Source organism: Sarcophilus harrisii, chromosome 5 (assembly GCF_902635505.1).
Source record: "Sarcophilus harrisii chromosome 5, mSarHar1.11, whole genome shotgun sequence".
NCBI lineage: Eukaryota > Metazoa > Chordata > Mammalia > Dasyuromorphia > Dasyuridae > Sarcophilus > Sarcophilus harrisii.
The window spans coordinates 245726551-245787498 of record NC_045430.1 but is presented as its reverse complement, the minus strand read 5'-3'; the positions used below and the strand labels follow the sequence as shown (position 1 = coordinate 245787498).

At 38.6% G+C, this 60948-nt stretch overlaps 3 protein-coding genes and 2 non-coding genes across 6 annotated transcripts in view; all 5 read right to left on the bottom strand.

Moving 5' to 3' along the window:
* Window positions 1-3330: 3330 nt before the first annotated feature.
* Window positions 3331-9373, bottom strand: RPSA (ribosomal protein SA). Its single transcript, XM_003771949.3, has 7 exons — window positions 9271-9373; window positions 8321-8487; window positions 6929-7047; window positions 4777-5022; window positions 3990-4118; window positions 3662-3827; window positions 3331-3487 (listed from the first exon to the last, which is right to left on the bottom strand). The coding sequence occupies exons 2-7, from the start codon at window positions 8451-8453 to the stop codon at window positions 3393-3395; spliced, it is 888 nt and encodes a 295-aa protein (XP_003771997.1). The 5' UTR covers window positions 8454-8487; window positions 9271-9373; the 3' UTR covers window positions 3331-3392.
* LOC111721179 lies at window positions 4479-4631 on the bottom strand. The gene has a single exon (XR_002770507.1). It is a non-coding gene; the product is annotated as a small nucleolar RNA SNORA62/SNORA6 family (small nucleolar RNA).
* LOC111721178 lies at window positions 7119-7272 on the bottom strand. The gene has a single exon (XR_002770506.1). It is a non-coding gene; the product is annotated as a small nucleolar RNA SNORA62/SNORA6 family (small nucleolar RNA).
* A 17614-nt stretch (window positions 9374-26987) lies between the features above and the next one.
* Window positions 26988-41387, bottom strand: LOC100927532 (caspase-14). The gene is made up of 5 exons (XM_031940028.1): window positions 40857-41387; window positions 32241-32296; window positions 29790-29939; window positions 28276-28501; window positions 26988-27130 (listed from the first exon to the last, which is right to left on the bottom strand). The coding sequence occupies exons 1-5, from the start codon at window positions 41104-41106 to the stop codon at window positions 27003-27005; spliced, it is 810 nt and encodes a 269-aa protein (XP_031795888.1). The 5' UTR covers window positions 41107-41387; the 3' UTR covers window positions 26988-27002.
* A 5449-nt stretch (window positions 41388-46836) lies between these two features.
* The window catches only part of SLC25A38 (solute carrier family 25 member 38), a 19094-nt gene continuing 4982 nt past the window's right edge, over window positions 46837-60948 (bottom strand). For both annotated transcript variants that reach the window (XM_031940026.1, XM_031940027.1), the window contains 6 exons: window positions 60764-60885; window positions 57434-57518; window positions 56243-56422; window positions 55432-55600; window positions 52011-52177; window positions 46837-51423 (listed from right to left, as the gene is read on the bottom strand). In XM_031940026.1, coding sequence (XP_031795886.1) covers window positions 51301-51423; window positions 52011-52177; window positions 55432-55600; window positions 56243-56422; window positions 57434-57518; window positions 60764-60885 — 846 coding nt within the window. In that variant the 3' untranslated portion in view covers window positions 46837-51300. The remainder of the gene's footprint in view (window positions 51424-52010; window positions 52178-55431; window positions 55601-56242; window positions 56423-57433; window positions 57519-60763; window positions 60886-60948) is intronic.

Sequence of the window (60948 nt, the reverse complement as noted above, 5' to 3'; positions counted from 1 at the left end):
TTGTAGCGCCTGTTTTTGTGGCAACAAATCATTGGCATGACTGAACAAAAGGTGGTTTATGAATATTATCGAATACTATGTTGCCATAAGAAATGATGAGCAGGCAGATTTCAGAAACACCAGAGGCTCCAGTCTGGAGCGCTCCCATACTGTCAAGATTCCCAAACATATAAGATAAATAGGCAATAATTAATACAGAGAAGGCACTGAAATTAAGAAAGATTAGGGAAGGCTTCCTGTAAAAGGTGAGATTTTGGATGGGACTTTAGTTTAGGCCACTATTTTGAGAGCTGATGTCCTTGGGTTCTCTTCGGCCTTCATTCCCCCCTATTCCTGACTCAAGGTCATTCTAAGTGGTTCTCACCATCAGCCTGGCATCCAAAATCAAGATATACCTCATGACAGGGTACCATGAAGGAAATGAACAAAACATCTTAGACAAAACCACTGTCCATCCACAAAGAAAATTAAAAATATTCCATGAATGACTAGTTTTTCAGAATTTATGTTTAATTCATTTCTGATGTCAGGGAACTTCTTGGGTGCTCAAGGAAGGAAATGCAGCCCATTTTTGTAGCTCTCATCATAGGAATATGCAGACTCACAAGACAGAACAAGTGAGGCATCCAGCTTGCCTCTGGGTTGAAGGAGTCAGGTGGGACCTTTCGGGCCTTTCATTCCTCCAAGAATCACAGGAAGATGGCCAGAGCGATAGGGCATTAGAGGAACAGGGTTCTAGTCCTAAGTCTTCCAACTAGCACGTGTGATTTTAGGCAAATCACCTAACTGAACTTCAGCCTCATCTGTAAGGAAGTTTACAGGATTTAGAGATTAGAAGTTACATAGGAAGGAATCGAGTATTATGCACCTACATGGATCAGACACTGTACCAGACACATAACAGCTAATATGCATATAGCACCTATGGCCCAGGCACTGTGCTAAGCACTGTCTATATAGCACCCACTATGGTCAGGGAATTGTGCCAAACACTGTAACAGCTAATACTTAACATAGCATCTACGTGCCAGGCACTATAAAGGTTCCATCATTATTCCCATTTTACAGATGAGAACAGATGCCCAAACTAGTCCAAACACCCTCTTTGAAAGCAGAAAAAGCCCAGGCTTGGCTTCTCCAAGATCACATATAGGCCTGGATTTAAAGGCAGATTTTCCTGGCCCTTTAGAGGATCATAGGTTTAGGGACACCTCAGGTCATCCTGTGTGCAGTCTTTATCTTATAGAAATTTCAGTCCAAAAGGGAGATGCTCTGCCCAAGGTCACCCAGCTAAGTAGGAGTGTGTGAGACTGACAAGCAGTCAAGTGGTCCAGTGGTTTACGCACCGGACCTAGAGCTGGGAAGAGTAGAAATCTAGACTCAAGACACTAACTAGCTATGTAATTCTGATCACTTAACCTCTCCCTCAATTTTCCCATCTGGAAAATGAGAATAGCACTTTTTATAACCTTTGCTAACCCAATGCTCATCATTATTTTTTACAATGCTCTCATTCTAGAGCTAATGGGAGCCCAGAAAAGTTGGCACTTGCCCAAGAATCTAGTCGTCAATCTTTTTTTAAACCAGGTCAGCAGTGATCCTAGTTAATATGTAAACCAATCATTAATCCCATCAAACCTGTATCTGCCTGTCTGACCCCTTACTTCCATGGGATGCCTTCATCAGAGAAGGGGCTGTGCTCCATGAGCAAAGAATTGTTAGCTCAGAAGAAACTCTAGATGCACAAAGTTAAGAGAATCCACCACCCCAAATGTTCATAGGGATCATCTATGTCTTGTCTGTGGCAGAGCACTCCAAGCTCATATTGGTCTGATCAGCCAGACACTAACAAAGTGAAACAGCGATGTCACTTAGGTCCTCTTGGAAAAGGACAATAATCTATTTCTGGGGGCTACACAGAACCCATCACGAGAGACCTCTGAATAATTCAACACTGAGATCCTGTTGTTCGCCCTCTCCCCCAAGCCTTTTCTCTGACCAATCCTCCTTGGGTACAGCTTTGTCACTGGAGTAATGTGGTCTGGTCCACCTTCACTAGATACCCCCCTAATAACCAAGGTTCAAAATAAGTCTCTGGGTGAAAAACAAATGCCAGTCACCCTTACCCAGGACAGCTCTGTGCAGTCACTCAAAGCCATTCCCCAAATCAGCCTTCAGGTTCTAACAGAGGGATACAAGTATGGGCCCATCATTAGCCACATGGGTAAACTAAGGGCATTTCCTGTGGTACTTGAGTCAACAGCCACTTTCAAGTACACATTGTGTAATGGCATACAACCAGCAACTAGTACAATCAACTAGTTTTAAGGTTCCACTATTCAATTAACCCTTGGACACCTAAGGCATTCAAGAATTTGCCAGGCTATCAGGAGTTTTCTTAGGCATTCCACAAATGGCTCAATCCCACACCCAGAGCCTGCTCCACAATAAATGCATCCATGTTTTTGTACTTGAATCAGCAAATGAACTGATGTGAAGGGATTGAAAGTGTCCTCCACAGACCTCTTCCCACCATTATACTTTTATTTACATAATTAAAGGGGTATGAACCAAAGTATTAAAAACACTTTGGATTTAGGCTATAGGTAAAAAAAAAAAAATTCTTAACCTGGTGTCTGTCAACTCATGCTTGTAACAGTGATAGCTACTTTTTATTATAATGGATTTCCACCATCACAATCCTTTTAAGCATCAAAATATTCTGAAAAAGGCACAATGACTTCAGACACAAAGAGCTAAGACTACATGAAACCAACTTAGGGCTTTGCTGTGGCTAGCCATCGGGTAATAATTCCCCCTGACCTGGGAAATCCAAGGGGCCCCAGCCATGGCTACACAGGACAAGCCGATATTCCTCAAACCACCAAAGCTTTTACTGGCTGAGCAACACCACAGTGAGTGCTTTCTAAGTGACGTTAGGTTGGCTCTAATGGACTCCCCGTCAGATCTCAAGCTGTTATGAAGTCACTAAATCCCAATTATCAAAATGTTTCAATCTTTGGTGCAGAGTATGATATTGGCCAAAAAAGGATTAAATCCACACCTCAATTACTTATGTTTGTGCCAGACTCCCAAATTTCCCTGGCATTGTCTCGACATATTATCCAATAAAAACACATTTTGATCTTTTGATCTTACTGTAAATCCTGTGCCAAATGAAGAAATACTAAGGAAATTCCTTTAAGTATCACAAACCATTTTAAGACACATGGACAAAGTTTCAGGAAGATTCTCCTAAAGTGTGAAAAGCTGGGGCAAAAAAAAAAAAAAATCAGAATCAATGTAAAGGACGCAACCACTCCAAGAATATAAGAAACCAACGTTTATTCTCCATCAGTGTTTTCCCAGCACTTAGAGCCTCCAGGTAAGACTTAAGACCACTCGGTGGTGGTTCCTACCCACTCGGTAGCCTGAGCAGTAGGGGCTGCTGACCAGTCCTCAGTAGCGGGCTGAGCACTCCAGTCTTCTAAAAAGAGAAAAAAAGCACAGGTATGAGCTCAGCTCCCATGGAGCGTCCCCCCCAGCCCCTTGCCTTGGGATCAACGCTGAGCTGAAAGACCTCTGTTACCACTCTCCTCCTGGCCTGGCCCCCAAACCCCAGGGTCCCTTTGTTCTTACACAGGGATCGTGTGGCACTCACCAGTAGGGAACTGCTGGATGGGCACCGAGGGCACCTGCACTCCTTCGGACCAGTCAGCCACCTCCGGCTGCGTAGCTGTGAATTCTGGGGCAGGGGCAGTCCATTCCCCCTGGAACTCCTCCTTGGTCACCGCCTTCTCGGCAGCGGCCTGTTCCTCCTTTTCAATCTGGTTTAAAAAAAAAAAAAGAGGCACTCAGTCATTACATATGCTGAGCATCTCTGACGCCAGAGGCCCCCACCCCACCCCACCTTGTGGCAGCTGCCTCCCCCCACAGTGCTCTGGCTGGAGCTGTAAAGACCAATGCCCACCCATCCCTACTGAAGTTACCTCCTCTGGATCCCGGTAGAAGTAGAGATCAGGCATAACCTCCCATGGGTGCTCGCGGGAAATGGTGCCGCGCATGCGTAGAACTTCCCGGGCCAGCATCCACCACATCAGCCCCACAGAGTGAGCTCCCTGCAGAAATCACACAGTACTGGGGCCAACTCCTTTGTTTCATGACTGTCATTGCCATACTTTCTCTAGCTCCCACAACAAAGTAAGAGCACATCAACATCTACCTGTGGTTCATTTCAAAGCTCACCGTGGTACAGAGGACCCTCAGAGAACCTTAAACCAGTGTTACTCAACTGCAAATTCATAAAGTTGGAATAAGGCAAGGCAAAGGCTAAGAAATTATCGAGGTTTAAAGGAGGAAGCAGTAAAGTCTATTACACGCAGAAGCTCACCACCTAATAATGTATCATGCTAACATTCCCCCCTTCTACTGCCCATTCTCATTCTTTACTCCTTTGGCATTTTAAAAATATCTTAATTATTTGTTGCACAGAATACTATCAAACTCCACTCATTGGACCACAAAGGCCCTTGTGGTGTTAGCGAAAAACCTGCCATTAATATAGCACACAGCCTACACTTGTGAGTTCAACGGCCTACTGGCCTCAGCTCCAAGCTCTAACAGTGTGCAAAACGTCACTTATTTCAAGAGCTAATTCAAAGCCCAAGATCAAATGAGATTTGTGAAGAGCCCTGTGCAATGTGTGGCACACTACAGCCGCCCCTGGCCCCAAGACTAAAATGGAAAATAAAATGGTGGCGAGGTCCTGGCCGATACCTTGTTGTTACAGGGAATGGCAATGTCCACGTAGCGAAGTGGGGAATCCGTGTTGCACAAGGCAATGGTCGGGAGGTTCACATACGATGCTTCAGTCAGAGGCTGATGATCTGCCCGAGGATCAGTGACCACCAAGAGGCGAGGCTCCCTGAAAGCTGCTTGGATCTGGTTAGTGAAGGTGCCCGGGGTGAATCGTCCAGCAATAGGGGTAGCGCCAGTGGCAGCAGCAAATTTCAGGACAGCTCTCTGAGGACAGAAGGGAAGAACCAGTTACAGGGGAACGAAGCTACATTCCATGACAACACAGGGATCCGCCAACTCTTCCGCGTACACACAACTAACTGGCACAAACTTCTTTGGCAACAAACTTCAAAAATACACATCCACACTATTATGTAGTGGATTATTATTTTTTATTATACTTTAAATGACAAAATAGACAGTTTCAGAGGAAACTGAAGATTTCTATGAACTGATGCAGAGTGAAGTGATCAAAACAATCTGTCCAATGATAACAGCAGAGAAAAAACTTCCAAAAAGACTTTAGATAATCAACAACTCTGCTAGACGTGACTTTTCAACAATGAGGTGACTCGGGCCAATTCCAATGGGCTTGTGATGAAGGATTCTCTCTGAATCCAGAGAGAAAACTATGGAGATTAAATATGGATCACAACACAGTATTTTCACCTTTTTTATTGTTTGCTTGCTTTTTGATCTGATTTTTCTTATGCAGAATTATAAATTATGTATCAAAACATTGCACATGTTTAACATATATTAAATTACTTGCTGTTTAGGGAAGGGGAGGGGAAAGAAAAAAATTTGTAACAAGATTTTGTAAGGATGAGTGTTAAAAACTACAAGCTATATAAAAAAATTCTAATCAATGTAGTGAGATAAACCTTATGTGTTCAGGACTGACTATTAATTATTTCATCCACAGCCTGTCAGACACAATGGAATTAAATCCAAAGACAGGGCAATTTATTTTGCTAGACTCTCCTAAGGCAAAGAGGCCAGTTTGAAAAAACTGCTCATAAACTTAATAGCTTTAATAAATTTATTCTTCTTAATTTTCTTTAAAAGCACACATCCAAAAACATTGAGAAAATCTTTAAATACAAAAATAAGTATTGATCAATTTAACGTTTTCACGCTTTGAATAAAAATGGATGTTTTAATTATTTCAATCAAGAACTAGGCTTGTAAATGACAGGTTTGTGACTTAATTTGAAAGACTGGTTTTGGTTTATTTATATACTCCCCCCTTCCCCCAAGAAATTAGATATCTGAGGTCCAAGGGGAAAAAAAAAAAAAAAAAACACACTATTATTTTACCTTAGACTAATTGAAAATCTAACATACTGAATTTATGAGATGTTGCCTTATGGTACTGCATGGAAACTTTTTCTACAATAAATAAAAAAAAAAAAATACTTAGTAAGGTTTTGTTTTGTTGATATAATTTGCCTCCAGATTGAAATAAATGCTAATCTAGAGCAAATTCTAGTCACTGAAATGGTTTTATTATAAATTGGTCTCATATGGGGTTCCAGCTTTGATTTCTGCATATAGCTTATACAAATTATACAACACTAACGAGGTCAACAGTAAGAACACATCTACATGAACTTACAATTTTCCCCCCATTCTACAGTGAGTTGACTCAAGTTTTCAGCCTTTAGACAACTTTAGACGAAATATGCCTGTCTGAACTTTTTTAAAGGGATAAAGCAACACTAAATCATTTACATTTGTATTTTGCCAGCTCATCTTTTCATATTTACTATATCTTAATAATCACTCATTCCAGTTCCATGACAGTAAACCACCCAAAGATCCCTAGAAATTATAAACATTGGAAGTGATCAAAGAGATAAAGCAAGAGACATTATGTCTGTTCTTCTAGATTCCCAGCTAGTTTTGGCACACCTAAAAAGACTGGTTATAAAAGAGCTTTGCACTCCAGATCATCAATTCAAATCTTCCTGTCTGAGCTTAAAAAACTTAATCCATTGATTAATGATGGATGACCTGTATCTTTTACACCTTGTTAGGACTGTTGAGACAATCAAATGGGAATGTACCTGAAGAGCTATCAATGTGAAATATTAGTTCCAACATAAAACTCCTTCCAAGCCCCACGTACCTGGCCAGTGTTCCTGGATGAGATGACACTAACATCAGCCGGATTTTCAATGGCTACAATGGCACGAGCAGCCAGCAGAAGCTTTTCCCAAGTTCTCTTCAAATTAATGATGTAGATGCCTATGGTGGGCAGAATCAAATTCTCAAAACCAACTTAAAATGTTACACCTAAGGACACCCTCTAAGATGAGACATGTGGCAGTGACTACTATCAAACTCCAGTCACAGAGGCAAGCTCTACTGGTGTTAGCGAAAATCCTGCCAATATACTGTAGCACACTTCCGACACTCAGAAGTTCATTGGCCTAAAACCGGCCTAAACTTTGAGTTTTAATAATGTGCAGTTTGGAATTAACAAAACATCTTTTTGCTTCCATGTCTTTTGCTTCCATTCCTACTTCTACCAACCTCTCACATATTCTAATAACCAAGAGTAATAACCAAGTTAATCTAAAGTGGTTTCTATTATGTATACATTTTGTGATGACTACAAATCTTTTATCCTCAGTTTCCTAGTTATTTACAACTTATCTCAAAATTTCAAGGAATTCAAATATAAGGAAAGTTCACTTTCTCTAAAAAGCTATTGCATTATCTATTACACATAGGACCTGGAATCACAAAGATTTTTGTTCACATAGAGCCTCAAATACCAGCTACATGACACCCTGGCCAAAGTCTCTTAACCTAACTGCTAGTTTCCTCAAATGTAAAATGGGATTGTAGCACACACCTCACTTACACTGTGTATCAGCAACAGGAATAGAGTAAACATTAAATAAATACTTGTTGCATGGTGAAACAATAATATTCACCCAACCTCTCTATCAATCTGCCAATTCTAAAAGTATACTAAGTCAAAAATGAAACATGAGGATGCTTATATTTACAATGCTTTTTCTCTTGCAAAATATATTTTGAAGTACATGGCAAACCAATGGAATATCTTTGCCAAGAAAAGCCCATTGGACACTGATCCACAGGGTTACAAAGAACACAACTGAATTACAAAATTGATTTTCACGTGATTAGACAATATATAAAATTAACTGAGTTCATGTACAAACCACAGTATAGTAAGAGGTTTAGCCCTTAAAAAGCAACTTCCCAGACAATATAAAATGGGAAGTGAGAAAACCTGGTTCAAAACCCTATCTCAGAAATATTTCCTTACCATCATGATCACTTGATTAACTTTGTTTCCTTATCTGCAAAATGGGGAAAACACTCACCTCTCACTCTATTACTACTATTCTTTTCAGCAATTTCCTAAACAGAAGGCTCCCTCCAAAAACCATGCACGGGCATCGATGCCCCAGCCACTTTCTTGAGTAGGTGCCTACAGGATCTGCTGGGAATAAGCAGGTCTCACAAACCTATGCAAAATACCCACCATCGCTTTTTCTTTTGTAGATATACTGTTCCATCTGGAAGTCCAAATTGGTGCCGCCCAAATGGGTCCCTGCAGCAAGGAATTTGAGGACATCCTCCTCCTTCATCTGCAAGACATCTAGGGCTCCGGACATTGTGGAAGTTTCCCTTGAAAGTTACGACGGAAACCTGAAACGGCAGGAAACAATGAGAGTGGCCAGGTCCTGGCTGCCCCAGGAGAAGCCCCTTCCAGCTGTCCCACCACCACAATTTCTAAGTATCTGAGAACTTCAGCCAGCTCAGCACTGTCTAAAGCTGCCGGTGTCAGCGTAGGAAGTTGGCAGGCCGCCTCCTTTACCTAGTTTTGCGAACGGTTTACAGACACTGCAATTAACCCAGGAGGAGCCAAAACGCAGAAAGTGACAGACCAACCTGCCTGATAAATACGGATGTTAAGGTTTTCAACGTTAATTGAAATTGAAGTTGTTAATTTCAATGTTAATTACCAGCAGGGTAAGGCGCTAAGTGGGATTTAGCTCTAGTGCCCCGCAGGGCGCCGTTTCGGGCGTGGGAAGCTCGGCGGTTCTGACAGATGCAGCTCATCGCGGCCCCCGCCCGACGCGACCCGGCTGCAAGCCTCGCTGCGCCCGCGGCCCCCCGGACAGCTGCCCGGACGTCCGGGGACGCCCCCGAGGGACTTTCCTTGCGGAAGCGCATGGGACTTCCTCCCGACCGGGCCGGGCAGCCGGAGTCTCCCCTTGGAAGCGGGAGGCGGGCAGGGGGTGACCGAGGCCCTGTCCGGCGGGGCCGCCACGTGCGCCGGAGCTCCCCAGGCCTGGGGCCCGCGCGGAGCCCGGGCCGGCCCCAAACGGACCCCGGCAGCGCCCCACAGCCCCCGCGGCCTCCCGCCTCTCCCCTCGCCCGCCCCGGCTGCGGCCGCGGAACCCCGAAAAGCGGCGCGCAGGCACTGACCGAGGACAACGCCGTATGGAACCCTCTTCTGAGCAGCGCGGAAAGGACCCGCGGGCGGAAATGACGTCCTTATATAAGCCAGCCGCCCCCGTGGGCGGTACTAACGCAGGAAGTGTTTTCCTTTAGCAAAGCGCCTCCGTTACCGCCAGGGGGCAGAGCACTGCAGAGCACTGCAGAGCGGCGTTCCAGAGGCAAGCCAGGTTAGACACCAACGGGTCAGGAACATGGCGGCTACCTCCCTCTCACAGCCTTCCTAGAAAGACGTCACGTTTCTGCGTGCGCGTGCGCGTCGGAAAGAGCCGCCCCCCCCTCCCTCGAGACACACTCCTCACAACACGCAAGCGCAAACCAGAGCGCCTGCGCGCAGTCTTCTGGCTTTGGCGGGAGAAACGTCTACTTTAAAGTCTTAAATTCAGTTATAAAGTCTCTAGAATCAGAAAAAAGAAACAAGTAAGTGAAGGAGGAAAGGAAGGAAAAAAAAGGAAGACAAAAAAGGAAGAGAAGGAAGGAAGAAAAGTGGGAAGCGAGGGAGGAAGGAAGACAAAAAGAACGAAGGAAGAGAGGAAGGAAAGAAGTGCATGAATCCGCCTTTTGTGCCGACCGCCGGCTAAGCCCGGCTTCAGAGTCGAAGGCAAAGCAGGGCCTGCCCGCGGGGAGCTTCCGCTCTGCAGACTGTGCACTCCGCTAGGCGCGCCCTCCCATCTCCAGGGGGCCCACGACCCAGGCCTGGGAGCGGCTTCCGGGAAACAGCATCCAGCAGCATCCTTCCCGGAGCCCTAGTGCCACCAGTCTCTTTTTAAGCGGAATAACTCCAGTTCTGTATCAAAACGAAGACACAAATTGGATTTTTGTCGCCATGGAGATCGATTCATTCAACAAGCAGTGATTGGATGCTGTGACACAGAGCCGTGTTTTTGAAAGGAATGAATGTTGGGCTTAAAATCAGGAGCGCCAGCTTTACCTGCCACCCGATAATGGGGGCATACTAGCGCTTTAATTAAAGCGCGAGAAGTCACTTCCTCTAATCATTTCCTCATCTGTAAAAGAAGACTTGTAGCTCCCACCTCATCAGATGAGTTAATATTTATGCTTAACATATAGTAAGCATTATGCTGATTGCTAATAATATCGATTTGCTTAAGCAAAAACGCTACTTTTTTTCTTTGCCCTAAAGTTCCCCATTTCCCTTAGGCAGCTATATTTGCTTTTCTACATCTACCTTCCCCAAAATTATATCTTCCCTTCCAAAAATCCCCTTTCTACAATACCTGTTCCTAGCAATGAAGCATGAAGTTGGATTGAAGCAATTCTTTTTGGCATTGTGGTTAGAGAATTAGCCTTGGAGTGAATAAAAACTGAAAATCTCACCTCCAACAGATAGGTGGTACCATGAATAAAATGCAGAATTTTCACCTAGGAAGACATCTTTCTGAGCTCAGATCTGGCCCCAGACACTAGTCGTGTAACTCTGGGAAAGTCACTTAACCTTGTTTACCTCAGTTTCCTCATCAGTAAAATAAGCAAACTACTAGGGTATTTTTGTCAAGAAAACCTTAGATGGGATCACTGAGAATGAGATACGATTGAAAAAACAAATGAACAACAAAGATCCATCTTCTACAAACACTTATTAGCTGTGCAAACTTGAGAAAATCGCTTAACCTTCCATCACATCAGGAAGTTGTCTGAGACACTTAAGTAGCTAAGAATATTCTGATCTGAGTTGGAAGGAATTTCAAGGCAAAAAATTCTCTACACTGTTTCCTAAAATAAAACTGCCAAAGAGATAATTGCATTGTGTAAAGAGAGAATTCATCTAAAGGAATCTTTGATGGCTGGAATGTCAGGAGGAGGCATTTTTGAGAAGAATCTCTGTGAAAACCTTTTCCTACTCCAAGCTTACCCATTTGAGACGGATTGTGGGAGGAGGTTTGTGGATGATGATTCAGTAATATGGCTAATTTCAGAGAAACTTGAAGGAAATTATCAGTCCTTTATACTTCAATGGCAAATGTATATGTACACATAGCAACAGCTAACATTTACATAGTGTTTACTATGTGCCAGGCACTGTGCTTAGCATTTCAGGTTGTTATAAAGTAGGGGCCATTATTATCCCTGTTTTACAGATGAGGAAACTGAGGCAAACAAATTTAAGTGAATTGCTTATAATCACACAGCTAGGAAGTATTTGAGGGCAAATTTGTTTACATATACACACAAAGGTCTATATCAGCAGTCTTAGTGAAGTTTTAAGGTTTGATAGCTAAAAACATTCTGTGTGTATATAAATAGTGGGGTGTGTAATATATATTTACATAAACATACACATATGTCTATGTATATACACAAACATATAGAAACATAGTCATTTATTTGTCTTTCCCACTAGATTGTGAGTTCCTTGATATCAGGGACTTTTCTTGTCCTCTGTATCATCCTATGGCTGGAAAAATTTGAAATGACTGAGAGAATAAAGGTTTAATTTTTTTTTTTTAATGAAAGGGAATTAAAAGTTCAATTAGCAAATAAACCTTTTTTTTAAAAATCTTGAACCAATTAAATAGAGAACAATTAGAGAAATTCATCCTTTAAAAGAAAGAACTTCTGTCAGGAGAACTTTGTTTTTGATTCATATCTGTCTTTACTCACAATCTACTTTCACTAATTTATACTAGAGGAGAAAATGAAGCAAGTGACATCACATAGCCTTTCCTCACTTAAAGCCAATTAATTTCTCCTTGATATCCTGGTCTTCAAGAACAAAGGACAAACAACAATCTTAGAAACTTCCACAGCAGGTTCCAACCAGTATACAACAGAGCCAGTGTTTTATACATTGTGAAGCACAATGTAAATGCATAAACAAGTTATTCTATATTTAAAATCTTCCACCTCCTCCTTTTCCTTTTTCACTTCCTATTCTTCTTCCTCCAAGTGTCAAAAGTACACAGCTTTGGTGAGAGTGGACTCCATGACCAGTACTACTTTTATAGGACTCTTACCCATGTAATAGTCTGGGTGCACCACTCTATTATTAGAAAGGAGGGAGAGACTGAAACGAGCCAGAGCCTGAGCCAGAGAAGCAAACCCACAGGGACGCTCGGAAAGCGGGGTGGCGGAGTGAGGAGGGTGTGGGAGAAGGGAAGCAATTCCTCGCAGCCCATTCTCTTGGGAGCTGGATCCGCACTGACACACCCTTCCTCTCAACTTCCACTCAAGAGTCTGGCCGGCAAACCTGGGCCGATTGCCCAGTAGCTTTCATTTCGGTTGCCTCCTCCCGCTAGCCCGGGGTGTCCCACACCCTGGCCTTCCCCCTTTGCCCGCAGTCCTGGGAGCGGACCACCATGGATTTTTTCAGGTCCGGCGTGGTGAGCACGCTGGACAAGTTGACCCAATGGGAGCTGAACACCTTCGCGTTACACCTGAGAAACTCCGTGGAGGAGCCCAGAGTCCCGCAGCCTTCACGACCTCGACACTGGCCGACCTGCTGCTGCAGCGTTTTCCCTTTCCGAGATGCCCAGGGTATTACGCCGGGGTGTTCCATCAGATGGGCCGAGGGGACCGATTAGAAGAGTGGGGTAAGGTAGGGCTGAATGGGCGGGGCGCCTTTCCTCTGCAGGGAGGAAGATACTGCCCTCCAGGCTTTTCTTGCCCCTACTGTCACCTTCCCCATCCCCACCCACGTGAGAATAATCAGGCATGAACCTCATTGAGTTCTTTAACTCAGTTTCTCATTTGTGAACAGTCCTTTGTTCCATTTTTACAGACTAACAAACTGAGGCTTAGAAATTAGAGGACTTGGCTATTTATAGTCACTGGGCTAGTAAGCCAGCCAAGTTGCTTAATTTGCCCTCCTAGTGAGAATCCCACGTAGTTTTTGGAATCCAGAGCTATACAGGAACCCTCTCCCCTTGCCCTCTCGCTCCCAAATAGGTGCTGGCACTCAGAAAAGATGGAGAGAGTTTTAAAAGCTCAGGGATCCAGATTGACATTTGGAGCATTGGTTAAAAAGAATAGGACTTGAAACAACCAGGAAGTACAGGAAGCCAGACGATGAAATTGATGCTTAGAGAGGTTACTTGAGTAGTCCAACATCACTTCTCTAGGAAGTTGGGACTAGGACAGGATTCGAGGTCTTGTGATTTCTAAACCAGGGCTCTTTTTAAGAGTACCATGATGCCCAAGTGTGGAAGCCAGAAATATCAATGGATAAAGATTCCTTTTGGTCATTCTCCAAAAGGTTATTCAGGGGACATTTCCCACTTCCCTTTATTTACTGAAATTCACTTTGTCCAGTTATATGCCAGGCAGGGTGCTAGATACCTTTTCCATAGAACTACAATATTCCATCATAATCACATACCACAATTTATTCAGCCATTTCCCCCAATCGATGGACATCCCTTGTCTTGAGAAGAGAAGCGCTATAAATATTTTTTTACATATAAGTTCTTTTCCTTTTTAAAAAAAAAAAAAATCTTTTTTGGGATTTGTGCCTGGTAATGGTATTGTTAATATAGTTCATATCTTTTCATCATTTATCAATTGGGGAATGGCTTTTTTAAAAATTTAATTAATTTAATACATTTGACTCATTTCCTTATACATTTGAGAAATGAAGCTTTCATCAGAGAAACTTGCTTCAAAATTCTTTTTCCAATTATTATTACTAATTACTCATCTTTCCTGTTTATTCTATTCTGTCTCCTTTCAATCAGATCCTCCTCAAAAGTGTTTTGCTCCTGACTATCTCCTCTACCAATATGCCCTCTCTTCTATCACTCTTCCCCCTTCCTATATTCCTTTCTCCTACTTTCCTGAAGGGTAAGATAAATTTCTATCCCTATATTAAGTGTGTATGTTATTTCCTCTTTGAACCAATTCTAATGAGAGTAAACTTCATTCATTCCCTCTCCTCTTCCCATCCATTATAGAAACTTTTTCTTGCCTCTTTTATGGCAGACAATTTATGCCATTCCACTTCTCCCTTTCTCATTTTCCAATATATTCCTCTCTTACTCTTTAATTTTATTTTTTTAATCCCTTCATATTCAACTTACACCTATTTCCTCTGCTTTATATACTCCTAACGCCATATAATAACCAAGTTCTGATAAGTTACAAGTATCATCTTCCCATGTGGGATTATAAACAGATAGACCTTATTAAGTTCCTTATGTTATAAAAAATATACAAAAATGTGTGAAGCTGTCCTTTTTGAAGTGGCAAGGAACTGGAAACTGAGAGGATGCCCATCAGTTGGAGAGTGGCTGAATTAAGTTATGGTATATGATTGTTTTGGAATATTATTGTTCTTTAAGAAATGATCAGCAGGATGATTTCAGAAAAGCCTGGAGAAACTTACAAGAACTGATGGTAAGTGAAGTAAGTAGAACCAAGAGAACATTGTACATGGCAACAAGATTATGTAATGATCAACTATGAAAGACTTGGCTCTTTTCAATAATGAAATGATTCAAGCTAATTCCAATAAACCATGATGGAGAGTCATCTGCATTCAGAAAGAGAACTATGGGGACTGACTATGGATCACAACATAGTATTTTCACCTTAGTTATTGTGGTTGTTGTTTTCTTGCTTTTTTTTTTTCTTTCTCATTCCCACCTCCCTTTTGATCTGATTTTTCTTATGTGGCATGATAAATGTGGAAATATGTTTAGAAGAATTGCACATGGGTAACCTTTATTGGATTACTTGTTGTCTAGGGGAGGGGAGAGGAAAGGAGGGAGAAAAATTTGGAACACAAGGTTTTGTCAGGGTGAATGTTAAAAACCAACTTTACATGTATTTTGAAAAATAAAAAAGATAAAATTTATATGAAAAAAGTTCCTTCTTATATTCTTTTCTGATTACTTCCTTATGCTTCTCCTGAATCCTATATCTAAAAATAAATTTTTCTATTCAGTGCTAGTCTTTTCATTATGAATGCTAGAAAGTCTTCTATTTCATTGAATGTACAACTTTTCCCCCAGAGTATTTTTTAATAATAGCTTCTTAATTTTCAAAATACATGCAAAGAGTTTTCAACATTAACCCTTGCAAAATCTTGTGTTCCAAATTTTTCTCCCTCCCTTCTTCCCTAGACAGCAAGTGATCTAATATATGTTAAACAAGTGTGATTCTTCTATAGATATTTCTACATTTATCATGTGGCACAAGAAAAATCAGATCAAAAAAGAAAAAAAATGAGAAGTGAAATAAAAACAAGCAAACAACAAAAAAGGTGAAAATACTATGTTGTGAATCACATTCAGCCCCCACAGTTTTCTTTCTGGATACAAGTAACTCTCTCCATCACAAGTCTGTTGGAATTGGCCTGACTCACCTCTTTGTTGAGAAGAGCCACACCCATCAGAGTTGATCATCAAGTAATTACATGATCACAGAGCATTTTTAAAAGTTAAGTTTTTGCTGATATCTTCAGCTTCTTACATCATCATAGTTGTCACAAGTGCCCACATACCTGAAAGCCATTCCATTTTTTTAATTGGAAAAAATTATATTTTGGAAGAACTCACAATACAAAGTGACAGAATTCTAAAAATCAAATTAGAGAATGTGATAGAAACAAAATTAACAAATATCAAATGAGACATAAAACAGGTAAATAACACTCAACAGTGTCAGCAAGATATGCTCTGTGCAAAGGAAATCCAAATTTACAAGACGTTCTCTCAGGTCCTTTGCCCTTTGAGATTGTATCTTTCAGGACTTGAAGAAGACCATGGGTTTGAATTCTCAGTTGAAAATACTAAAGGGATAGCTAGGTGGCTCATTGTATGACCAGAATCAGGAGGACCCGAGTTCAAATCTCTCATTCAAATGTGATCTCAGAAACTTACTAGCTGGGGGACTCTGCACAAATCACTTAAACTTTACACACACACACAAACACACACACACACACACACACACACATTTCCTGTGAGACCCCGGACAAGTCAATTAATCGCTTTAGATTTTATTAAAATATTAGAGTAGGACTATTATGTGGTCCCTAAAAAATATGCTCTATGGAGGAGCCCATAGACTCCAGGATTTGCAAATAGCTTTTAGATCTTCCACACTGCCAATCCTTAAACTTGATGAGGGAGGAAGAACAGTTATTTGCATTCCTATTTGTAATTGGCTAGGTAGTGCCTTGAACAGGATGCTGAACCTGCAGAAGACTTAAGGAAGATCTAAATTCAAATCTATCCTCTGTCACTTTCTAGCTACATGATCCTTGGATATTTATTCTCTCTTTGCCTCAGTTTTCTCCTCTATAAAATGGAGATGATAATACCACTAACCTTCCTGAGCGGTTGTGATGATCAAATAAGATGATCTTTTTAAACACTGTGCAAATGTTACAATGCTATATAAGTCTTAGATCTAAACATTTCTGTTCCCCTTTTATAGATGAGAAAATAGGTTGAGAAGTTAACTGATTGGATCAAGAATACAGTTAGGAAGTGCTTGAACACAGACTTAAATACAATTCTTCTGAACCCAAATCCTGTGTTCTTTCTTTTTTACTATTATCCATTAGCTATGATCTAGCTATTACTTTGACTCCTGAGACAATGATTTATGATGCCAGCAAGCTATGGGATTTTACATGCATAAAATATAGGTGGATTTCTCATGATAAAGGCTAAAAAGAACTGTTGGCATGAGTGGAGGTAGGATTTTCCTCATTCAATTTCCCCAAAATGACATTTCTTGAATAGAAAAATATTCCCCTGGCTGATTTTAAGTATGGCTCAATGCAATTGGCCATTTACATAACTTTTGCCTGGAACTGACATGAAAATTAGGGAAAACTTTTCTTCATGTCGATATTTTTTAATTGCAAATCTCAATAATCAAGTTTTGCAAATGCAACACCAAATTAATTAAATAATAGAGATACTGGAACATTTCTGAATTATAATAGGATGCAAGTATGAATATCTTATCATTTTAATTTATACTAATGATCAAATTATAACATAGGGATTATATCCTCCAAAGGGGGAAATGATTAGTCAAGATAATATGAAAGTTTTCTAGTTAAATGGAATAGTAAATTTTTAGAAAAGCAACAAGACTAGATTGTTTTCTCTTATAACCATAAACAAATTGATAAATTTAAAAGGCAGAACAGACCATAAATGAGCTTCCTAAGAAAAAGCCTTAGAACTAGACATATTTACAAGTGCATTCTAGCAAACATTATATCAGGTACAGAATTTAAGTAAGAATAGAATCAGCAAATGATATATGAACTGAAGTTCTCTGAAGTTTCAAAATTAGACAACTAAATTTAAGTGATTCTATTAGAATAAGTGAAAACCCCTAGATTTGTAACCAGAAAAGTAAAGTGGACCTGAAAAAAAAACCTATTGTCCAATAAAAGATATCTAGGGACCAGATAACTATATGAAACATTTGGGACTATCATTTCTGTATATAATTGTTTCTGCTTGCACTGTTCTGGGTTTGGCCCTTCTCCCATCTTCTCCCTACCCTTCCCACCCCAGGCTAAGAGAGTGTTCAGTTAGTTACTTGCCTCTGTTAGATGAACTTGATATGTTTAAGTTTTTTTAGTTGCTTTCTCAGAACTAGTCCTCTAAGTAATCTGATCTGTACCTACCAATATAATTATACATTATGGGAACTGTGAGAAAAGCTTTATTGCATTGTTTAAACCAAACCTTGTATGGCTAGGAAACTGAATCATCTGAAAAAAGCTCCTGCTCCCGAGTAAATTGATCCAGAAGCAGCTGACATCCAGAGATGACATGTGTCCTAAGATTCATGGAGAGGGCTGAGTCCACGGTCCTAGTTTTTTTCCTTATCCCCTTTTTATTGTGCGCCCAACCAAGAAGGCCCTGATTCAAGCATATGTTGACAATTTCTCTCTCTGACATTGTTAGAAGTGTTGTTAGAATTCTTCCTCTTCCTGTTCTCTAGAGTCTGAAGTCCTTCTGGAGTGACATACCAACAATCCTCTGCAATACTCTCTGAGTAAACTGGAAATCCTCTTGCTGTGTCAGCAAACACAAAATTGTTTTAAGCTGGCAGACATCCTAAGTAAGGGGCACTTTCTTGTTTATGGTTTTAAAAATCCCAATTCAACCTTTTCTCGAGCACAGTTCAATCTGCAGTTCTGCATGGGTATTGCCACTTTGAGACAAACAAAAGAATGCCTAGGACACTGTATTGTCTTTCTTTGACTGAACTCTGGGAAAAAGTTGACATGATCAAGATATTTCTAGTCTAACAACAGACTGTGGTATTCCAATAGGTCTTTTGTGTTGTCTCAACATCTTCAGCAGATCCATCAAAGGCAGAATATACAATAACGCTGGCAAATTAATGAACTGGGAACCTAGGTAGAGTAGATAATGTTGGATCTGACATTAGTAAGACTTATCTTACTTTGTTCAAATCTGACCCCAGACACTAGCTGTATGACCCTAGGCAAGTCAATTAAACTTGTTTATCTCCGTTTTCTCATCTGTAAAATGAGTTGGAAAGGGTCATGGCAAACTACTCCAGTATCTTTGCCAAGAAAATCCTAGATGGGGTCACTAAAGAATCATACACGACTAACAACAACAAAGTTCCACCTCTTTCAAAAACATTTTCCCTATGTAACCCAGAGAAACTTATCTTTTATCACCTCAGGAAATTCTCTGAGACATCAAGTACCTGAGATGATACAGATCTGAGTTGGAAGAAGTTTCAAAGCAAGAAATTCCCTATGCCATTTCTAAAAAAATATAGAAGAGATATTTGCATTTTAAAGAAGATAGTTAATCTAAAGCAATCTTTGATTGTTGGAATATCAGGGGGAGAAGAAAGGACCTTCCAGTAAACCTCTGCCTACTCTAAGCCCACTCATCAATGGCTTTTCGTGGATGAGGAGTCAGCAATTTGGCTAATTTCAGAGGTACCTAAAGGAGATAATTAACCCTTTATGCTTCAATAGCAAATGCTATCATATAAATAAGATATATGAAGATACAGACTTACAAATCAAATGCTTCCCTTCCTATACCCAACCCTTATCTCAAACCCAACAAGTCACTAAATCCTTTCATTCTCACATTTGCCCCTTCCTTTCTCATTAGAATTTCTGTGAAATATTTAAATATCAGAACACTGCTTTCTCCATTTGCCTACTGCTCAAAAGAAAGTAGTAGGAGACATTAGAAAATGAAAAACACACTAAAGATTTCAGTACAGTTTTACTGAACTTTATGAAAATCAGGGCCACACAAAGAACTGGAAACAAAGCAGATATCCATTGATTAGAGAATGTCTAAATATGTTGTGGTCTTTAAATGTAATGGAATATTGTGCCATAAGGAATGCTGAATATGAAGGATTTAGAGTAGCGAAAGTTCTATATGAACTGATGCAAAGAGAAGTTAAACCGACCCAGAAAAAACAATACCACATTACAAGAAAAAGAAAAAAAAAAATGAATGGGTTATATGACCAAATTTGAAATTGCAAAGGAAATGTAAAAATATGCCTTCCTCTTTTCTATGCAGAGGTTAGCAGCATGGATATGGAGCATTCTATATCCTATCAGATTCTCCTGATAGGTGGGTGATTTGACTAAAATTTTTTTCTCTTCTTTTTAAAAATTTTTTATTACAAAGGACAACCCTTTAATTAGAGGAGAGGAGAGAATATATTGGGGGGAGGAGAGAAAGGTGACATAAAAACAAAAGGTAATAAAAATGTAAAAAAGAAAATTAGAGCTTCACTAACACTTTGCTAGGAAATTCTGTGACTAATTGTCATTTACATCTTTTAAGATTGGAGGAAGAGTCAAATTTTGTTTTTTTCCATTTTATATAATATGATATGATAAAACCATAGTATTAAATTTTAGTAAAAAATAAAATGCACAGAAATCTAATGTTTCATGATATGTCACAGAATCAAAAAATTCTTATAATGATACAATGTTAAGTGGTCTATTTTCTACTTTTCTAATCATATTTTTTCTCCCAAATATATCAGTATTTTTATCACAAACTGTTAACAGATCTGTTACTGGTAGAATTGAAATATCTTACCTAACAGTTCAACTTCATGGGAGAAAAAGTTTTTACAAACTTATTAACTCAAATCCAGACCTAGCTATGTCACTACCTAGTTGCATGACCTCTATATTTCAGTTATCTCATCTGTTTAAATGAAGGGATTGAAGTAGATAATTTTTTATCTTCTGCCATTTTCTAGAGCCTATGATATTAAGAAGTAACTTGAGAATATTAGATAATACATAGCAAATGCTAAATTGTGTTATCCAAAACTTAAAAAAAGAGAAACTAATGTTTGCTAAAAAGTGCCTTATGAAGTTTTCATGGAAAAACAGGGATCTGAGTGAGGCCTTTGAGAATAGCTCAAATTAGAATGAGAAATGGAGGGATCATCCACTAATTTGGAAATGGTTGTATATGATTGTAATATAATACAATTATGCTCTAAGAAATAACAAGCAAGATGGTTTCAGAAAAACCTGGGAAGACTCATATGAACTGATGCAAAATGAAGTGGACAGAACTAAAAGGAAATTCTACAAAGTAACAGTACTATTGTAATGATGATCAACTGTGAAAGACTTTGTGACTCTGAACAAGACATCCAACACAATTCTAAAGAATCTGTAATGGAAAATACTATCCATCTCCAGAGAGAAAACTGATGAACTGTGAGTGCAAACCAAAGTATAATTTTTTTTTATCTTTCTTTGTTTTTCTTGCTTTTTTTGCAACATGGCTAATTTGGCAATATTTTACATGATTTCATATGTATGACTGATTGCTAGCCTCAGTAGGTTGAGGAGGGGCTGAAAGAAAGGAGAAAATTTAGAACTCGACATATATTTTTTGAAAAAGAATGTTAAAATATGTAATAAAATTATAAAAGTGGAAGAAATAGTTAGATGGAGGTATGTGTTTGAAGGGGTTGAAAAAAAAAGGGAATGAATTGTTCTCTTTCAGGAGCCGGAAAGTCTGAATCTGAATTCTACCTTATACACACAAATAGCTTTGTGGCTCTAGACAAGTCTTCATATTTTAATATCCAGATATGAGTATCCCCAAAGTCTTAGTGCAATCTTAAAGTTTAATAGCTAAAAACATCCTGTGTGTGTATGTGCATGTGTGTCCAAATAGTGGAGTGTGTGTGTATATATATATATATATATATATATATATATATATATACACACATATATATACATAAATATATATATGTATATATACATATGTATACCACATACACACACATAAACACAATCATAATCATTTATATGTCTTTCCCATTAGACTACGAGCTCCTTGATATTAAAGACTGTTTTTCCCCTTCTCTGTATCATCCCGTGCTGGAAGAATTTGAAAAGACTGAGGGAACAAAAGTTTAATTTTTTTTTTTTTTAATGAAAGGGAATTAAGAATTTAAGTAGAAAATAAACCATTTGAAGAAAAACTTACAAACAGGAAATAAATTTTAAAAAAACAATTAGAGAAATTTTTCTTTTGACAAAAAAGAATTACTCTCTATCTATTCTTCCATACATCTTTCTCAGTTTTGTACAATCCTAGAAATTGCGACAGCAGGTTTCAACCAATACACAGAAGTGTTTAATATTGTGTGAATCACAGTGCAAATGCAGAAAGAAGTTATTTTTTATTTAAAACTCTCCTCCTTTTCTTCTTCCAAAACTCAGAAAAACACAGCTTTGGTGAGAGTGGACTCCATGACCAGTACTACTTTTATGGGATTCTTACCCATGTAATAGTCCGTGTGCACCACTATATTGTTCACCTACAAGATAAAAAGCACAAATTATACATAGGAGTAAGTAAATTCATTTCAACAAATAGAAAATTGAGTTTCCGGTGGGCACTGCTGGCTTTGCCTTTTTGTATCCCTGAAATTTAGCAAGGTATCTGTCATTCAATATTTATTGGTATTTACCGATAATAAATATTTACTGATTATTAAACATTTCTTAAGCACACAGTGTGCACAGAGATAAGTATATTCAGAATATATGCAAAACAAAGGCAAAATAATGGGGAGGGACAGAGATTAAGGCAGAGTTCCAATAACCCCAGTATATTTGGCCAAAACCTTAGTATAGGAAGCAAGCCAGAGCTAAACTTAGCAGAAGAGCTAGAAATTCCAAGAGGCAGAGGTGAGGAGAGACTGTATTCTAGGCATCAAAGACAGGGTTTGAGTCTGCAGAACCAGAGAACAGGCCAGCTTGGCTGAAATGTAGACTCTGTGTGTGTGTCTGTCAGTCTATCTGCCTGTCTGTATATCTCTGTGTCTATCTATTTCTATGTCTGCCTAGTTGGATAAGCATCCAGATTGTAAAGGGCTTTAAATGTCAAAGCAAATGGAAGCCATTGAAACTTCTTGAGCAGGAGCATGACAGGGTAAAATCTATAGTATAGTGTACTATACAAGTATAAATTTACATGAGGAAGATTATTATATATTATAATGATTTGTTATTTTATTATTATTAATTACAGATTATTATGGTAACTATGTGAAGACAGACTGGAAAGTGGAAGTGGAAATGGACCAATTGAGATACTACAGTCCTCATAATATGAGTTGATGAAGACCTTAACTAGAGTCCCTGTAACATGAAAGAGGAGACAGATGCTAGAGATGTCATCTTCCCAACCTACAAACTTGATTTGAAGCTTGGGAGGGGTTTCTGGAGGTGTCTCAAAGGGGAAAATGTTTCTGGGGAACACAACAGCAATTTAAATTATCATTAGATTGATGATAATGATGATGATATCTATAATAAACTTGACATTGATTTCCCATCAGTCAACCCTAAGAATGTGAGGGCTCAGTTGTTCCTCCTAATTCTAGGTTGCTCTGTCAGGACTGGACAATAACTAAACTGTTGGGATACAGAGGCAGGAGATAGGGAAAAAGACAGAAATGACTGTTTAATGAATACCTCAGCCCCTTGTTTCCTAACTATACCAACAGGTGCATGATCCTGTCCTGAGAGAAGTTTAAAATCTACTCAGGAAACAAAACAACAGGAAAAAAAGAATTCAGAGAAGGAAGACATCTTAGAAAGAGAAAGACTTCAGGGAAGAGTATAGGCCCCCAAGGCATATATGTACATTCACATACAGAAATCCTCCTTAGGGAATTCCAGAATTGCTGAGAATAGATAAATATGACATAATTCCTATTGAATACCTTGATAAAATCCAATATCCTTCATGAATGCTGCTAAAGAGACTATTATTTGACATCAGAACCATCTTTGTGAATGCAACATAATCTATCAGTGAAAAAATGCAATATCAGTTTCTATTTTCCTAATGTCTGTACAAAGACTTATTATGACAACACACATATATGGAATGAAGCTAAACACTCTTATTAAATATCTTGCTTTGAACACTAAGACATAATCTATCATTTAAACATTAAGAATGTCAGTATTTATTTTCTTTCCTAAAGTGTTCTTGTCAAATCCATTATATACAACAAGCAGACTATATGGAACTGGAAGCTAAAAAACCTTTATTATGAGATATCCCTGATAGTGTTCTGAACCACTAAAGCATCTTGCACTTTCCAGTTAAGATAGTCTAGGATTCAGTACTTTCACAAGCTTCCCAAAACTGTTCCTTGGGTCCTTAACTCCACTAGTATACTAACAAGGCAGACTCAATGCTTTGCCCATAAAGAATCCATAGCAGATGAGATCAGTAACTGATAGACAGAGAATGGTTCTACCAGGAAGTCCAGTAAAAGCCTCAAATATGACTGCTCAGGAGCTATAATAATCTTAAGGATGCCGGAACTGTTATCAAGCAAGGAGCCATATATTTTCCCAGTGGTTCTAGAAACCAAACCACTATCAATTTAGAGTCTCGAAGTAGACCTATAAAGTAGCTAGTTCTGATCATCCTGTTAGTCCAAGATTCCATACCGAACCAAGAAACGTACCCTACAATATGCTCAAATTATATGGTCATCAGGCTTTACCTAAGAGTCTTCAATAATGAGGCACAAACCTAAACAATCTAGTCTAAAGGAGCCACCATCTATGTTATTAGTCAGAACTGAATAGGTGATCTATGGAATTATGAAAGCACTATCTAGAAATTTTAGAGTTCAGAAAGTTACTCTTGAAAGAGCACATTTGTTCCAACACATATCGGAACAAGAATCCTACCCTACAATATGGCTTACAATTAAATGGTCATCAGGGCTTTGCTTGAAGGTCTCTAGTATAAGAGCACCCAGCAATTCCCAAACCAATCTAGTCTAAATAGTGGGAAGTTTTCCCCATCTGTTATGAGCCAGAACTTGAAATAAGGTGATAACTCAATGGAATTGATGGAAAGCAATGCTTAAGTTAACACCTTTGGAGTTCACACATTAGTTTACACGTTTGGGAGATTTCAGGGTTCAATGTGAGATATCCAAAGTCACACCTCCCATAATCCCACTCTCAGAGGAGGAGTCAACCTTTGAGTTTACACCTCTAAAAGAGCATAAAAACAGCTGAGCTCAGTCAGGAGAGTTCAGTTGAAAAGATTGAGAGGGGAGCGTCAGTTGGAGATTGAGAAGCCAGGAGTCCAAGTTGAGCTAGAGCCAGAAGCTGGCAGAGAAGCTGTAAGAGCTCTTGGAACCAAGGAGGGAGATAGGCCTCTAAGAAAGCTAACCAGGCGGAGAGACTTACACGAACTGATGCTGAGTGAAATGAGCAGGACCAGGAGATCATTATATACTTCAACAACAATACTATATGATGACCAGTTCTGATGGACCTGGCCATCCTCAGCAATGAGATCAACCAAATCATTTCCAATGGAGCAGTAATGAACTGAACCAGCTACGCCCAGAGAAAGAACTCTGGGAGATGACTAAGAACCATTACATTGAATTCCCAATTCCTATATTTATGCCCACCTGCATTTTTGATTTCCTTCACAAGCTAATTGTACAATATTTCAGAGTCTGATTCTTTTTGTACAGCAAAATAATGGTTTGATCATGTATACTTATTGTGTATCTAATTTATATTTTAATATATTTAACATCTACTGGTCATCCTGCCATCTGGGGGAGGGGGTGGGAGGTAAGAGGTGAAAAATTGGAACAAGAGGTTTGGCAATTGTTAATGCTGTAAAGTTACCCATGCATATAACCTGTAAATAAAAGGCTATTAAATAAAAAAAAAGAAAGAAAGAAAGAAAGAAAGCTAACCAGGCCCAAGGAAAGAGACAAGACTTGGAAGGAAAAAATAAACATTTCGATTTTAACACCTGGCTGCATTTGGGGTGATTATTACATTCAACTGAAACTAAGGCTGCCTCCAGAAACCTCCCCAAGAAACCTGCACTCCCAGAGAACGATCATATATTTTAGAAAAGAAGAGAACACCACACCCATCATCAAACCCATATCTGTTCCTCTGCAGCTTTCACCCTCTTTCAGCCACTTTTCCTATTTCTACCTTTTTAGTGCCAAGCTCAATGAATCTAATCACTCTTCTATAATTGTAGTCCTTCAAATACTTGGCAACAATTATCATGTCACCTCTAACCTTCTCCTTTTCAAATAGAAAATCCCCAAATAGTCTTCAAAACATATTACCATCCTGGTGATCCTACTCCCACTTGTTCCACGCTACCAATGCCTTTCCCAAAAATGAGGTGGCTGTCCTGGAGGCTTCTAATACTGTCCATTACACTTTTGTTGACAGAGATATTGGAGGGGTTTGCCATTTCAAAAGTAAGGAACTGAGGCAGACAGAGTGAAGTGACTTGCCCAGAGTCACACACTTTCAAGGGTCTGAGGCCAGATTTGAACTTAGAAGATGACTCCTTATGACTCCAGACCTGGCTCTCCATGCATTATGGTGCCATCTAGCAACCTGTCGGGCTATTCAAGATTCCACGTGTGATCTGACCATGGCAGAGGACAGTGGGGATCAGCAAGTTTCTTTTTTTTTTCCCTCTCCTATTATTACATGCTTTATTTCTTTTTTTTCTTAAGTAATAACTTTTTGTTTTTCAAAATATATGCAAAGATAGTTTTCAACATTCAACCTGATCAGCAAGTTTCTCTTGAAGGTCTCTCTAAAAACAGATGCTCTTAATGCACTGCCCATCGACCTTCTCACACAATATGGACTTATGTTTAGCTTTTAGTTCATGAAACAATCCAGATATTTTTTCAAATGTATTGTTCTCTAGCTATATCTCCCTCTATTTTAGTGACATAGTTGAATTAAGACTTTGTATTTATCTCTGTTAAATTACATCTCACTAAGTTTTAACCAATAATCTAGCCTGTTCAGCTCTTTCTGGATTATGATTTCTGACATCCAAAACATTAACTTTCTAAGTGTCATCTGAAAATTTGATCATTATGCCATCTTTGTTTGCATCTAAATAAGGGATTGAAATATAAAACAACAGAGTCAATGGGAATCTGCCTTACTATAAATAGTTGAGCAGAAGGCTTAAATCCTAGTGGGTTGAATTAATTGAGCATTAGAAAGAATGTGGAATTATTCATTTTAGTTTTTGGTGCTCTATATTTACACGGTGATTAACAAGCATAGATTTAGTACAAACATGAAATCTAAATAACCATAACTAGATTTTAAATAACATGATCACTTTCACTTAATATGCCTTAGCAGCACATAAAATTCACTGCATACCTTTCTGGGTGGGATAGATGATATAGTAATCACTGAATGTTGGAAGTCGCTTTTTCTCTAAATAATCCAGTTCCATAGGTTCATCATCAGTTAGAACAACGCCACCATCTCTTCGATCTGTTTTTGTGAGACAAAATGTGATACACAATGATCTGGTACTAATGACAAAAGAACAGATCATAGATAAGCTTGTCACTGCACATGCTTTGGAAAGGATACTTCACAAACATAGGCCTGAAGAGCTCCAGAGAAGGTAAGCAAGCCAGATCCCAGGAGCAAACTGCCCACATCTGAACAGTGATATTTCTCGCAACAGGTAGTCTAGAAACCAGCAAGTTCATCATGTTAGAGCCTAGTAGGATCATAACATCATAAATTTATAGCTGGAAAGGCCCTTAAGATAATCCAGCCCAATCCCTCATCTTACAAATAAGGAAACTGAGCCCCACAGAATTTACATAATGACTTGGCCAAAGTCACAGAGTGAGTTAGCATAAATAATGGAAGTAAAATTGTAAAATTCAAGTTTTTTTTTTTTAAATGCAGGTTATTCTTCTGTATCTAGGATATACTATGACATATTTAACATGTATAGGACTGCTTGCCATCTGGGGGAGGGGGTGGAGGGAGGGAGGGGAAAAATCGGAAAAATCGGAACAAAAGTGAGTGCAAGGGATAATGTTGTAAAAAATTACCCTGGCATGGGTTCTGTCAATAAAAAGTTATTAAAAAAAAAAAGATATGAATAGCTCCTCCACTGAAAAAAAATGCAGGGTATTATTAGTAGTGTTTTAAATGACAGAACTATGATTCAATTATCTACCTCTAAATACAGAACCTTTTCCACTGCTTCTCACTAGACCCCGAGAAACCACGGAAAAGTATCCCAACTTGAGTGAAGAAGATACAGCCCCATGGCAACACTCATTATAAAAACAGGAAGAGATGTCACAAAGGAAAAAATAGTAAAACCTTGGATTTAGGAATACTAAGATCTTGAATCCTTTTCTTAAAAAGATCTAAGACACTCTAACTTGTAGGGGTTTAACAATATGGTACTTTGGGCCTACAAATATACAAGATTTGACATCTTTATGGATATGAAGAGGCAGCTAATGAGGATTTCTTCCTGTGGTCTGAGGAATGGCAGCAGAGAAAGGAAAAGTCCTTTTTGGATGAAAATCGGGATCAGAATTTCCTAGGAACAAAAATCCCCTAACAATCCCCTGCCATTTGGGATGAGTTCTGTTTCTTCTGCTTACCTCCTCTACAAGCCTGGATTACAAAAATCTTTGGTTTCTCTTGAAGTGCTGGACAATTTTCATTGTTGAACATCTCAAAAATGTCTGATAAATTGACTCTCTCATTCAATTTTGTTTTTATAAAGCCTTCTCCTCCATGGGCCATAAGAGTAACAAGGCAACAGCTAATACCATCTTTTATTCCATTTATTCCATCTCGAAACTGCTTTAATTCTTTAGTTAATTCCTGCAGCAAAAAGCATTGGAAAATGTGTTTGTAAAAAGGTTGGCCCATGGTAAAAAGGTTATAATCATTTAGATTATCTAACAGTAATTCTCAGAATTCCCTCATTTTGCCCAGGGTGCAACATTCATTACTCATCTTCTCACATAAAATATAAAGCTTTAAAAGGATGTGAGTGGCTAGGATGGTCTCATTATTACGTATGTAGGCAATTTTGAAATCTGGCATCCAGGAACACAGGAGGTTTAAAAAAGGCAAGAAAAAAATCAGAAGAGTAAATATTTCATATGAGACTGGAATTATTTTCTATGATTGCACTGAAGTTCTAAGCTAAATTACATCATGAATTTTCAAGTTACACATGGGAAATCCAATCTCCAATTCTATTTACAAAACTAAAATAGAATAAATGAATGTACAAAAATCCAACATTGTTGGGAATAGTGGGACCAGTGATGGAATCCAAGACAAGGAGATTGACTGATTTCCCTAAGCTATTTTTCTAGTCAGGCAGGGTACCAGTCAGGATAAAGGGGAACAAAATGGAGACAACCAGTAGGAGTGGACTCTGAGGTGACCCAACCATCTGAACATGAATCTCAAATACTATTCTGTAATCATTGTACAATTAAAGCAACTACTGGAGCATTCATTTTCTTGAAACATAAGAAGGCTTTCTTTTAGAGTAAACGTTAGGAAAATAATACCACTGAAATACTTAAAAGGCTGAAAAAGCCCATGAGAATGTATTGGAATTCATTAACTCCCTGACACTTGTCTCTCAGTAGAAGTACTATGACTTTTTCCTTGGCTTTTTAAAGAAAGAAGACATTGTTAGTCAGGTAGCATTCATGATTACCTTAAAAAGGAAGAATGCTTTAAAAGTCAGTTACCAATATTGATGTCTTAATGCTTAGCTCTTCTTAGCAATACAATGATCCAAGATAATTCCAATAAACTTGTGATGGAAATACCATCCAAATCCAAGGAAAGAACTATACAGATCAAAGCATACTATTATAACTTTTTTTTTCTCATGGTTTTTCTCTTTTGTTCTGATTTTTTTAATGACATGACTAAAATAGAAATATGTTAAAAATTATTGCACACATGTAACCTATATAAGATTGCTTGCTATCTTGGAGGGGGAAGAAATAAGGGAGGGATGAAAAAAAATGGCACTCAAAAATCTTACAAAAATGAATGTTTATCCTTCATCTTTACATGAAATTGAAAAAATAAAATACTATTAAGTTAATGAAAAATAAAATACTATTAAGATAATACTTACCGCTTCATTAGGATCTATACATGATGTATATTCAAACTTGCACTTTTCAAGCCAGTTTGTTATAAGCTTTAAATCCTTTTCAGCCCCTGGTCTATCTTTCTTCACACACATCACAAAGGCCTTACGACTTTGGTCCATGTTATAGCATTCCTGTTTGTAAGTAAAATGAATAAACACAACTTAATCCCATGCACCTGGAAACATAACACCCTAGACACACAAGCTCATATGCTATCTGTCCATCTCCTGGGGTTAGTGATGGAGATTATATGAGAGCTCAAAACCCACTATCTCTCTTTGGCGTAGAAGGATGTGTACATGTATAAGGTTGTATGAATGTGGTGTGTGTGTGTGTGTGTAAATAGATTTGTTTTCTTTCTAAGTCCCTAAAGTCCTCTGAAATATTGTAGGTCTAACATTACAAATCACCCATTCTGAAGTACACAGAACCAGTACAGCAGGGCCATTCTAAAAAAACTGGCATGAATGTGTCACTACCATACCAGTTAGCATCATACCACTCTGAGGTGAGGGAAGGGTTTGGTTTGATTTTATATGGGGAATGGGTAGGGAAAGGAGTGATAGTATCATGGATTTCCTAGGTGCTAGATACTTCTCATCCTATCTACAAGTCAGGAACTTCAGCAAATTTCATTGGCTAGTGTGTAGTTCCCAAAATTTCTCTAACTCCAGAGGGATGATACTAAGGACTGTAATTTAAGTCCCCTCATTCTTTCCTGCTCCCAAAAGTCAGTCCAAAGGTATCTACTCCTGAAAGGGGTATCCTATCCTGAAAGGATAGAAAACAGAAATAGCCCAAGTGAGATAGAGACAAAAATTCTGGCATTCCTCAACATTTTAGCTTTTGGGAGGGGGAATTAAATGACAGAAGATCTCCTTCTTCCCAGAAAGTATCAATCTGACCATTGGCACCTTGCTAAAAGGACAAAAATTGTCCATCTGTTTAGGTCTTAGGGCCTGGATATTGGATGAACTAAAATAAATTGGACTTCTTGGAACCTGGGATCCATATCAGTGGCTGAGACTGCTTCTAGGATGCTCTCACTACCTGAGACCAGAGAGAACAGACTCCTTAGAGAAGCCATATCTCAGTTCTACCATTCTCTTCTCTTTTCTTCTTTTTCTGGAATGCAGTATTCCCACTCTTTTCTGGGAGCTCTGGAGGGACATGACTGCTTTGCTTCCAAATCCCCCATATATAATATGTATGGGACATATAATGAAGTAATGTAAATAAGTAAGGAATGAGCAAATACGGTAACAGCTAGAAATGACGGTGGGATGCAGGCAAAAAGAAAGACTAGAGGATTTGGATTCAAAAGAATGGGGTTTAAGTTTGGGTTCCAGTATTTCCTGTGTCCTTAATCAAATCAGGTTTCTCATCTGTAAAAGGGAAACAGGAATTTAGCATCTAATACTTATGTGACACTGTATCATTGCAGAATTTGTTTAAGATCATCTTCTTTGATCATTATAACTACTCAGGAAGGTTCATAGTATTATTATCTCTATTTTACAGATAAAGAAACTGAGATACAGAAAGACTGAATGCCCAAAGTCCTGCAGATAATAAGGGACTGAAAATGGATTTGAACACAGGTCTTCCGCAGGTCTAACATTCTATCCAGGGCACTATCTGGCTACCTATAATAAGAATGGGAATAATAACTGTTCTCCCTCACTCACTGAGTTTAAGGAACTAATGAGATGATTGGATTCAGCAAACATTTATTAAGTCCTTAATATATCTTAGCACTGTGCTGGACACTGTAAGTAAAAGGTAAAGGCAGTCTTTGTCATTCATGGGTGACAATTCATTCTACTGGGAGAGCTTAAACAATTGGGGTAAAGGATTGGCCCCCAACAAGAAGGTGGCAGCTAAGTTCAGTTTTGAATGAAACCAGAGTTTCCATGAGGCGGAAGTGATGAGAGAGTTCTGGACATAGTCTGATGGAAGACTGATTATAGAGAAGATCAAACAATCCAACTGTACTTGACCAGAGAATGGGCTGCAAGCAGAAATCGGTTTGAAAAGTTAGGCTCGGAGACAGTTAGATGGTGCAATGGATAGTGTCTCAGCTCTGAAGTCAGGAGGACCCGAATTCAAATCCAGCCTCAGATACTTAACACTTCCTAGCTGTGTGATCCTAGGCAAGTCACTTAACTCCAATTGCCTCAAGGAAAAAAATAAATTAGGCTGCAGACATATTTCAAAGATCTTTGAATGCCAAACAGAGGAGTCTACATTTTATTCCAGAGGGGATAGAGTTTTTTGAGAGTCATTTTTTTTTTTGAAGAAAGGAAGGAAATAACATACAAAGTTCCCTTTTATAGCTATGTTAAGTTGCCAGTTCCATTGCCTGAATGAGAAGCTTTGCAGTTGTTAGATACTTACATTACTCAAGATTAGATAAAAACTTAAGAGCTTACCAATTCAGGGCCATCATTTTCATATGCTCTCTTTAAACTTGTTCTTGGAAGACTTTCTATTTTCAGGAAAAGAAGACATAAAAAAAAAAAAAAAAAAAAAAAAGAAAGAAAAGAAAGGACAAAGCATAGGATTACTTATTTCTTGCTTTCCCACATATTCTTTATCACTTCCATATTTCCTTCACCCCATTTTCTCCTGTATCCTCCAGCAGATTGCTCCTACAATCATAGCCCCTCATTCTTTGTCCTCTAATCTCTCCCTATCTGGGGGTTTCTTCCCTGGAGTCTATAAATAGACCTAAGTCTTTTCTACTTTAACAACCCTTTACCTTCCATGCTAATTACTACTCTCTAGCTCCTTTTTTTCTTTTCTTTTTTTTTAATTAAAGCTTTTTATTTTTCAAACATATGCGTAGACAATTCTTCAACATTAGCCCTTGCAAAACTTTGTGTTCCAATTTCCCCCCCTTCCCCCATGCTCTCCCCTAGATGGCAAGTAGTTCAATACATATTGAACATGGTAGAAATACATATTAAATCCAATATATGCATACATATTTATACAATTATCATGTTGCACAAGAAAAAAATCATCAAACTAGTTAAAAAAAGAGAAAGAGAGAAAAGCAAAATAAAATGCAAACGAACAACAAAAAGAGTGAGAATGCTATGTTGTGTTCCACATTCAGTTCCCAAAGACCTCTCTCTGGGTGCAGATGGCTCTCTTCATCACTGAACAATTGGAACTGGTCTGAATCATCTCAGAGTTGAAGAGAGCCACGTCCATCTCTCTCTCCTTTTTCTTAGCCAAACTCCTGGAATAAACTGTTTCCAGTCACTTTCTACTTCCTTTCCTTTCACTCCCTCTTCAACCCCACTGCAATCTGGCTTTTGGACCTCATCACTCAATAGAAACTGTTCTCTGCAAACTTGCCTGTGAGCTTTTCACGGCCAGAACAATAACCCCATTTCTCAATTCTCATCCTTGTTCACCTCTTTGCATCATTTGATACTGACAACCAACCCTCCCCCCCACCCCTTACACACCCCAGCTCTGCCTTCTCCCCTATCCAGGGGTGTTTTGTGATACTAGAAAAGGAAATAAATATTTTTATGGAATCTACTGTGTATAAGGCACTTTTTCCAAATATTCTGTCATTGGATCCTCATAAAAACCTTGCGAGGAAAGTGTTATTTCATCCCCATTTTTCATTTGACAAAACTCAGACAAACAAATTAAGTGATTTCTCCAGGGTCACACAACTTGGAAGTATCTGAGGCTGGATTTGAACTCCAGATCCAGAGCTCTATCTATTGTGTCATCAACTGCTTCTTTTTTTTTCTCCTCTTTCCTATTTGACTGCTTTTTCTCAGAATCTTTGTTTGACACTCATCCATTTTGATGATTCTCAACAGTGAATAAATCCCAAGGCTCTGTTTTGAAAAAAGTTTCTCTTCTCTTTCTTTCTTCTGGAATTGGTGGATCTCTACAGTTACTATTCTTTCTTTTGGTTCACTTCATTAGCTTCCAGGGATTTAAGCATGGTCCTGGTGCAGATGACTCCCAGATCTATATATATGACCCTAGTGTTCTCTTCTTCTAAAGACTCTTATCACTAAGGGGCTCCAGGTACCTCCTGGAGGTACCATAGAATTCTCATACAAGCTATGTCCAAAGCACTGTTCATTGCCTTTCCTCGCGAACATTACTGTTGGAATCCTTACAAAGTGTTGTCATTAGAATTGATAGCGACAACAATTATCTAATTTCGCATGGTTCAGCATGATTGATCTGATCCTACAAGGAGATATTGTGGGCCAGAACTTGAAACAAGGTACTAAGTGGAATTGAGGAGACAATGTTTAAATCTAGTTTAGAATTGATTTAATCCTACAACAAATAATGGTTTCCCAGTGACATAATGATTGGTGTGTACTCAGTGTACAGCATATAAGCAAGAAGCAACCAGGGCCAGGGCCAGAAGCCCAGTCTCAGAGGGAGAGACAGATTCATTCCACATTCCACTTTTGTGTTGGCTGGAGACATTCGGAGGGAGCTAGGGGCTAAAGCTCAAGACTTTGAAGGACATAATAAAGGAATGGATTTTTAACTCCTGGCTGTGTTTGAAGTGATTATTACTTTGAACTGAAACTAAGGCTACCTCCAGAAAACCTCCCCAAGAAACCTATTCCCAGAGAGAACCATCATATATTATAAAAAAGAAGAGAACAGCACACATTACTGTCTTCCAAACTTCCTTATTTATGGTGAGGTAAATCACCAGCCTTCCAATAAGTCAGTAACTGGCATGATGCCCAACTCTCACCTTTCAAATTCAATCTATTGTCAAATCACTTCTATTTTCATGATATCTCTTCCTCAGGTATCTTTCTCCTCCACTCTAGTTCAGCCTCTCCATTGACCTATTATAACAGCCTCTGCATCAAATCTCAATTCCCTAAGCCCTTCTCCCTCTAACACATTGCTACATGTCAGCCAAAATGATTTTCCTAAAGTATAGGTCTGACCATGTCATTCCCTTTAAAATACGCTCCATACCTCCCTATTACCTCAAGGATCAAATATAAGTCCTTATTTAAAAACCTTTACTTTCTGAACCCAACTTTATCTTCATAGGCTACTACACAACATTTCCCTTCCTACTCCCTCAGGTCCAGCTAAATTGATCTCCCTCCTGTTTCTCATACACAATCCTCTACTTCTTATCTCTCTGCCTTTATCTGGCTGTCTAGCACACCTGACATATCCTTCTCTCCTCATCATTGCCTCTTACAAGATCTTCAAGGATCAGTTCAAATTCCATCTTCACATGAGATCCTTCCTGATTCCCAAAGCTGCAGCTGACCTACTGCCCAAAATCAATGGCCATGGATTCTGATAGCATTTTCTACATATATTTCTATCTGTCCATGTCTCCCTCAACACAATGTAAGTTCTTTAAGAGGCATTTCACTTTTGCTTTTACTCTTAGCATATAGTGTATTACCTGATACACAGGAGTGCTTAATAAATATTTACTTTTTTTTTTAAATTTCTTTGAGTATCTTCAAGTTTTTGTCTATTTGTCATAAATCATGATGGAGAATAGGGAAAAGAAAGGAAGCAAAAGGCAACAAAGAATTAGAGCAAAGATGTAAATGGAAAAAGTCTGTGGGAGAGAGGGGGAAGGTAAGATTGGAGGGAGCGGGCCATCAGAAGAAATGAATTTCATGAAATTAGAAAAACACGGAGTCAGTCTTTTGTCCAAAGGTTTTAATTAATTTTACAAGATTATAACAGGAAAAAAAAAACAGATGGAAAAGTAAATAGACAACCAGACATATGCAGAAATGAATAAATGGACAAATAAGTGGATGGAAAAAATAAAGAAAAGCAACATATCTTAAGTACAAATTTAATGTTTAGCTTTCTTTAAGTTGACAGTGGGAAAGTTTAAAACTGGAATCAAGTCAGCAAACATTTATTAAGTACCTACTATATACCAGGTACTGGGATAAATTCTGAGGGCACAAAGGTAAGACAGTCCTAAGAAGACACCATGCAGACAGCTATGCACAGACTAAGTCTAAATGGCCTCCATTAGAGATCCTATCAAAGAAAAAGCTCCAAGATTAAGGCGGACAAGGTGAGGCTCCTATAGAAGGGGGAGATTTTGGCTGATAACTTAAAGGAAGCTAGAAGGTGGAGATGAAGAGAGAGAACTGAAAGTTATGAACACAATGCTGCTGGGCCCACCCATAACTGTATTTGCGGCTATGACAGATACTGTTAAAAGCTCCTCACAAAGGAAAGTGTGTATTGTAACAGAGTAGCAAGAATCTACCGGGATCATCCCCTCCCAGTAAAGTGGGTAGAGTGAGGGAAGAGACTGAGGGACATCAAAATATATTGATTAAAAAAAGGTGGTAAAAGGGGAAAAAAAGTTCCCAGAAAAAGGTTTTCCACTCTCAAGATGCAATTTTAGTTTGATTACCCATGTCAAAATTTAGAGTCTAATATGCACTTGATTCTTTTCCCCATATGCCAACCAAGACTTAGTCTTTTCTCAAACTGCAGAGTTGGAAGCCCTCTGCAACAATCCATACCTGACCACGAATCTCCTACATTATCCCTGATATAAAATCTAGTCTCCCACTGAAGATACCCCCTACTGTCCCAGAGTGAGGGGAAGCCTCATTGAAGTTTTTCAAGCTATCTGGGGATAGTTCTAAGTGTTAGTGAAAGTTCCCTATACATTAACTCTAAATATGCTTTATTTTTTATGACTTCCACCGAGATTTCCTCGTTCTGTCCTCTGGGACCAAGCAGACAAAGGATTGTCCCCTCTTCTATATGTAAGATTGGGTTGATTAAATCTCTATACAGTTTCATCTCAAATCTGAGTAAGTCTAAAGAGTGGTGTGGGAAGGGCATATTTGGAATTAAAAGACCTGAGTTCAAGAAATCTGTATAATAATCAGCTTTGGGAAGGAGCTGTGATGGGAGAAGATTACGCACTGGACAACATTTTTTATTTTAACCTACATTACTAATGTTTTCTTCATTGCTCTCTTTTAAGTCTCGACAAGCAACAAACAAGTGTAAATGCTTATCCGGACAATTTACCAATCTCCACTGGGTGGGGTAGGGTAGGATTCTGCTACTTATCATTGTTGACCCTGGCCTAATGACTTGATCCTTCAGATTCTCCCCAGGCAACCAGAAATGCTGAAATTTGTATTGATAGGGTTATAGTTAAGAAAAGCCTTTGATAAACCTTGAAGTGCTTTGAAAAAGTAAGTTGTTGAATGAGGGGATAAGATTTGTTTACTTCTTTTATCAAGCTGGGACTTAAAAGATTCTCCCAATGCTGTGAACCTGAAGCACTCTCCCTTAGAGCCTGCAATCCTAACTGAGCAATCTCAGACAGGTTAACAGCAAGTAGTTAAACACAGATTTTCTGCCCAGATTTCTTGAGGAAACCCCTTCAAAAATAGTGTCAGTCAATTCCAATTTGAGTTTTGAGACACAATAGTCTTCTACAATATGACATCTTTCCAGCTTCATATTATTCCTCTATGCTTTGGTCCCTAATATACTAATTGGATCCCTAATACTCTGATTGGATCCTTTACACACTAATTGGGTTATTCTCTGCAAACCCTGCTATACACTCCTGACTCCTAGCCCTTGCTCATTCTGTGAGCTGAGATCTCTTCCCTCCTGCTCCTCTTCTACTGAATTTGTCCATTCAATCTGACAATGTCAAGCCCAAGCCAAATGCTTACCCAAGAGGCTTACCCAAGAGGTACAAAGCCTAGACTAGACAACTTGCAGTCAGGAAAACTCAGTTTAAATCTCTCCACTGGTAATTATAAACTAGGTGAACAGAGGCAAGTCCCTTCATCCGAGACTCAAGTTTCTTCACCTATAACTCCTTTTCACAATAGTACTCTTTAGTACCCATCACTCGAGACTACACCTAGTCTCGAGTTGTTTGGCACTTATGCAAGATTTCAGCTTCTCTGTGTCTTTTCACAGGCTTCTTGCCTAGGTCTATTAAACACCTTTTCTTTTTCTTAATAATTCCTACCTTCATTTGTAGCTCAAAGCTTCTTAAACTGTGGATCTGGACTCCATATAAGGTAGAGTAACTGAATATGGCTATTTTTAAAAATTTTGCAACAAGAAAAGGTATCAAATATTCCACCAAGATTTAATTCTGTTTGTAAAAATAAACAACCACAACCATCTCATAAGTATGCGAATTTGCTTTCCTCTTTAACAAAGGCCAAAATTATATTTATGCCAAAGAATTATTTTAAAATAAATTTCTTTATGATTTATTATCGTCAATGTTTGATCTATATACCTATTTTATATACTTATGTACCAGTGGCCAAGAAAACATTTCTCAGGCAAAAATGAATTGCAAGTAGAAGAACTTTAAGAAGCCCTGCCTTAGCTGACCAAATAGAAACACATTTATTGTTTTGGAATTGAAGGGGGGAATGGAGAAAAGTCCCCTAAATAATACCATCTCTTCCTGTCCTGAACTCCCAGTTGCTAGTATCCTCTCAGAAATGACTTTGTGTATAATTTTATTTAATTTTCTAGGTAAATGTTATTTTCTCTAGAATGTCAGCTCCTTGAAGGCATTAATTTTAGTTTTGTATCTCCGGCACCTAGCAGATAGCGAGTGCATACAGAATGGATGAAGCAAGCTGGCAGAGAACACTGATTTTGTCAAAGTCCTTCCTTATGGTCAACAAGCCTGAAGCACTTCCTATGTGTGCAGCATTGCGCTAAGCACCAAAGATATAAAGAAAGGCAAAAAACAGAGTCTCTGCCCTCAACAACCTCCCATTTTAATGGGGGACAGGACATAAGAACAGCTATATACACTTCTGGGATTTATATTATAAGCTGAACCCATCTGATATGTATCATGTACTTTATCTCAATTAGTATCAGAAGATATTGTTAAAGATCTCTTATGCTAATCTCAAAAAAATTAGGGATAAAATCCAAGATCAGATACATTATAAACTTCTTCAGGTATTTACTGCTTTGCCTAGGTATAGCTGAACAACAGCAATCTCAGTAAATAAAGGTAGGGAGAGAGATGTCATCTGACTAATCTTTTCTGAAGCTATCAAAATCAATTTTCAATCTATAGATATTTTTGGCCTCCACTTGGGCATCTGAAAAGAAGTTTAGAAGTCACAGGACCTCAAATGTAGTCCAGTCCCCATTCCTAGCTAAGTCAAGTTGGACAGATCAGATAATGCCTATAAACATCAACTGCATCATCTGGCTTCCTAGACTTCCTAATGGTTTCAAGTCCTGCTCTTTTTAACCAATGCCCCAAATGCCAATCTGGATCCCTGAGGGTTTTAAAATTTCTTCATCTAAAATGAAACTATTTCTACCCATATGAAAAGATGCTCCAAATCATTATTGATCAGAGAAATGCAAATTAAGACAACTCTGAGATACCACTATACACCTTTCAGATTGGGTAAGATGACAGAAAAAGATAATGTTGGAGGGAATGTGGGGAAACTGGGACACTTGATATTGTTGGTGGAATTGTGAAGGGATCCAACCATTCTGGAGAGCAATCTGGAATTATGCCCAAAGAATTATCAAATTGTGCATACCCTTTAATCCAGCAGTGCTACTATTGGGCTTATATCCCAAAGAAATATTAAAGAAGGGAAAGGGATCTGTATGTGCAAAAATGTTTATGGCAGCCCTCTTTGTAGTGGCCAGAAACTGGAAACTGAGTGGATGCTCATCAATTGGAGAATGGCTGAATAAGTTATGGTATGTTTTGGAGTATTATTGTTTTATAAGAAATGACCAGCAGGATGATTTCAGAAAGGCCTGGAGAGACTTACATGAACTGATGCTGAGTGAAATGAAAAGAACTAGGAGATCATTATACACTTCAACAACAATACTATATGATGATCAATTCTGATGCACTTGGCTTTCTTCAGCAATGAGAGGATCCAATTCAGTTCCAATTGATCAGTGATGAACAGAACCAGCTACACCCAGAGAAAGAACACTGGGAAATGAATGTGGACCACAACATAGCATTTACACTCTTTCTGTTATTGTTCACTTGCATTTTTATTTTTCTTCTCAGATTATTTTTACCTTCTTTCTAAATCCAATTTTTCTTATGAAGCAAGATAACTATATAAGTGTGTCTACATATATTGTATTTAACATATACTTTAACATATTTAACATATATGAGACTGCCTGCCATCTAGGGGAGGGGGTGGAGGGAAGGAAGAGAAAAGTTGGAACAAAAGTGTTTGCAAGGGTCAATGTTGAAAAATTATCCATGCATACGTTCTGTCAATAAAAAGCTATAATAAAAAAAAAAAATCTCTTCATCTTTTCTATCAGGTGTCAGCTGGAAGTGAAGCAGCAAGGTAAAGGCATTCTCCTAAAAGTCTGGATTTCAAATCTGCGTGTGACTCTCCCTGGCTGTGCAAATTAAGCAAATTTACTAGCTTACTAGCTGTGTAATCACTTAACCTCTAAGGCTCGATTTGTTCTTCTGTAAAATGGAGCTAAGCATCCCTGGAGCAGTAGCTTAGTTTGGTGGGGATCAAGAAAGGCTCAAAAGATTTGTTCGACAAAGAGAAGATCTCACTCAGTTTCAATTGATCAAGGATGGACAGAAGCAGCTACATCCAAAGAAAGAACACTAGGAAATGAATGTAAACTGTTTGCATTTTTGTTTTTCTTCCCGGGTTATTTTTACCTTCTGAATCCAATTCCCCCTGTGCAACAAGAGAACTGTTCCGTTCTGCACATATACATTGTATCTGGGATATACTGTGACATATTTAACATGTATAGGACTGCTTGCCATCTGGGGGAGGGGATAGAGGGAGGGAGGGGAAAAGTCAGAACAGAAGTGAGTGCAAGGGATAATATTATAAAAAATTACCCAGGCGTGGGTTCTGTCAATAAAAAGTTATTAGAAAGAAAGAAAGAAAGAAAGGCTCACAAATGAGAAGAGGAGTTAGGGAGCTCGGTGGGAGGATGGCGAGCGAAAGGAAGTCCGGAAGGCGGGACCCCAGCCTTACCTGACTCGGCCACCAGGTCCATCCGGCCGATCTTCTTGAGCCCTTCGGTTAGGACCCCGGAGATCCCGGACATGGTGAAGCGCTTCAGCAGCAGATCGGCCAGCCCGGAGGTGGTGGACGCCGCTTCCAAGTCCTGCGTCGTGATTCGGGGCTCCGGCGAGAAGCTCTTCACGTACAGCTTGAAGACTTTCTTCTCGGGTAGGGTCAGCTTGTCCAGGATGCTCTCCACCCGGGCCATGAGCACCGCCATGGTGGCCCGCGCGCAGGCCGGGGAGAGAGCGCGGGGGGCTGCGCGCGCGGGGCGGGAGGCGAGGGGCGGCCTCAGCCACGCTGGCGGCCGCAGCGAAAGTGAAAGAGCAGCCGGCGGACTGGGAGCCGCACGCGCCGGCCGCCCGCTGGCCCAAGGTGCGGGGAGGAGGAGCGCGCCCGTGCGGACCCCGCCCCCGGGTGGGCTCGGGCGCTGCGCTTCTCCCCGCCTTTCCTCTGCGGGGTCTGCCCTCCTGGCCCCGCGGCTCTCTCTCTCCTTCCCTCTCTCCGCGCTCAATTGTCCCCCCACCCTCCCGCCCTTTCTCTTTATCATCTATTCTTCACGCCCTTTTCCCTCCTCCCATCTTTTTTCCCTCTTCCTCGCCTCTCTCCTCCACTGCTCTCATCTCCCTCATCTCCCTCTCTTCTCTTTCCTTCATTTCTCCATCCTCTTTCTTTCCCTCGCTCCCCTTTTTCTCCCTCTCTTCTCCTCTGCCCCCATTCTGCTGAAAGAAAGACTTGTATGGCCTTTGTCACCTGAGCCAAAGACAGGTCTCTGCCTGAAGCATCTCCCTTAGAGCCTGCAACCCTACTGAGCATGCTCAGGCAGCTTAGCAGCAACATTTTCTGCCCAGATTTCCTGAAAAAACCCTCTTCCAAACAGCGTCAGCCAACTCCAATCTGAATTTTAAAATACAATGGTCTTCTACAATCCGACACTTTTCCAGCTTCATCTCATTACTCTGTGCCTTGGTCATCGCATTACTTTCTAATAGGATTATTTTCTGTTACACTCTCCTACTTGCTTGCTCTTGCTCATGCTGTGACCTAAACCTGAGGTCCCTTCCCTGCTGTTCTTCTACTACTGAATTTCTGTCTTTTAAAACCTAAGCCAAATGCTTCCCCAAGAGGCCTAGACTATTGGACTTGCAGTCAGGAAAACTCAGTTTGATATTGTGGCAGTTCTCTTTGTAGTGACCAGAAACTGGAAACTGAGTGGATGCCCATCAATTGGAGAATGGCCGAATAAATCATGGTGTATGAATGTTAGGGAATATTATTGTTCTATAAGAAATGATGATCAGGATGATTTCAGAGAGGCCTGGAGAGACTTGCATGATCTGATGCTGAGTGAAGTGAGCAGGATCAGGAGATCATGATACACAGCAACAAGATTATAGGACGATCAAGTCTGACAGATGTGGCTCTTTTTAATAATGAGATGATTCAGGCCTGTGTGCCAATGGTTTTGTGATGAAGAGAGCCATTTGCCCCCAGAGAGAGGACTAAGGGACTGAGTTTGGGTCACAAAACACAGCATTCTCACTTTTTTTGTTGCTTGCTTGCACTTTGTTTTCTTTCTTATTTTTTTTTCCTTTTTGATTTGATTTTTTTGGTGCAGCATATTTGTGGAAATGTGTATAGAAGAATTGCACATGTTTATACTAGAGCAGGGAATGGGGATAAGGGAGGGAAAAAATTAGAACACAAGGTCTTATAAGAGTGAATGTTGAAAATTATCCATATATATATATATAAAATAAAAAGCTTTAAAGAATGTTAGATTCTTTAAAGTTCAATAGATAGGATCCTACCACATAACTTTTTAGAACATTTAAAAACAAACATATAATCATCTAAAAATTATGCTCTCAAAAAAAAAAAAAAAAGAAAGAAAGAAAAGAAAAACTCAGTTCAAATCCCATCACTGGCAATTATTAACTGGGTTACCACAGGTAAGTCCCTTCATCTGAGATTTTTTTTTTTTGTATATAATATTTTGTCACAATAATATCCTTTAGTATCCTCCACTCTAGACTATAGCCACCCTGTTCTGCTTGGCCCTTATACATGATTCCATCTCATCTGTATCTTTTCACAGGCTTTTCCTCCAGGCTCCCCCTTCTTTAAAAGTAGAATTTCCTACTTTCATTTGTAGCTCAAAGCTGCTTAAATTGTGGGTCTTGACTCATATGAGGTGGAGTAACTGAATGTTGCCGTTTCTCTTCTCTTCTCTTTCATTCTAAAGTACAGTATTTCTATTCCTTTATAGCACTGAAGGGTTGGGATAAATCTACAGAATGAATTCCTGTGGTTCTTCTGGCAATTGAGTTGTTTATTCTCTAATCCTTTAGAATATCCTAATTTAACCTACTTTTCAAATCATAACTCAACCAGTCATTACTCACTTTTTTTCCCTTTTTCTCAGCTTGCTTTACACTTGTAATCACAGATCATTAAAAAAAATTTTAACTTTTTTTTTTTTTTTTTTTTTTTTTTTTTTTTTTTTTTTTTTTTTTTTTTTTTTTTGCTGATGCAATTGGGGTTAAGGACTTGCTCAGGTCATTCAAATAATGACCTAGGCAGTGCTAGGAAGTGTTAAGTGTCTGCTGAGGGTCAAATTTTTTTTTTTTAATAGCCTTTTATTTACAGGTTATATGTATGGGTAACTTTACAGCATTGACAATTGCCAAACCTCTTGTTCCAATTTTTCCCCTCCTTTCCCCCACCCCCTCCCCTAGATGGCAGGATGACCAGTAGATGTTAAATATATTAAAGTATAAATTAGATACACAATAAGTATACATGACCAAACAGTTATTTTGCTGTATAAAAAGAATCGGACTCTGAAATATTGTACAATTAGCCTGTGAAGGAAATAAAATATGCAAGTGGGCAAAAATATAGGGATTGGGAATTCAATATAATGCTTTTTAATCATCTCCCAGAGTTCTTTCGCTGGGCATAGCTGGTTCAGTTCATTACTGCTCTATTGGAGCTGATTTGGTTCATCTCATTGTTGAAGATGGCCACGTCCATCAGAATTGATCATCATATAGTATTGTTGTTGAAGTATATAATGATCTCTTGGCCCTGCTTGTTTCACTCAGCATCAGTTTGTGTAAGTCTCTCCAGGCCTCTCTGTATTCATCCTGCTGGTCATTTCTTACAGAACAATAATATTCATATACCACAATTTATTCAGCCATTCTCCAACTGATGGGCATCCATTCATTTTCCAGTTTCTGGCCACTACAAAGAGGGCTGCCACAAACATTCATTCACATACAGGTCCCTTTCCCTTCTTTATGATCTCTTTGGGATATAAGCTGAGGGTCAAATTGAACTCAGGTCCTTCTGACTTCAGGACTCTATCCGCTGCACCACCTAGCTGCCCCTAAAAGTAAGTTTTTATTGACATCTTCAGTTTCATCAGAGTTGTCCCATGAAAGCCATCCTATATTTTTAAACTGGAAAAAAGTACATTTTGGAAGAACTCACAACAGGAGGTAATAGAATTCCAAAATGGAATTATAGAATGTGATTGGTGGAATTAAAAAATATCATGAAATGAGACATAAAACAGGCAAATGGTGCTCACCAGTGTTAGCAAGGGATGCTCTGTGCAAAGGAGATCCAGACTTACAAGATGACCTCTAAGGTCCCTTATTCTCTGAGATTGCTATTTTCAAAAATTTGAGTTTCAGTTCAAAAGAATACCTGAAGGAATAGGGAGGTGAGTCAGTGGATAGAGCATGGCCTCTAGTCAGGAGGACTTGAGTTTCAGATCTGATGTTACATTCCCCCTCCCCACTCCTGGGGGTGAGTGGGGGAAATCTGTGTGTCCCTTAGTAAGTCATTACATTTCATCTTCAAAATGAATAAAAATGAGAGGATAAGACTATCTTATCATTCTTATTAACCATATCATGGCTCATAAAATGAATCTGGATTTCTTGATCTGGCTTTAAGACCTTCTATAATAGTTTCTCCCTACCTGTTCAACTTCTATTAGTACATCAACTGAGCAATATCTACCGGCCAGACCACTTTTCTATAGACAGCCACAAGAGATGTCAAGTTATACTTGCTTCCACCTTTACCTGAAGTCTCCACCTGGGTTCTACCCACTCAGAAAGGGCCTGAGTGTGGATTGGGAGATGGTCAGGTTAGATGAGTTGATGAGGAAAAGCTTAAGTTTGGAGAGGCTCTTAAGTTATAAAACTGGGCTTCTTATACTTCTTTCCACTCATGACCCCTTTTTACTCATTTGTAAGCAACCCCATCTTGAATCTGAGCTGAGCTGTTTCTGGCATGCACAGTGTAGAGTGTGTATTGCTGTATGTTCAGAACCAAGGCTGTAGGGAAATTGTGTGATTATAACATAGGCAAGGGATGCCAAAAATACACCTAGGATTCATTATGGTTTTGCTTTTGAATTAATTTTTGGTCAGAGTTCAGAAAATTTTTGCTTTTGCGAAATTTTTCAGGACTCCCCCAAATTAGTTATGCAAGCTCATAGAGGTTGTGATATAGGTTTTAAGAAGCTTTGTTTAACATATAAGGGAATTATAGACTTGAAACATTGCAGAACACTTTCCTCACTCTAATCTTGATGCTTTTATTGAGAAGCTTAATTCAGTTTTTTGTGACCTCCTTGAGGGAGGCAATAGAGCACTTTGAAAATACTATAAAGTCTGCACTCAGAGGACCTGGATTTAAATCATCCCATTCGAGACTTTGGGCAAAGTTACTGGAACGAGTTTTGCCTCAGTTTCCCTATTTGTAAAAAGAGCTGACCTCATGCCTTCCAACACTTGTTCTATGGTCCCATAAACAGCACATTTCCTGACTGCATATCCACTGCTCTTTCCTTTTTGTTACAGATAGGCTCCCTCTCTCTTAGGGCATTTGGGAGAGCAAAACCAGATGTTAAAAAAACCAGATGCAAAACCCTCCTTGCATAATACCAAGCTCAAATTGGTAATTAGACCCCTGAATAGTATCTCATCTGGGCACTGCCATCCCATTAGAGCTCCAAATTCTATGGATAGAAGCAGATGAGCTCTAAAGTGTTGATAGTATTAAGAGGACATGCCCTGTTTTCCAGAGCTAAAACCCAGCAAGCTGTCCCCCGAGTTTGACCTAACACTCAGTCCTTTGCACTCACCTTCTAGAGATGGTCCCTGAGCTAGGGCAACCACGAACAGGATGAAAAAGCCCAGAAAACCTTATCTCGCTGTTGCCTTTTTGCTACACTACATGGTTTGATGCTTTACCTAGCTGCAAATAAATAATTCAGAGCTCAGCCATATTAATGCAATTCCACCTTTCCTCCTCCACTGGGGGGAAAGGGAGAGGAGACTACTACCACAGGTGTCTAATCTGCTTTCTAGTTTAAAAGCTGTTTCTCTCACTTTGAAATTAAGCTTGTTGGATTTCTGTCTTTTTTCTAGCCTGCTCTGTTTTGCTCCAGCCATCATCCAGTTTAGAGGCTGGTTCCAAGTGATTGGTTAAGTTGTATAGCTCAATGTAATGACAAAGTTGTAATTATGAACTCCTTGAAACTTAGGGTGTTCCCAGATGTGAATTTCCTGGGATAAAGAGGACTATACCCCAGATAATAAGGGCAGCCTATGCAAGCATCCTGAAGTCTCTAAGTAGGAAAAAGATGTTATTGAAGTTGTAAAGTATATGGGCCAGGGTAGAGAATCAATGGCAGAAACAGTCTGCTAGCATTTTCCTATCTGAGTATATATGTAGATATTAAAAGACCTGTGTAATTATAATTATAAAGAATACCAACCATCCAGCTACTTGTTCAGAGCAATTGGAACTTTACTCATATTTCATCTACCTATATGAAGTCTTAGAAAGAATTGGCATCTACTATAGTAGGTAAAAGAGAGGTTCCTCCTCTTGAAAGATTTGCAAAACACGTAATGCAAAAAAATAAATTGCCAATAAAACATATTTATTCAAAATGAGAAAGATATCAAGAACTAAAGTAAATTTTAAATTTAACTTCAAAGTAGGTTTTCTATTTTGAAAGCAGCCATTTCTAATGTAATCATTTTCTCTTATTTGTTTTCCCTAACAGTTCACAAACTTTTATTTCAAAACAAACATATAGGCATCTGATTCACTAATTTTCATTTCTGAAATTTTCTCAAACACACACACTCATATATGCACATAATCAGTACATAAGCAACCTCAGCATGTTAAAGTTAGATAATCTCTGGTCCTAAGTGGTAATACCAACATTTTATTATTAGGCATTCATACACAGCTATGAATACATAAGTACATATTGTCTACAAAAAATTAAAATGCATCTTAATTTTAACTTCCTTTTTCAAGCATTCAGCTATTTAATTATTACCTTCAAAATCAAGTAGACCCCAAAAAGCACTTTCTTTCAATGAACAAATTCTATTTACTTGTTAAAATCTAAACTTTTGAATCCTGAGGCTTGTCATGGATGACAGCAAAAAACAAAAACAAAAACAAAAGCTACTGAATTTTCTGAGAAATTTTGTAAGGAAGTATCAACTGGGTGTGAAATTCAGAAGCATCCTAAATCAGGTTAGTTACTAACTCTACAAATTCTATGCAAGTTGAAACACCTTTCTTTCAGTGAACATAATACTAGTATAGCATTAAAACTGATGATAATGGACAAGATGTTTCTATTCCAACAAAGATGATGCTATTCTGTTGGGCTGTCCAACTTGCAGACTGCCAACAAGTATTTACCAATCTCATTATGGTGCCTAAGATATTCAAGGCAATTTTGCACAAAAAAATCAGATGTGTACTTCATCTCGGCTTATGTTCTCATATTATAGTAATAACATAAAATGTCTCACACCATACACTGCAAGTCTTCAGCCACTTCCTTGGACTTCCCAGTCCCCATTAATTGATGCCTTAGTTGAAATTTAGGTTTCTGGAAAGGTCGGGTTGTGGAACTATCCGCACAGCACTTTTCAAATCTTTTGTTTTTTTTCCACTCAAAAAAAAAAAAAAAGAAAACAACTAATTGATTCCTAAATAACATGAGCTGGCTTCAAGATCTAAAACAAAACTATTAAGTCCTTCTGCCAAGTATTTGGAGGCTTGAGTTGATCATGGGTTGATCGTGGATCCTTAGGAGCCCTAGGAAGTGATTACAAAGGATTTGTAAAATTCTGGACCATTCCATGTACCAGACCCCTACCTCCCATCTATGTTGAGATGAGCCAGAAGGATATCAGAGAAAAAAAAAACATAGCTTCAAAAATCTGACCACATAGTAATTTATACACATCTCCAATCACTAAGGAGATAGATGTATTAAGAACAAAATTTCCATTTCAATGAATTCAAGAAAGAAGTTGGATACACCCAGAGCTGGAAGATCTCCCAATGAGGCTGACTTCTTCTGCTATGTCTTGTATGGAAGATCTCCAATGGTCAGAACTCTGGGTAAGGCATGCACCCAAAAGACAAGGCCAGCCCAAAGCCTACTAGGACAAGAGACAAAACCTAATTACCATCACTAGGGACTGTTGGCTTTCCTAACTCTCCTGTAATTCCTTCCCACATCCCAAAGTAATCCAAACATAAAAGACATACTTAGTTTGGCATAAAGCCTAGAGCTCACCACCTAAATCAGTATCTCTTATGGTCACTTGCAATTTTATCAAATGTTTTTGCTAAAAATATCAGCATGTTAAAGTTTTGAGAAAAAAAAAAAAAACATTTCCTCTCTCAAAATTTTAGGGCAAAAATATCAGAAGGAAATTGAGGGAGAAAAATGCATTTTTTTGCATTTGCAATCCTTGAAGACTGTGCAGTCTTCAATTGGATGGGCCCCAGTATTAATCTATAACTGTATGTCCAAAATATCTCCCTAAAGGCAGATCACCTGGTTTGAGCAGAGATATAGAAATGAAAATATCACTGACAATTTGGTCCGTCATACCCTAACAAATACTTAAGGAAATTCTTTTGGTTGGCAAATATTACCATATATCTACATAAAGATATTTGTACAGCGAGTAGGAAAAACCACTGATTCCCTAAATCCTGTCTCTTAGAATTCTGATGGCAGTAGTAACTACCTCATTGGTAGTTCCTCTAAAGACTCTGATTAAAGTCAATAATTTCTAAAGTAAGATAAAACTTTGGGAAAGGCACACATATCCATCACCTTTCTAAGGTTTCTAAGTTCCTAAAATACTGAATCCTAGTTATTTTTCTTTACAGTATCATCTAAAGACAGGAAAAATTTTTCATATTTAAAAATTGATTTCTTCTTTTTCTTTCTTAAACTGTTAAGACTCTCAAAATTGGATGTTTATCTTAAAGAAAAAAAAAAAACAAACTATTGCTAAACCTTCCTGCTTTAGCTGAATCTAGTGAAAGAAGAGATAAATCCCCTCCAATCATTTTATTAATCAGGCAATTGGTAACTCAACATGAGCTTTATTTCCTCTTATTGAGGTTTTGTGGATGAGGTGAAACAGAAAAATAGAGACTTAGTCACATGTTTAGTGCTAGTTTTCCCACCTATATAAACCCTTAGAAATTTCTATTTCCCTCATTTTCATTAGGTTTTATTTTGATGTAATGCCAGAAACACACGCAACATAAGTTAAGACTGTTAGTCCATTACATTTTTAGCAGTTTTGAAATCACACACATTGGAAAAATACAAATCAAATCCCCAAGACGACTTTCTTTCCTTCTTAGGGAGTAAAAATATCAAATATAAGCGCTAAAGAACTTCACTACAATCAGCCAGATCAAACTTTCTTTAAAGCAAATTGTAGCATTCCTTTGTCAAAAGGGAGACCCATTAAATAACTACCTTAACATAGGCCTGGGGAAAAGTGCAATAAATAACTCTATAACCACTTAGTAACCCAAAGAGCTCATCATGTTTGCCAAAATTAGAAGCATGGTACATCATACCCCTTACCACTTTAATCTGACTTCATTCCAATTATTGGAAAAATAAGAAGTGCCATCATAAGGGTAAGTTGCTTTTTGTTTAAAAACCAAAACCAAAATTTGCCTTGCCTTTCAGATTCCTCAAAAGCCTGATCTATTCCTATTCTCCTAATGATATGGTACAAAAAGGAACAGGGTTGTAATGGCTTATGTCAAATTAGGGAATTTGGCAAAACTACACTGGTGTCCTCAGGTAGAAAAAGCCATTTCTCTACACCTTTCGCCTCCCCCTTACCCCCCAAAATACTTATTGTCTGTCAAGGGAAAGGTATTTTAACATGAAACACAATGAAAATTCTAAGAGTTAAATAATCTCTGAATTTAACTAAGTAAACTTAGTTGTCTCTGTCCCGTTTAATAGCCCAAGTACAGGAGATACCCGAGTTGAGCTTTTGTGAAACCTGGGAAAACAGCGCTGCGCCTTCCATGGGTTTGGAGAGGCAGGAATTCAGTGAGAATTCTTAAGATGCTTCTAAACTAGCAATACTGAATCTTCATTCTTTTCCCTTGAAAAGGGTCTTTGGGTCTATTGCTTTGGCTAATACACAACATAGAACACAAAAAGTTTTCCTAATTTGAAATGGAGTCAAAAAACAGTGTTCATTACAAGCATTAGATTAGAAAGAAGGCCTCCTTCCTGGAAGATTGTATCATTCTAAGACAAGTGAAAAACACTAGCTAAGTAGTCTAAGCAGCTTTCAATAATGTGAATGCTAAAGTGCTTAATTTCACAAATCCCAACCTTGGCTGCTGAAAATGTCAAAGCAGCTTATTTAACTAAACTTAGGGTCTAGGCAAAAGTAACATTCTAAGCCAAAACACAAGTTAATTATCTAGATGGGGAACAACAAGGAAACCAAATTTATCTATCCTTCAGAACAATTATTAAGAACTCAATTAAAACAAGGGTTTCTTTTCTCCCTTATAGTTATAAACCAAAAGTTGCTAATAGAGAAAATCTTGTGTCCACTCATCAGCTCCTCAATAAATTAACATTGCAATTCACAGAGATTCTCCTCATCCCAATAAATGGGCCCTAACTGTCCTGTCACAAGTATTCCTCCAACTAGGCAAAAGCCCATCCTAAACATGTAGGCAGCTCCAGGAAAAGGATTCTACAAAGAACTTTTTTTCTGGCTACCACGTGCCTTGAACAGGTAGATTTGCTTGGTATACAAAAACATTTAGCCCATTCCCAACCCAAAGTCTGTTTATGGCAAGTCTCAGCCCCTTGGAATGCTTCAAACGGTCAGATACTTCCATTTCCTTTATAAATTGACTGCAGAAGGTGAATCAGTTCTGCCTGGAGCTCTGGCTTAGCAACCTCAGCTTTGCCCCAAAGGAGCAGATGGTATCAGCGTCGAGTGGGGATAGAGCAGTGAAACAGGCTGGTCCCAGCATTCTTCCCTCCATTCTTTCAGGACTTCAAACCCATCTTAGCCATCATCTCTTCATAGACCGTCCATGCCATAGCTGCCATAAGAGTTCGCCTAAGGGCACGGGGAACACCGCCATGGAAGAAGCCCACTAGCCCATAATCCTGCAAAGAGAAAGAATTCTTGCCAAGAGCAAAATTCTACAAACAATATTGGGACATGCAACAATGGAGACAATAGTGGCCAGGAGCCTGAATGGTGGATTTTCAGATACTTTCAAGCTATGTGATGCTGGGCAAGTCATTTAAGTAAAATTCTTGAAACAAGGGGCTGGAATAGACAATTCTAATCTAAAGTCTAATCACAAGGTCTATGACCCTTTCAAGGACAATGTGGGTGCCTTGAAACAGGATGACCCAAACATCCCAATGAGAAGACCTTTGGGATCCCCTATATTCATGAATCATCCAGCCTTCCCTTGACATTGGAACACTATGGATATTAAGTATAAATTAGACCTGTTCAATGTCTCAGCCGGTTCTCTTCACCAGGACACATTCCTAGCTCTAAAGCAATAGCTCTTTGCTCCCGCGCCCCTGTTTAGAGAGCTCTGAGAAGTACTTTTCCCTGACCATTGTAGGGTAGGGAGTTTGGAACCTTCTGTTCTTATTCTGACACGAGCAAGCCGAGTATACCCACATCCCAGGGTAGAGCCAGAGCAAAGATCAGTGATAAATGAGCTCAGCCTTACTTTGAAGATGATTGTCACAGTTTGGTCAATTCTCCGAAATTTCTCCGGAGACAGCTGCATGTGTGTTTTGATAACATCTGCGGGTTGAGTTACCAGTGATGCCAGAATGCCAGCAAAGGCTCCGCAACTGAAGTTCACAAAGGGGATGAAGGCTGTGTCCAATTCATCTGGAATAGGACAAAAGCAAAATTTACTGAAAAAAATCCCACCAACAAGGGCAATACCACCCTTCCTCTTCCTACCACTTCTTTACATGAACTATCAAATTATAGATTCAAAGTCTACCAAAGTCCATGTGATTATACAATAAAGAAACACAAACTGTTCTCATAAAAACAGTTTGCAACTTGTATACCCTTTGATCCAGCAGTGCTAGTACTGGGCTTATACCTCAAAGAGATACTAAAGAAGGGAAAGGGACTTGTATGTGCTAAAATGTTTGTGGCAGCCCTGTTTGTAGTGGCTAGAAACTGGAAAATGAATGGATGCCCATCAATTGGAGAATGGTTGAATAAATTGTGGTATATGAATGTTATGGAATATTATTGTTCTGTAAGAATGACCAGCAGGATGAATACAGAGAGGCTTTGACTTACATGAACTGATGCTAAGTGAAATGAGCAGAACTAGGAGATCATTATACACTTTAACGAGACTGTATGAAAATGTATTCTGATGGAAGTGGATTTCTTCGACAAAGAGAAAATCTAATTCAGTTCCAATTGATCAGTGATAGACAGAAGCAGCTACACCCAAAGAAAGAACACTGGGAAATGAATGTAAACTGTTTGCATTTTCGTTTTTCTTCCTGGGTTATTTTTACCTTTTGAATCCAATTCTTCCTGTGCAACAAGAGAACTGTTCGGTTCTGCACACATACATTGTATCTAAGATATACTGTAACCTATTTAACATGTATAGGACTTCTCGCCATCTGGGGGAGAGGGTGGAAGGAGGGAGGGAGGGGAAAAGTCGGAACAGAAGTGAGTGCAAAGGATAATGTTGTAAAAAATTATCCTGGCACGGGTTCTGTCAATAAAAACATTATTAAATTATTAATTATTATTAATTATCACTAATTATCATTTATCCATTATTAAATTAATCATTATCGAATTATAATTTATTAAAATTATTAAATTTTATTAAATCATTCACTTTAATTATCATTAATTATTAAAATTATTTCTTATTAAATATATTTATTAAATTATTTTTATTAAAATTATTAATTATTTAAATTATTATTAAATATTATTTAAAAATAATTGTTATAAATAAATAAATAAGTGAAAATTTTGCAGCCCATGCATTCCCTTTGTCACTAATTGATATGAACTATGATCAATGGCACCTAGAGGTTTGTTTGTTTTTTACTTTAATCTCCCATCACAGGGAAAGGAAATATATTCTGTAGAGTCCTGATATAGAATCCAGTCTTTCTGCTTAAGAGCTCCCAACAATAGCATGTTCACAATTTCCTGCCTAATTAACTTATCCAAAACTATAACTTGTTCCACATTATTGGCCAAAGAATATTTTTTTTTTAAAATTGGAGATTCAACTAGATATTCAGTTTCTAAGAGGACAGATTTTCTGGTCACACAAAACTTGCCTTTTCTTTGAAGATCAAGCCAATGTTTGTTTCTAAAGCAATCTGCCAAATGTGCATCTCTTTATGCCAGTGAGAGAACTTGAAAGTCCAGTAGGGTTAAACTGCATTTTAAAAAGTTCAGTATAATCTACATCCAGAGAGAGGATTATGGGAACTGAGTATGGATCACAACATAACACTTTCATTCTTTTTGTTGTTTACTTCCATTTTGTTTTCTCTCTCATTTTCTTTTCCTTTTTGATCTGATTTTTCTTGTGTAGCACGATAATTGTACAAATGTGTATACATATATTGTATTTAACATCTATTTTAACACATATAACACATATTGTATAACATGTCATCTAGGGAAGGGAAGGAAAAATTTGGAACACAAGGTTTTGCCAAGATCGATGTTGAAAAATTATCCATGCATGTATTTTGAAACAAAAAAAGCTGTAACAATAACAAAATTTAAAAAAAAAAGTAGTTCAGTATACACTGTGTCTGAATGTTCATGTTATTTCCTTCCTTTAAGGTTCTAAAACAAAAACAAAAAAAAAAAAAAAAAAATTCAAGAACTTTGGAAGAGGATCTCCCCCAAAGCTTTCTTGAAGCTTTCTCTTGACTTTCATTCACATCCATGTTTTGAATCTAGCTATTTTTAAGGACTAGTCAGTCTTTAAATGTTTGTGGTACAGTGGCTGTAGTACTGACTCTGGAGTAATAGAACCTAGGTTCAAATTGTACTTCTGACATAGATGGGGGCCTTTGGCAAGTCCCAAAGTCTCAGATTGTTCATTTGTAGAATGAGTATTTGACTACAAGCTCTCAAGAGCCTCTAACACTATAGGAAATGAAGATGGAGAATAGAGATGTATTCTCTGAGATTAACATCCTAGCAAATTTCTCAGTCAGTTCTTCAAAGTAAATTAAATACTCATATGGTTCCCCTGGAATGCATTAAACCATCAATGCCAAATCCCCCTACTTCCTGCCTTTATAAAGTTGCCAAAAATGAGGCATTTCTGTTTATTTTTGAAAGTTCTAGAGGAACAATACAGAAAATTTAATTCGGAGAACAATTCTTCAGTGCCTCCTCTGTGCCATGCACTGAGAGTACAGAGACAAAAATATGAAAAGGCCCTTGCCTCAAGGAACTCATTCTACTGGAAGGATAGATCATCCCCACAAATACATTTAACACCGAGGTGCACACGAAAAGCGAGAACACCAATGCCTGGCAATGGGCTGATGGGCAAAGACGGGATGATTGGCAAAGATGGAGAGGCTTCAGAAAGCTTCAAGAAGAGAAATCTTAAATCATGTTTGCTAAAATGAAGAATGTGCCCTTTTGTCTTAGAGTCCCAAATGAAGAATTTTTAAACAAAAGAATGACAGGACAAACCTCAACTTCCTTCAATTTGACCAAAAATGTTACTAGGAGGGAACTCAGTAGAGATAATAAAAATGTATATATAATTTTTCTACAGACACTGCTAACCCCAGCTTCAAAATTAAATTATTAAAAGGCTCTAAAAAGGGAAAAAAAAAAAAAAAAAAAACATCCTCAAGATTTTAGATTTCACTCTGAAACAGAGGAATAGTGAGTAAAGTCCCCCAAGTCTCAGTTTACTCATCTTGTAAAAGGAAGTGGCAGAAAGGGCAACAGGAGATGTTGCACTATTTGAATCCCTGCTGCTTAATGTGGAACATCTCTGGGGGGCATTAGTGGCTACCACAAACTCCTTAGGCAGCTTACTGGATACAGTGAAGCCCTGACTGTGTCTTCTCTCCAATTCCAAAGACCCAAGTCTGCAACTTTACCTTTCATCACAACCTTTTTGGTCTGGTTGTAAAACATCAGGTAGATCCCAGAAAAAGGTGCATCTCGGAGGAGCGTGGCTGTCAATCCACTGAACAAGCCCCTGTGTCCTTCAGTGCGATAGATATTCTTCAGGGCGCCATGGACACTCTCATAGCCATACTTCCCACTCTACAAAGTACATGAAGACCAATGACTTGCACAGGAAATCCTGCACTTAGAACAAATGAAAGGACTTTGGGTGACATACACCACAGGCTTTGGAGTCACATATGGCCCACTTTGTGTTTTGAATTAAGTTTGATAATCAAAGACTGAGCCCCAAACTCTTTTCTCCATCAAAATCCCCATATATTTCATGGACCTACCTGTCATCTCCCCCAAAAGGTCCAAGAGGACAGGGACAATTTCATTTTTGTCTGTGTCCAAAATACCCAGCACACAGTAGACACTTACTAATAAACGCCTGATGGGCAGATCACAGTTTGAGCTGGAAAAGACTGTAAGGACACCTAGTCCAACCTCCTCATTTTACAGATAAGGAAATGGAGGCCCACTGAGGCACAGCGATGCCCAAAGTCACCCAGGCCATAAGTGGTAGTCTGGATTCTAACACAGGTCCTTGAATTCCAAATTCAGCCCTCTTTTCACTGCATCTCAATGACATTATCTTGTTTAAGGTTATAAGCCCACCTGAGGTTCGGAGAGGGCTTCTCTGGCCCTTCATATGTTCCCAGGGCCTCTCCTTAATAATCCTAACACCACCACAGGGACAACCACATGCAATGTTTAACACAAAAACCCAAGACTCACCTCATACCTCGCTTTGACCACAGTGATAGGTAACATGCAGACCCCTGCCACAGCCCGGGAACCAATGCCCAGCAGGACAGACTGAAGGGCTGTGGGGGACTGCTCCAGGAGAAAATATTGCTTCATGTAGTAGAGAGTTCCAAAGTAGATCCCAACTCCAGGGACGCATCTTGCAATGGACTGTAAAGAAAGGAGTGAGAGCAAACACAAGAGCTAGTTGGACCCTATTTCAGGCATGGTCTATAGCACTGACAGATCTTATGGGCATTTATATGTATCATGTTTTTGTTTTTGTTTAGTTTGGGTTAAGTGACTTGCCCAGGGTCATCCAGCTACCAAGTGTAAAGTGTCTGAGGCCAAATTTGAACGCAGATTCTCCTGACTCCAAAGCTGGTATTCTATGCATTGAACCATCTAACTGACCCATTTATATGTATTATGAGACCGGTGAAAGCCTTTAGCTTAAAAAGGCCAAGGTCTCCCCCCGCATCTAAGTCCATCTCATCAACCTGGTCTACGTTTGACCATTGGACCCAGATGGCTCTGGAGGGGAAAGTGAGGTAGGTTGACCTTGTACATTTGAGTGAAATCACTAAAATCCAATTCACTTGCATGTCAAGGCATTACCTCTCTGAAGTCACGGTCCTCCTTTGAGAATGAAAGGACAAACCAAATTGAAAGTCAGCAGAAAGAGAGATGGGAAGACATGACTTTGGTGGTGCTCAGACCACATATGATATAAATAATTGTTTTATCATTAAGCTGTTATTTCTTTAGTTAATAAATGGAAGCTAGAATAGAGCAGAGAGAACAGGCTTTGAAGGCAAGACAATTAGGGGACCTCTTGACAGGTCATTTGACCCCCAGGTGCTGCAAAGTTCCAGAACAGTGCCCATCTGAATTAGGAGAGGAAGTCTCTCCTCAGGCAGCTTCCAAATTCCAGGATATCATAGGACCTGGTCCTGCTTCAATCTTACTGCACGAACATTTATTAACTAAGTAAAGAATCAGTTTTTCTGTCATTTTTTCAGCAGAGAAAAGTTAGTGATAAAGTGATTAAAAAGCCCAAGAAGAACACAGGGCTCTAGACCCACCCTCATCTCTAGTTCACATATAATATTCAAATAGTTCAGTAGAAATATCTAATCATGAAAAAATAGCTCTCAAGGTCCAAGCCAACAGGGTGCTTACTGGAGATATTCCTTTCCAAAGTCCAAGCAGACTCTCTGTTCGAACAACCTTGTATAACAAAGAAACCATTCCAATGCGTTTTGACCTGAAAGAGACCAAAATAAAATAAAATAAAATAAACCCCAGAAAATGAATCATTTTTCATATAGTTCCTTGATAAGGAAATCCATGTACTTCAGAGACATTGTGGCATAAACAATTATATTTACATAATCCATGCTATTTGTAGTTTCATATAATTTGACCTTTAGTATGCATATTTACAAAACTCTATAGAAACATGCATGTATGGAGGCACACACTGTCTTGTGTTGCTTTCTGTCACAGATATTTTGTCTACCTAACCTATACAGCAAACACTTAGAACCAGCATTAGGTATTCCTTAAGGATTTACTCACTGATTATCATTACCACCAGGGTTAGTTAATGTCACTAATTATGTAAAAGTCCATTGTCAATGAATTCTTTGGCAAAATGTAAAATATCATCCAAGGGTAAAGCAATCTAAGTCAATGAATGTTCCAGATAAATTGGCTGGTTGGTGTGAGAGGCTGAACTCCAAGGAATTAGCATTGGGGAAAAGAAGATGGGGCAAGGCACTGAGTCTGTCCTGAACTCTGAACCAGTAGATACTGACAGTGTGAAACAAGAATACCAGAATTGAGAAAGAATGAGAGAGATGAAATTATTTTCTGTTATAAATGGGGACTGAATCAAATTATAGTTAGGATGAAGGAAGTCAATATTCAAAGAATCACGATCACAGTGGTAGAAGGCACAAATGTGTTCTCAAGAAATGAAGCAACATAAAGCTGAAAAGCTTTAGTGTTCAACCAACCCAGAAACATTTATTAACTGATGTTAGTGTGTCAGTGTGTCAGATAAAGATTAAAAAAAAAAAAAAAAAAAAAAACGAACGTAAAATCTCAGTTAGCAAAGACATTAGGAAATAAAGTAAGCAAAGCAACAAGTTTCAAAGAAATTAAAATATTCCTATTGTAGATATAAAGAGAAAGCTAGAGAATGAGAAAAAAATTCACTTTGATATAACTCAAAACAGAAATTGTAAAAGAAATAGTTACATTAAAATAGCAATTCAAAGGTATCAAAGCCCAGCTTACTTCCTGGTTGGCAAAGACAGCCCCTGAAAAAGTAATGTTTTGAGTAAAATCAGGCCCAAAATGAAGAAGGACCCAAGAAGAGAGGGAGAACTGAATCCAGAGACAGTTTCTCTCCTGCCTAGAACCTCAGATAAGGAAAGGAGACAAACCACAAAGTTTAGAAATATGGGTAATAAGCTTATCTTATCAATCAATTTAGGTTCAGATGTAGAAAGTCCAACAGACCACAAAAGAATAAGAACCATTCAAAACACATACACACACACACACACACAGCTAGGTATAAAAGTAAATAGAGGACCAGGTCTGGAGTTGGGAAGACTCAGCTACCCGGAGTTCAAATCTGGCTTCACTCACACTGTGTGACACTGGGTAAGTCACTTAACCCTGTTTGCCTCAGTTTCTGTAAAATGAGCTAGAAAAGGAAATGGCAAAGCCTACAGAATCTTTGGCAAGAAAACTTCAAAGAGGGTCATAGACCTGGATATGACTGAAAAATGACTTCACAGCCATTATTATTATTGCTAATTTTGTCCATGAAGCAACCTGTGTTGCTGTGTATTGAACAGAATATTAACAAAGATTGAGATAGCCCAAAATTAATTTCAGGAATAGAAATTTTGCTTCAGGGAGCAATGTGATACCAGTTTTTCTAGTCTCTCATAGATAAACAACTCTAAGAAGTAAAGACACCATGGATAAGTATAGTTTAACTGTCATTCTCTGAAGAAAGTTTGTAAGGAGACTGAGAATTTGTCTTGTTTTGGAAAGACTAGTAACTCTTAACAGCTTGAGAGAAAACCGAGAAGAGGGAGAGAAAGAACTTCTTTTCTAAGAAAACTGTATTAACTCAACTTTCAAAAAACAAAACAGAAAGAAGAGAACTGGTATTGTGAGACAGCTGTGTGACGAACCTGTGTTTCCAAAACTGAGAAGTCAGTAGAAACAGTGAAGGGAAGAGATGACTTTGGTTACGCTATCAAAGCACATATGTTGTAAATAATTGTTTTGTTTTATTATCAAATTGTTAATATTTCTTTAGTTAATAAATGATATCTAAGGCTAGATGATTATGGATTTTGATACACAGAGGTAAGAAAAAGTTTATGGGAAAGATTTCTATTGTTAATTAACATTTAATAAACTTAGAATTCAGGTTAGAGCTAAATGCTTATTTAGTGCACAACACTGGATCAGCGTTAGTAATTTATGAAGAAGTATCTGAACATATCTTTTGATTGACAAAGTTAGAATGAGATAAAAAAGAAACTGAGTTAGTAGCAGGTAGAGGCTAATTACCCGATATACTTGATATTTGGAAAAGTCAATGTATTTAAACCCCTGCTATCTTAATAAAAAGCGACCCATGTCGCATGAGGCTAGGAGATAATTAGAAAATACAATTTTACATACAATGATGATTACTACAAAAAAATGGAAAATAAAACAAAGTGCTGAAGGAAGTTACATAGGACTGGTAAAGGGAATACTTTTCTCCCTAAGAACAGAAGAGGTCTTTTAATACTTGGAGGACTCTTCTTTCTACAAAGTGGTTGAAACCTCTGTATTATTGGTAAGAGGTACAAACAAATCTTTATTTATATAAGTGAACTATTATGAAGATCTCTACAAAAAGATTTTTTAAAGTAAGTTTACTCAAGGATTTGGAGAAGGGAAGGAGGCAGGCAGGAAAGAGATTAGCTACCCCCATAGAGAGGGAAACTGGTACATGGTTCAAAGGAAATGTTGGGAATAAGAACAGAGAAATCTTAACAGGAGGAAAAACATGTGGGCTGGGGGGGAGAGGAAATTAGTGTTGAAGGATAGAATACAGAAGCACAAATGGGAGAGGACAGACATTATCCAAAGGTCACAGATGGAGAGAAAAGGGACATGCAGGAGGATACACTAGCAGGGTTCTCTCAGCCCAGTCGGTCTCAGGCTTATCCTCAATCCAGTGCAGCAGTGCAAATTGTGCCCCTTCTCCTTTTATTTGGAGAAGGTTTTCTCTTAGGTGTTTTGTTAGAGATGAAAGGCAGGAGCAGAGAGCCAGCACAATACGGTAATAGAGTCAAATTAACAAAGCTGGGTTTTTAGAATGCAGATTTCTTTCAACATTCTTCCTAGTCAAATTTATGTAATATAAATTTACTTCAAGGAAAATCTGTCCACAATTAGCAGTGACAGCAATTAGCAAGGGGCACCTACCCATGGTATGCTGGTTGGAGAGTCTGTAGTCGGGTTTTAAGCAGGTCCAGAGGTTGAAAAAGAAGAGCAGAACAGGTCCCACTGATGGAACCACAGAGAAAGGCCTTTATGACAGGATGCAACTGAAAAATAATTGAATATCATAAATTGTTGCACGAAGACTCAAAAATCATCAGATAAATTCA

Excerpts from the sequence above, each read along its gene's own strand:
- LOC100927532 (XM_031940028.1), bottom strand. The coding sequence starts at position 41,106 with ATGGCGGTGCTCATGGCCCGGGTGGAGAGCATCCTGGACAAGCTGACC. Across the intron at positions 32,297-40,856 it reads GGACCTGGTGGCCGAGTCAG|AAAGTCTTCCAAGAACAAGT; the intron begins GTAAGGCTGGGG and ends TCCTGAAAATAG. Across the intron at positions 27,131-28,275 it reads AATCCAGGCTTGTAGAGGAG|ATCGAAGAGATGGTGGCGTT; the intron begins GTAAGCAGAAGA and ends TCACAAAAACAG.
- RPSA (XM_003771949.3), bottom strand. The coding sequence starts at position 8,453 with ATGTCCGGAGCCCTAGATGTCTTGCAGATGAAGGAGGAGGATGTCCTC. Across the intron at positions 5,023-6,928 it reads CATCCAGGAACACTGGCCAG|AGAGCTGTCCTGAAATTTGC; the intron begins GTACGTGGGGCT and ends TTCTGTCCTCAG. Across the intron at positions 3,488-3,661 it reads CATCCAGCAGTTCCCTACTG|AAGACTGGAGTGCTCAGCCC; the intron begins GTGAGTGCCACA and ends TTCTCTTTTTAG.